This window comes from Papaver somniferum, chromosome 4 (assembly GCF_003573695.1).
Source record: "Papaver somniferum cultivar HN1 chromosome 4, ASM357369v1, whole genome shotgun sequence".
In the NCBI taxonomy this organism is placed as follows: Eukaryota; Viridiplantae; Streptophyta; class Magnoliopsida; order Ranunculales; family Papaveraceae; genus Papaver; species Papaver somniferum.
Window position 1 is genome coordinate 10,734,757 of NC_039361.1, and position 72,089 is coordinate 10,806,845.

General features: G+C 39.2%; 2 protein-coding genes, 3 long non-coding RNA genes and 1 pseudogene across 5 annotated transcripts; 1 reads left to right on the top strand and 5 right to left on the bottom strand.

Annotated features, from left to right (window-relative positions):
- Window positions 1-2,668: 2,668 nt before the first annotated feature.
- LOC113271993 (RNA polymerase II subunit 5-mediating protein homolog) lies at window positions 2,669-3,549 on the bottom strand. Its single transcript, XM_026521912.1, has 2 exons — window positions 3,147-3,549; window positions 2,669-3,057 (listed from the first exon to the last, which is right to left on the bottom strand). The coding sequence occupies exons 1-2, from the start codon at window positions 3,547-3,549 to the stop codon at window positions 2,669-2,671; spliced, it is 792 nt and encodes a 263-aa protein (XP_026377697.1).
- A 1,623-nt stretch (window positions 3,550-5,172) lies between these two features.
- On the bottom strand, window positions 5,173-7,215 carry LOC113273524. The gene is made up of 3 exons (XR_003322449.1): window positions 6,908-7,215; window positions 6,706-6,779; window positions 5,173-5,648 (listed from the first exon to the last, which is right to left on the bottom strand). It is a non-coding gene; the product is annotated as an uncharacterized LOC113273524 (long non-coding RNA).
- A 17,242-nt stretch (window positions 7,216-24,457) lies between these two features.
- Window positions 24,458-25,271, top strand: LOC113273525. The gene is made up of 2 exons (XR_003322450.1): window positions 24,458-24,591; window positions 24,955-25,271. It is a non-coding gene; the product is annotated as an uncharacterized LOC113273525 (long non-coding RNA).
- A 5,057-nt stretch (window positions 25,272-30,328) lies between these two features.
- LOC113271994 lies at window positions 30,329-33,008 on the bottom strand (annotated as a pseudogene).
- Window positions 33,009-58,218: 25,210 nt separating this feature from the next.
- Window positions 58,219-59,280, bottom strand: LOC113273526. Its single transcript, XR_003322451.1, has 2 exons — window positions 59,124-59,280; window positions 58,219-58,999 (listed from the first exon to the last, which is right to left on the bottom strand). It is a non-coding gene; the product is annotated as an uncharacterized LOC113273526 (long non-coding RNA).
- Window positions 59,281-64,559: 5,279 nt separating this feature from the next.
- On the bottom strand, window positions 64,560-67,335 carry LOC113271995. The gene is made up of 2 exons (XM_026521913.1): window positions 66,160-67,335; window positions 64,560-64,646 (listed from the first exon to the last, which is right to left on the bottom strand). The coding sequence occupies exons 1-2, from the start codon at window positions 67,333-67,335 to the stop codon at window positions 64,560-64,562; spliced, it is 1,263 nt and encodes a 420-aa protein (XP_026377698.1).
- Window positions 67,336-72,089: the final 4,754 nt, after the last annotated feature.

Here is a 72,089-nt window from a genome sequence, read left to right on the forward strand (position 1 = left end):
TTGACGATTCTAACTGGGTTCCACGTATTAATCGCAATCCAGCCTTTGAGCACGGCTTTGGAGTTCTGGCTGATTGAAGGTTTGATCTTTCTCATATTAGGAGGTACACTTATGTTTTTGTACATGGCCTGGTATTCACTTGAGACCCTCGCCCTTCAAGTGAATTCCCTTACTGCAAAACGCGATTCCTTGGTAAGAGAATCCACAACTGTTGAAAGGGAGATAATGCAGTCAAGCCATGGAGAAGCCAGCGCCACCGAGAGGGATTCAGAGCTACAAGTGTTTCTTGCTGAGATTAATGACGGTGCAACTGATACCCGTGAAATTTGGAACAGATATAGCACATTCGTTAAATCCATGGGATGTTTCGCAGTGATAATTTCATTCTATCTTAGCTTCCTGTCCTATGTCAAGTGGTCAGCAAACTCTACAAGTTCAGGATCCAGGACACCGCCGCCTGATACATTTAGCATATTGGGAAGAAAATTTCTTGGAGGAGGAGGATTTGATTTTTGCTAGTTGCTAAGTGCCATTGCTTCATCTGTATACATAAAACTCTAATTCTTGTTTTGTGTACAGAAATGAGTTTGTAAATTTCCGGAAATTTCAGGAAAGTTATGCAATAAGAAATTATTCTGACAAAATAGTTCTGATTCTAAGTAGACATGTATATTCCTTTTTGCATGAATCGGATTAGCAAACATTGCTAACACGATGTCAGGAAAACTATCCCCAGCCATATGCCACCTTTCATCACAGTGATATCATGCCCACAACAAGCACGCGTCAACCTGAAACTCTTAATGCCTACAGACTAACAACCCTCCAAGTCCTAGCAGGCCATCACATACGCAAACAAGAAAAAAATTGGAGTATAATGCAAAATACCTGCCAGATATCAACAAGTTTAAAAAATCCACGACGTAAACCGATCCAAGGGTTTAAGGGGACCAAGTATGTTGTGGGATAACCCGAAGTTCTGTTTATTTCTACCGTCCACTGCAATATGAAGGAAGTTACAAGAAATGAGAAGCTAAAGCAATGAAACTTGAAAGCTTAACTCAAACAAATGGGGTGATATAAGTCGATGCTCACATTTTTATAGTACATGGAATCATTATTTTGTTTTTGTTTTATTCCTCTCATTGGAAGAATGTAGAGCGTGTAGAGAAATCATTTTAAGCCGAATATTCTAAGTGCACACCAACAAAGGAAGAAGGTGAAAATATTCTTACCCATTTCAAATGGTCGTAAATTGTAAAGGTAACCTAGCTTTAGTACAACTTTTGATGTGAATACTACAGTGATTTTGTTTCCCAAGGAAGAAGTAAAGTTTCTCTGCCAGAATATAAACAAACTTAAAGCTAACCATTGAGCTAAAGTTATTTTTAGTCATTTTGTGCACACATTTGACTTTACAAGAAAATGTAGCACTAATATAATACTACATTTTTAACCATTTTCGAACAAAAGAGAAGTTACAGTCACAGGAGGCTAATCATTAAGTAGATGATAATTTGAAGTAAAAATATAATAAGATAGTTAACAGTTGATCTGTGTCAGTTCGTCATTTAAAAGTCAAGGATGACACGGTAAGCTGCCAAATAAGCTAATCATGGTATGTACCTTCTTCCAGTTGTCATCCAAGCATCTAAAGCACAACATTTGTTGGCTCATAAGTGAAAGACACCCTGGACAAATGGCACGATTAGACTCTCCAAGAACCAACACTAATTTTAATGCAGGCGCAAAGAAGTCATATAAAGATAAAGACAAAAAATTCAGAGTGATTACAGAGTAGGACCCAGATGGATTTGAACCACCAACCTCCACAAACCATTAGTCGGGTTTGGGTGCTCTTGCCATTTTGAGCTTATGAGCCTATTATAAAGATACCTATGCCAGACAAAGTGCACATACGACTTGCATCTTTTGAGTTGCCAGTGAATAACTCGGAGAGTCGTGCTTGCAGGTGATATCTCTAGGCCTCATATATCATAATTAACGACAGAGCTATATACTCAAGACTAAAGTTTATCATGCAGCACAGTTTGCGAATTTCAGAATGAGAAAATTTCATTTTGAAAGGATGATCTTAGAAATGGGTACATATACCAGATTTTTTAATTTTTTTTTTAATATCGTCACTGTATATGTCAAGATCAATTATCTCTAATGTGGTACAAGGCCAAGCATAATTTCTAAGATAGTTATCTCTCTTTTATACCCTTTTATTTCACAAAGACTTTCCAAAGTAAATTAGTGCGCCCATCAGCAGCCATGTTTGATTGTTTAAGGGAAAAGCCTTAAACAAGCTCAAAAAACTTATTTTTCATGATAAAATATTTAAATATTACGTTATCCACAGCTTACTTAATGTTAACATCAATGTTGTCGTTCACTCACCTTCTTCTTCTGGATCTTCTTTTGCTTTTGAGCATGGGGATTTATAAGTTTCACCGACTACCTTTCTGCATCTTGAATCTGGAAAACGGCTTCGATTTTCTTAAACCATTCGACTGAGAGGAAGTGGCTTTGCTGGCTGCATTAACAATGACTCCATGAGCATGTTCAACAACCGACCCAATAAACGCCTTGGTACTATCAAACCCTGTTTTAGGATTATCTTTTGTGGCCTTATCGTCAGAAATCTCTGATTTTGAAGTATTCACTTCTTGAGCTTTCTCCTTTTCAGATTGCAATGACTCTGTAGGTTGGAAGTTCTCCTCCGCGGTAAACTTTCTCTATTCAAATAATTATCTTCAGGATGTTGTTGCATAATCAAATTTTCAACAGTTAACCACTCAGCAGAATTTTGCTGGGATTGACTCAGATTTCTACTATTTTTCTTCAAAGAACTCTTCCCATGTTGACGTCCTTCAGAGATTTTGAGCTGCTCGAAAGAATGCTCATCTATCCAGCATCCAAAGTTCGTATCCTCGTCTTCAGCTTCAAGTTCTTCTTGCTCAAGACCGTTTAACCTGGACACAATACGAGCATATTCCTCGTCTTCACCAGCAACTTCCACATTCTGCACTTTAGAAGAATTGGATGTATCTGGCATTTCCAAATCTGGTTTATTTGACATCCTTTCTGTAGGATGCTCTTCAACATATTCGGATATTCCTCTCTTGTCTCAACAACACCTTCAGCAGCTTCAGCGGTGTCCAACATCATTGCCTTAAGGGACTCAACTTGGGAATCCAAAACTTCTCCTCTTCTTTGTAAAACCCCCACTGTTTGTTTCGATGTTCGTTGCACATAATACTCTTCTCCTAACAGCACAATGAACTCATCAGTGTGAACTAAACGACCAGGGAAGAACGCTGCTTTTCCAAATGGAACCATGATAGCATGATGGAGTTCATCAGGAAGTTTATAAACAAGATGGATTAGATTGTTGTTTTCAGAAATGAAGTGACAAATATGGTCCAACTCCTTTTGGTGTTCTGCAATGGAACCCTCTACTGTCTTTACTGCCTTTTGGGCTTCTTCTACTGAGATTAAAGATGCAAGAGATGTCACAGTGCCCTTTCCTCTTTGCTCCATTCTATAGAGAGGTGTTGAGCTTAATAGTAGTCAACGCTGGTCCTAAGCTCCAACTATGCGAGGGAAAAGAGTGGAGTATAATTTGAACAATTTCTGGATTTATAGATACAGGCTACACTGGAAAGCAAAGTATGAACATTGTAAAATCTTCTTAAATCAAAAACTAACCCTGGATTTTTAAATTATAGTACAATCAAAAGGGATTTTCAGCCGCATTCAACCGTGTAAAAACTAACCCTAGGTTTTACACAAAACCTATTCAATTGAAGAGAAAACTAAACTTTGAGGTGAAATCCCTAGCAATACTCAGATTAGAGAATTACTACTCCATAGTTTTTGGTCTCAATACAAAAACTTGAACATTCCAAACATTACACTGAAATTAGCTGAATTTTTTAGAGAAGAAGAAGAACCAAAAGAAACCCGGATAAGGAAATTACCTAATTTGATGGATGGGTCAAGCTTCAGATCTTATTTCCATGGTGAAATTTAAAGCTACGATTTAGAGAGCTGTGAACAAATCTCGAATTCTAGAGAACAGAAATGAAAAGTAACGCAACAGATTGAATTCTCACACGTTTAAGGCAACTGAAAGACTAACGGCACTACTATTATAGATTTGGGCAGTTACATGACAAGCTTATGAGAGACTAGTACAACCGTTGCCACGGTGGGAGGGCCGACCGAAGAAGAATCTGAAAATGGGTGTCTACAACTATTTTCATCTTGTTTCAGAAAAAATGATACTTTCGCCTCGTTTCATAAGAAGTGATACTTTCGCCCCGTTTAAGAAAAGTGATACTTTCGCCCCGTTTCAGAAAAAGAAATACTTTCATCCCCGTTCCGGAAAAATGATAGTTTCCCCCGCTTCGGAAAAAGTAATACTTTCCCTCTGTTTCAGAAAAGTATCACCGGAACGAAACTATCACTTTCCCGAAACCGGGCGAAAGTATCACTTTTTCTGAAACGGACGAAAGTATTACTTTTTCTGAAACGGGAGAAATTATCACTTTTTCCGAAACGGAGCGAAAATATTACTTTTTCCGAAACGGAGCGAAAGTATTACTTTTTCCGAAACGGAACGAAAATATCACTTTTTCTGAAATGGAATGTGAAAGTATCGCTTTTTCTGAAATGCAAAATTAGTATGTCCATAAACGAAAATATGGTTGCATTTGGATGATGCGTTATGCAACCTTTGTGGTGGTTTGCATAATGGCTATGAGGATTTTATTTGTTTCACAGTGAAGGAGTAATTCACTGAAAAATAGCAACAAAAGTTGTTCAATTGAAAGTTGATCAGCCGTCATTACACCTAATAGCAAATTCTTCTCTCTCTATTTTAATGGCAACTAAAGTTCTCGAACACGGCAGCATGAAAACTCGCCTATCTAATGACATGATGTAAGGAATCGATCATAACAACTTACTGCATAATAAAGAGAACCAGACATAAAAGGCACAGGTCACCCAGTAAAAGTAGTACTATCATCCCCATTATTAAGAGTATATCTACTTCATTTTCATAGGGATTTCATAACGAAGACAACAACAGACAAAACATGCACGATGACACAAAATTGCAGAAACTTATTTGCATAATTATGCACTAGTATGGCCGCACGCGCGATGCGCTTGCCGTTCCGTTTCGAAACATATAGCAACTTTTCATTCAGTAAGTTTTTCAATTACAAATATTCATTTCTACACACAAAAAAAAAGTGTAATTCATATACCACTGTAAGTAAAAACAATATCTATGAGTCTACGACGAACATAATTCCGCCTTACAACTCGTGGCTGCTGTTTGATCTACGATTTTAGGGCTACGACGGGTAAACAAACACTTTCTTTCCTGCCATTGCTACAAAGAGGTACCTCCATCAAGAAACATAAAACAGAGAAATTCTATAGCTGGTGCTTTGCGTGTCAAATCTTATAATTCAAAAAATGATAAGTGGAGCATTTGTTGGGATGCCAACCACGATACAATCACCTTAATAATATCTCCACAGCAGCTGCTAAAGCAATAGACCATGTTCTGTAAGCAGGCTAGATGGACACCACCAGCAGCTAATTTTCGTACCTTTCCGGTGCACCTGCATGAATAAGAGCAGGTACTTGGTTTACACTTGATTGGAGGTCTAATTGAAACACACATGAATTTATTAGGTGACTTTGGAGCATTTTATAGAGCCATAGTGTTTTCAGTGAGACATGGCAGAAATCAAGAATGAAGTGCGGTTTTGAACACTTTCTTATGATTGATATCTACCCGAAGTCTACTGCACAGCTCAACTTCTATGTCATAGAACCACTAATGATGGCTAGACAAACAAAAAGTTAGGAAATATTTTGAAAAGTATGATGCAGAGGTTCAAGAACAACAACAGGATAAATAAAGTCGCCAATTTTCATCTATTCCTTAGTTTCTCCTAAGTGAGTTGCATATTGGCGACATTCAAATGTAGCACGATATTTAGCATTGACAGTAATTTGTTTTTCTTATAACTAATGGCAGTGTTTATCTACAGTTACTAATTGATGTAAATACCGACAGACAGAAATTCAGATGTTGTAATGCTAAACCACCAACAGAACAGAGATACCTATGCAACAATATTGATTCAATCCTAGAGCTCGAGAAGGGTCATTTTATACTCTAACACTTCATAAGCAATACACCAATGCATTAGTGGTCATGAATCTTCATGAGAGAGTTGCTACTAAACATACTTGGATTGGTATTTTAATGGCACTGGTCTCACCACTACTGCTGATCCCTGTCAGTATCGGCCAATTTACACAACTTCAATTGTTACTTATTGCTATTTGATCCAAGGAAAAGAGACTAAATAGTAAAAACCCATGTTGCATTCAAATACAGAGAGTTAGAATTTGTTGCCGTTGTTCACAAACTTAGATTCAAACGGTAAAGATGAGTAAATTCTTACCTAACCGTCCTACTACTACTACCACCAATGTTCTGTTAGGCATTTTTGCAAACACTGAAATTGATAAATCTTCAGTACTAATTGCAGTTGATAAATTTCGTAGCAAATAAGGCTACCAACATTTCCCAAAACATTAATTAATCAAACTAAATTTTAGAAACACGAAGGATCCATTGAGAAAAATTCAACACCAAATACTTACAGTTTCCTTTTGGTTAATCCTTTTTCTTATTCTTCTTCTCTTCGTTTCCCTTTTGTCTCCTCTTCTTCGTGTAGCTGAAAATCGAAGCCTCATATCGAAATTGATCAAGTAAATCTTCATTTCATGCTAATCTATTCAAAATTTTATGAAAACCCATCCGAAATTCATTCCATGACAATCCATTGAAACTAAATTTACTAACCTGTACTTCCGCTTCTATTCTTTCCTTGGGGTTTAAAGTCGATTTTGGGACGATGAAAGAATGGGAATCTGAAATAATTGAGATCAGTGAAAGTAAAATAAAAAACTTGTCGATAATTTTGTGAACTGGAGTGGGAAAAATAATCAACTCGACCATGGAAGTGTAGTCAAGTGAAAATTTGAAATCGAGTTCAAATTTATTGTGTGAATCAATTGGGGTTTGGGGGACTCGACCATGATCTTTTCTCTCAATCATCATCATCTCCTCTCCAGATCGAACCACGAAGGAGAAGAAACAACGAAGTTTCTCTGTTGGGGTTTGGGGGACTACGAAGAAAAAAACAAAAAAAAAAGAGGTGGCCGGGATTCGAACCCGTAACCTTTAGGTCACTTTACCTCTGCTTTTACTAAACTGCCCCTCAACAAATACAACATTTCCAACTTCGGTGTCCTTTTTTCTTCCCACGAAATTTACGTGATTACCCATCGGGTTGTGTTATATTTACGCTAGTTTTAGTGAGAAATAAATGCATGGAGGGGTTCCTTAGTCCTTTCATTGTTGATTGAAAATGGTTTGGGACACCAAAATTCAATCTTTTTGTGTCAATTGAGTACTTAGAATTTACAAAAAAAGTGGCGATATAAAGGTCCTCCCTCGCTTCGCTCGGTCGGCCCAATTAAAGACCAATAGGATTAGGGGATTCGGGAATTTTGGTTTATTCCATGTTTATTTGCATCTGCCTCCCAATAGAGATCTGAGTCGACCCTGACTCGTCAGTCGTCGCGAGTCAGACGCCAGACCATTAGTCTAGTGAGAAAGAGTTTGGGGTTATTGTGTGTTGCAGCAGTTAAGGAATATTTCAGCAAATATCCCTAATTCTGAAGAGGAAAACTCCAGAAAATGGGAGTTGATTATGAATTTTCTGTGAGCTTATCATAGGCTTATAGCTAGTGAAAGTATTATTTTCAATTAATCTTTTCACACCAAGCTTTGACGGGTACTCTTATGAGTACATTGATATATAATTGGAACGTTGTGGTTAGGGATGTCAATGGATGCTAACGTAACGGAAATATGCTCTGCCGCTGCCTTGCCATTAAAAGTTAGCGGATATACGTTATACGTTAATTTCCGGCGGAAATATGAAATTCAAAAATGTAACCGTTACGTTGGACTTACCAAATAACGGATATTTTTCCACTACCATCCGGTATGTCACAGGACAACCACAAAACAGGCTAAAACAACAGAACAAATACATATTACAACTTCTAAATCCAAGAAAACAAGTTCTAAATCCATGCCACACCAAAAAAAAAGACATACAGATGTTCATGCCACACAAGAAAACAAGTTCAGAATCTTCAGATGTTCTAGCAAAAGAAAAAACCATGTTTTTTGCAAAAAAAAAAAAAGACATCTCCATCTCCATTTGCTTCAACAACTGCAAATGCATTCCTCCTCCATCTCCAGATTCTCCACTTCCAAGTGCAAACTGCATCTGCCAATGCATTCCACCTTACTCCTGAACTTCTGCATTTTGAAAGTAAAAACAAAAGTGTTAGACATTTTAAGCTGGCAATGTCATTGTCAGTGCAATAAGCCAATAAATTGCAAATAAAAGATTAAGATGTACCAGTAACACAACTATCACTGTCACTGAGAGTGAGATCTGGCAGCCAATCACCCAAACAAAGCAATGCTTCAACAAGGTCTGGAGCTAATGAACTCATGTGAGATGTGAGAACCCTTCCACCAATACTAAACATAGATTCTGAAGCTACACTTGTCACTGGAACTTCCAATACATCTCTTGCAATCCTTCAGAGAGTTGGGTACTTTGGAGCATGATTCTTCCACCAACTTAAGATATCAAACCTCATTTCTTCAGTGGTTGTGCCTTTAGGAAGAATTGGTTCTGCTAAGTAAGTCTCCAATTCTGACTTCTGAACCTCAAAGACATTGTTTTCCATAATAAAATCATCATAACCAAATTCATATGATGATGTTGTAGCTGCAGAGATCTCCATTCCAGCTAAACTCATTCCACTATCATAATAATCTGGAATTGTGGTGTTTGTTTCATAAGCACAGTAAAGAGCATTGAGTGCAAGCTCAAATTTGTTATAGTGACTTTGATAGTGATTGACACCATATACTCTCTTCATAACAAACTCCACCCATCTAGCTTTGTACCTAGGATCTAAAACAACTCCAATTCCCATCAAAGTGTTATTTTCTTTCCAGTAGCTATCAAATTTCATCCTCATATTCTTGTCCATGTCTCTGATATACTCATGCTCACTTGATTCCCAGATCTTAATGCATCTATTAACTTCTTGCACTCCATTATAATACAAATTTATCGTGGGATACTTAATCCCAGCAAATTTTGTTGAAATGACATCAAACAATTCCAAACATTCACATATATTTATTCCTTGTTGACAATCCTTAGAAGATGGTAGTATCTTGAAGTCATTATCCAATTCAGCTAGCCTAACAAAAGCTTGTCTCAAACAAATTGCATCCTTTAGCATCTTAAAGGTGGAGTTCCACCTGGTATCCACATCTAAACCCATGGACCTTGAAGCAGGAAGCTTAACTTGGGCAATTGCACATTCAAATCTCTCTTTTCTAGTCTGACTTGACATATTTTACACACTCTCTAACTGCATCTATAAATGGAGCAGGTACTCTCATTCCCCACCGAACAATCAAGCGCAATATATGATTACAACACCTCATTTGGAACATATCCCCATTAAGAACTAAACAGTCTTTGCTATCAAGCCATTTCTTCAAATGTTCCATCATAACATTGTTAGAGCTAGCATTGTCAGCAGCTACAGCAAAAAGCTTATTGTCTATGTTCCATTCTAGACACACGGTTTCACTACAGATGCTAGAACCTCTCCAGAGTGTGGTGATGGCACTAAAGTATATGCTAGTGTTTTCTTAATCAATTTCCACTCCTCATCTATGTAATGCAGTGTCACACAACAATAACCATCCTTTGTATGCTTACATGACCACATATCTGTTGTTAAACTACATTTAGATGTAATATTCTCAAATTGTTCTTGTAATTCCAGTTTGAACTCAGTTGCTAGTGTCATGATGTCTTCCCTAACTGTATTCTTAATGTAAAGCTTAGCAGGATTCAGAGACTTAACAAACTCTCTAAAATAAGGATGCTCAACTATAATGATTGGGTAACCATGTTTAGAAATCATTTTGGCAACTAGTCTCCTAGTAACAACAGGATCAAACTTCCAATTTGCTAACTTGGTTTGAGCATTACCTGTTTTGATAGAAGTAATCTTCATTTGTCCTTTCTTATTCTCAGGCTTTTCTTTGCAGATTCTCGCATGGTAATGCAAGCGGCTGGTTCCTTGGTTACTGGGAGCAGGTATTCTCTTGTGACAATGTTTGCATTCAGCTAGCAGTATCCCAACCTCCTTCCTTTTTACAACCTACTTTCCAATTTTCCTGTCAAAATCAACCCATACATCAGACCTTACTGAGCGCAGTTTTTTTTTCTCTTCAGATATAACTGGGTCTTCATCTACTTCTACATCTTGTTCTTCTTCTTCTCTAGGACGAATTGCAGGTGTAACAGAAGCAGGTGTTGAATTAATTCCAGAACCTTGAACTTGGTTGGATGCAGCAGCAACAGGTAAATGTGATGCAACTGAAAATGAGAGATTCTGTGAAGACCCAACATGGTTTGATGCTCCTCTTTCGCTTTGGGACATGATTAATTTCACAAATCTGAAATTGTGAACCCTAATTTCAGAAACCCTAAATTGAAAACTGAGTTTTGAAGATTGAAATTAAACTCAAAGAAAATTGAAGAAGAGAACCTTAGTTTCTAATCAGTAATCACCCTCAGAAGATGATGATTTCTAAGGCATAGAAGACGATGATTGATTCAACAACCCTAGTTTTCTCTCTTTTTCTCTCTGAGTCTCTGTAGTGCCGATAAAACTGAAGTGATGAATGAGATAAACCAAACATAATAACCCTAGGTGTAAGAATTTACACGTGCAGTATGCACGTTTCCGGATAACGGAACTAAACCTAACGGAAATACACGGTTCCACTACCGTTACGTTAAGAAGGAATTATCCGTTAGCTTATCGGTATCGGATATCCGTTTACCGCTATGTCGGATGGTAGCAGTAAAGGCTAACGGATTGTCGGTATCGGATGTTGGCTAATCTGTATCCATTGACAGACCTAGTTGTGGTTGATAGCAACTAAATTTTGTATCTTCACATTTCCAGAATGTGAAGACGCTCAACATCCACAATTTTCTTGTGGCGACAAATATATTGCCAGCATTAGAAGACGGCTCATTGGGTACTGATGGCGAACAAAGAATTTCCATAAATTTGAATAATTAAAAATGTAACTATTAGAGAGTGTAACTAGGGACGGAGCCAGAAATATTTTTCAGGGGAGGCAAATTAGCGAGAAACAGGGGAGGCGGGGCCACTTGAACTACACTAAGCTCCGTCCCCGAGTGTAACTCTGTTTTTACTTTCTTTTACTTTTGGTGTTAACATAGTGTTAGTGAGTCCTTTCCCTTTTGTTTTAATTCTGTTTTCTTTTTTCTTTTTCTTTTTTTTTCTTTTTTTTTGTGGACACATATTATTTTATTTCTGTTACTGTTACTTGCATAATCTTAATTGCTTTTCCTTTTTGTTTTACTTTTGTTACTGTTAGTTGTCTTGTCTTAATTGATGTTAGGGTTTTGTCATGTTTAACTTGTGCATCTGCTATAAATGCAAGGCTTCTCTTTGTAACTTGTCTTAAGACAATATAATCAATACTACATCTATCTTTTATAGTATCAGTGGTCTTAGGTTGTCTTTCCTTGAGTCGCCACCCATACTAATTGTCTTCAATACTATCACAAATTTCTTCTCTTGAAGAGCACAATCATCAACCAACCATGACAGATAATAACAATACCAATATCAAACATTATTTTCCTACTTCTATTCCTTTTTCAAATGGTTCCAACTATGTTTCCACTACACTTGATGATACAAATTATCTCGTCTTGAGATCTCAGATGGAATCCATCCTGATGAGTACAGAATTATATGGATTTGTTGATGGATTTATACCTCTACCTCCTGCAACAAAACTTGTTGATGGTACTCAACAACCAAATCCATATTTGGCTCTTTGGCCTAAATGGGATCGTTTTGTCATCAGCTGCCTCAATGCAACCTTTAGCTCCTCTGTTTCGAAGGATATTCTTAGAAAAACAACATCTAAAGAGGTTTGGGACTATTTAGCTAAATCCTTCTCTAAACAGTTTGTTCCTAGGAAATCTATGCTTCGTAATCAATTGTATGCATGAAGAGAGGGTCAGATTCTATTGTTGAGTATTTACAGAAACTCAAAGAAATTTCTGACTCATTATATGCTATTGGAGAGAAAGTCAATGAGTCTGATTTAGTTATGCGTGTTTTAAATGGTTTGGGTTGTGATTATGACAACTTTGTTATCTCGGTTCAAAATCGAGTTGTAGATATATCTTTTAATGAGCTAAAGTCTCGCCTTATTCAAAATGAAAAATGGAAGAATTAACTAATTGAAACCATTCTAGCTCTTGATGATATTACGTCTTCCGCATTCTTCACCAAAAAACACTTTTCAAACAAATAATTCAGGACCCTCCACCCATTATAATCCACCTGATTATACCACTTGTGTGTGTCAAATTTGTAAGCAACCAGGTCATTCGACCTACATTTTCCCTTACCGGTACACTAAACCCAATGGCCATAAACAAAATCGTCAAAAACCTCAAGAAAATGGCTCCAATCAAGTCCAAACAAAGACTTGACTTCCTACTATAATCTGATTCAGATTCCACCAGCCATATGACTAATAATGTTTATATTCTTCAAAATCCCTTGACATATGTTGGTCCAGAAAAGTTCTTAATATGTGATGGAAAACTCTTACATATTGCCAAGGTGGGTGATACTATTCTAGAAACCCCTGACTCTAAGATTGAACTTAAAGATGTTTTATATGTGTCAGAGTTGAAGCAAAATTCGGTTTCAGTTGGAAAAATCACCAGTGATAACTTCTGCTCTGTTGAGTTCTCTCCGAATGGTTACTCCATCAAGGGCTTACATACACAACAAGTTCTAGCTGAAGGTCCTAAAGATGGTAATTTTTATCCTATGATCTCAACTACTTTTGTATATCCTCAAGCACATGTGACTGTTCAGGGTACTTCCACTTTATGGCACAAGAGATTAGGACATCCTGCTAATCCTATTATGCCTTCAGGATTCAATAAGGGGAAGGCGGTCACTGTAACACAACCAAGCAAATACAGGAAAGAGAAAACTTGTTAATCTGGGAATCAGATTGCCCAATGTTTAATACATTACCTTTACAATTCACCACCATTTGAAATCGGTAAGAATTTTTCCACATGTTGGTGTGCACTTAGAGTATTCGGCTCAAAAGGATTTCCAAAGAGGAATAAAATAAAAATAAAATAATGACTCTGTGTATGTGACTATGTGAGCATAAAACTTATCACGCCATTTATTTCTTAACCTTTCAAGATGCTTTAGCTTCTCCTTTTGATGTACATTCGTATTGTAACTGATATTAACTGATAGGTACAGTAATCGAAGCAATCAAATTTGGAAATTAAGCAAATATGTTTGCTTCACAAGCAATTCTCCTAAAGTGTAGGTTCACAAACTTATGACAGGGAAAAATAGTTATTGAACATTATTTTCCTCTCGAGCACATTTACAAACAGATAAAATTTTAATAATACAAATCAAATCAATAGTATCTAACTAATAGCATCTGAATGAATGATATACTGCTATTTTTTATTTTATTTTTATTTTGAAAAAGAGGTTTCCCTCATTGCATTGATAAGAAAGGACCGTACTCTCCATAAGGAGAATTCCGCTACATGGTTACATCTTCATTCCAATTCTGGATATTTAGATAGTTTAGGATTTTCCATAGGCTCTCCCCTTTACAACTATGTTTGATAATATACTTGTTACAAAAAACTGAAATTTTTGCATCCCAAATTACATTGCTTCTCAAAACACGAGTAAAATCTTGAACTTCAAAATTCATGTCCAAAATAGCTATGTTGTCATTTTCTGCACTCTTCTTACATCTTTGCTCTTTTTCTTCGGCATACTTTCCGATCAACAAAATGAGAGTAGGATTAGAGTCACTTTCGAAGTTGGTTTAGTAACCACTCCATTCTTTTGCCCATTGAAAAGCCGCTTCGGCTGCTACCTTCTCTAGTTGTTCTATACTCGAACAATCGGCATGGAGACCTCTAGTTTCTTTGATGTTTCTTGTGTGATCACAGAGAGTTAGTCATCATAGTGAGAACAATATCAATTTTAAGTCAATGATTCATGTTATCCCCTGCAACTGGTTAATATTGGCTTTAAGGTTCTCGTCATTCAGTGGATTGTAATATAGTAATATAACCGCATTATGTCATATCCTGCTTTGCTAATTGTCCAATAGTTATGGATGTAATTTATGATGTTATTAGCTATTATTGGGCTATTGTGGATTTCCATTTTGATGGTGATATTAGACCTAGCCTTCCATATATGCCACACTATAATGCTACATAAGACTTGACATTTTAAACCATAGCCTCCTCTGTCAGTATTCTCAAAGCAATCATTTAGCCAATCATGGGAGAAAATAAAATTGCCATGCAACCAAATACGGGTGTAATCATAATTAGCCTAAAGGAGATAAAAAGAATTTACTTAAGAGAAAATTTAGTTCATCCAATAATTTTTACTCCGATGCAGTAAAGAAGAAATTCACCAAAATTGAGAACTATAAAACATCATCATCAACAGCATAAGGGGATACAAATAGATATAACCAAACATGTATTGTAGTCTCTCAATCCTCTGAACAAGTTTTTTAGCGTATGTGTCTTTGATTTTCTCAACTTCTTCATGTAAGAATGAAGGAAGCCCAATTCTAGACGCCCTAAAACTCATGGAGTTTTCTGCAAGTTATGGTCAATGAATGGAAGAGAACTAACTTAGATAATGAAGGTTTTTCTTAAATATAACTCACGGTTTTATTAACCATAGCCCCTTTGATTCTGGTCAATACTATTTGACCATAATTTAAGGTTTGAATTTCTCATTTGTTATCCATAGCCCATAAAGTAGGTGTCCGTCTTCTGAGTCAAATAAGTCGGTAAATCGATGACTTAATAACCAGTAGAAAAATACAACCATAGGTAGCCATTAAAAACGATAAAAATTATGTCATCCTTATTTGTCGATGGCTTAATCGTTCCCAAAACTTGTAATGAGATGCGAACTCTTTCTCGTTTACCTCCCATTTGCATGCATCGTTGATAAGAATCGCAGGTCCGCTTGAGTAGTGCAAGATATTATAACTAGGAGCACAACAACGGGATAGTTCTTTCGTTTATATAGTATCAAACTCTTGTTTGCTCAAACTAGCGTGTTCTGTATCAAGGCCTATTTTTTGTTAATTCAATATCTTCGTGGCAAATGTTAGAGTAGAACTTCATATGGTGCTGAAAACTTGTTCGCAGTCCGTGCAACTCAGTACACTGTGTACTTGTTTTCTTGTTGAATGATAAAACTTTCTTCTTTTTTCTTTTTAAATTGTTTTATATTTTTTTTAACTTACTTCGTCCCTTATGTACTTATTAAATCTCTGAGATGATTATGTTGACTAGTTTTTAAAAAAAAATTGGAAACTAAAAATTCTAGGGTTTATGGATAGAGGAAGAAGTAGAAGGGAAAGTGTTAGGTTTAGGATAAAAGACGTGAAGATACGATTGGATAAAATAGGTGAAGATACGATCGGTTATATCTCAAGTTAACTCACCTAGCTGTGAATTCCTACTAACTCAGTAAACACATTTTGGGTTATGATTTGGGCTATGATTAATAAGTTGAAAAAAAAATATGAGTTATGAATAAAATGGGTTATGGTTAATAAAAGCATGGACTATATTTAAGAGAAACCATATTGAATTTCATCTCTTCACTGTCTTTCTCTCGTTTAAATGACAGAGCCATCGATAGAAAGAAGTAGAAGATTAACCCATTTATCTACCTAAACCTAACTCCTAACCAGAGAGGTTAAATCGGTCAAAAACATTATAACTCGCTCGGCCAGTTCAACTAATTCTGTGACTCGCATATGGTTGATAGTCTTTAATGATTCAAACTATTTTTGGTCCTTTACACGGAATGTGTAATATTCCGGAGCTTTGCTCAAAACATTTTACTCACTTGTAATTAATAAAATATATCTTTATCAAGAAATACTCCCAAGATTATACGTAGAAGACAGACCGATTAATGAATATGAAAAGTAATTGTTCTTCCCTCTTAAAGTGAAACAAGACTATCAGTATGAACTATTGATTGAATATTATTACACCCTAGTCCCTTGCACTCCACAAGCCTGCATGTATTTGAATAAACATTATAAATGAATATCCTTTTCTTTTGTCTAACCAATAATTCTCCTTTTCTATAATGAAGGACTTCCATAAACAGTTTGTTTTCCCAATTCCCAATGGTGTGGAAGGAATTAATAAAGAGAAAAAATTCCCCTGTGGGAAGAATCACAGTGTGCCTCCTAACCCAACACTTGGTTTCATGATTTAGTACCGACAGCTCGAGTTTCTTTATCTCTATAGAATCACAAATGCATAATTCTTCTTCAAGCTCAAATAAATGCACCCGTGATCTATGTGCCACTGACATACCAAGAAATCCGTCGTGTCCTATTGTCTCAAACTTCTTTGTTTCCGGTTGAAATGACACGATCGAATGTGAATGGGAGGGGTAATCACCGGTTGCAACCTTAAAAGAGGTTTGATCAACCATCCAATAAAGTGTCTTGTTTACTATCACAGCAGGTCTATCACTGGATGGAGGATATAAGAAGTTGCCGACCTTTTCCCGTGATCCGGTGCCAAAATTATGCATTTCAAACTCAAACGGCGCACCATCCTTGGAAACAAAAAGCAATACATACTCCTTTCTTAGAGAACAAAAATAAAACCCACATGCGATGAAATGTGAATCTGTGGGAGTAAAAGTAGCCCTTTGATTTGTAATGGGATTCAATAGATAGAAAACTGGAAGATCTTTGTTTTTGTTCGAAAATAAAAGAAATCCATCATGAGAACCAACCAGCAGTATGGGATCATGCTTTTGGTTATAACATGAGTCAATTGTAACAATTTTTCTGTTAACATGAGAAGATTCCCCGTCGATAAAGTAAAGCTCTATATTACCATGATCACAAATAAATGCTGGAATACATTGCAGAATTGTCACCGGTGGTGGTGAAGCTCGATCAAGCTGCATTCTAGGAAAATATGGAGTTTTGGTTAAGACTTTTAATGCTTTAGAATCACGTTGGCATTGCAAGATACACTTAGGTGAAAGCCTACTGAGTATGTCTTCGATTACAGAATTTGGAAGATCGGGAAGATCATCTACTTCAGTATTTAAAGTAAACAATCCGATTAGCTTTCTCCAGCATATGGGAACCCACCCCATACAAGGAACAAAAACATTCATCTTTATCTGTAATTAATCAAAACATGAAACAGAATTACTTTAACAACCACATGAACTTAGAGGACAAACTAAACCTCAAACTTGAGCCATATATAAGATTAAACAAAAGTCCCTCTGCAGCATATAAGATGCAAAAAAAAAAAAGAAAAAAAGAAAAAGACTAGTAAATAATTAAGCAGTGCAAACAACTATACGGAGTTTCTAAGATGGAATTTAAAAGGGGAAAAAGAAAGGAAAAACTAATGGCAAATTTAACTCCAGGCTAGGTTGCAATCAACAATACAACTATGCAAGAATGATAAATTGCAAACAGCCGTGCAACAGTGGTGGTGTTCAGAAATATAATAAGTGCATGGCTTTAATCTACTATGTATTAAAACACATATTAGTATAACTTATCTTCTTGTACTTATAATGAGAGATTGAATCAAACCTCAAAGATTTTGCAGAGCTTTGCGGAAATCTAATTTTGCCTTTGATTATATATTTGTTTTTGTCCAAATAAGTCCATATTTATGTGGTTTAGTGTGGTTTTTTGAGAGTTAATACCGGAATTTACACGTTCAAAGTTAAAATTATACTCCAACTGGGAGTCTTATTAAATTTCTGGAAAAAGTTAGAATTCTACCCTAACTGGGAGTCTTATTAAATTGCTTTCCAGATGGAATCTCGTTATTGGTGTATTGGGTCTCTACGCGTAATATCAGTGCAACAACATGAAATATCGTATGGAAAATTTGAAACTATTATTAAACCTGGCGTTTTTAGGGGCCACCCGAAAGGATTTAGGTATCAATTTATACTCAGCCAAAGACTCTAGTTAAGGGGTACCCTATATGATATTGAAGTTACATAAATGCCCTTCTGGTAAAACTATATAAAAACCGAATCAAAAACAATTCTACTCATTTCAACTCTTCTTCCAGTTTCCTATTATCTTCCGATTGTGGAAGAAATTTTTTTTTTCCTCGTTCAACCGAAACATCGCCGCGAATCGTAAAATCAAAACATCTTCGATTCGTTTATAAAACAATGGATAAGAGAAATGAAACACACAGACCTAGAACCAAAAATGTTGCTCGGGGTATCGATCCTAAGATTGGGATTTTAGCAAGAAATAAAGAAATTGTTGCTGCAAATGAAGAAGAATGCGAAGAACGCGAAGAAGAAGTACCCGGCAATGTAGTCGGTGGTGGCGATTCCGATAGTCAAACACTTCGTCAACTTCAAATGGCCCCAATTAGGTAAGAATCTATAATTTTTGGGGTTTATTTCGCTTTAATTCGTCGAATCGAGAAATAAAATTTCTAGGGTTTTCGGTTATTTATCCAGATTCGGACGATATTCATGCTCCTTTACTTCCGAATGTAGTCGTGTTCTTCATTTCTCAAGAACATCGACAGTATTCGGGAGAAAGATTTGATGATTATCTGCCGAATATTGGTGGCCATATCTTCCTGGATACAAACTGCTAATAATCGGTAGTTTAATGAATTTTTTGGCTACCGAATATATTTAAGTAGACACACAGTATCCGGAAGAACACTCACTACCGAATGTATATTGAAAAAATCTCAAAATTTCTGATATAGGAAAAATCCCATTTTGGGGCCAGTATTTATTCGGAAGACAATATAATGTTTTATACCTCCGATTGTGTATGATAAAATTTAAGAGTTTCTGAACTCCAGTTGATGAATATTCGGTTGTAAACAAGTTTAATTATATTCCGATTGTTTTTCACTCGGACAAAAATATGTGTCTTCTTACTTCCGAATGTGTACATTCGAGTTATAGATGTGCACTTTGTCTTCCGATTGTGTAGGATGAAAAATTTACAGCTTCTGAACTCCAATTGATGCATATTCGGTTGCAAACATGTTTAGTTAGCTTTCGATTGTTTTGTATTCGGGATCAATATGTGTCTTCTTACTTCCGAATGTGTACATTCGGATTATATTTCCATACTTTGTCTTCCTATTGTATAGTTTGTAAATATTGTTCCTTTCTTTGTTGTTTAGACAAAGTCGAGAAGGGAGGAAGAAAGTGACAGCTAGTACTAGGAGGGAAAGGAGTGCCAAAGATAATTCAAGTGCTCAACAAAGAGAAAAAGCACAAAGCAGTCAACAAGGAGTGCAACCAAGTGTTGAACAACAAGGCAGTGAACAAGGGGTGCGACCAAGTGTTGAACAAGCCGCTCAACAAAGTGCAGGACCAAGTGTTGAACCAGTTGATCCAGTGCCAAGAGTAGAAGAAGAAGGACAACCAAGTGGTACCCAAAAAGCCAAAAAAGGAAAAGATGGTGTAAAGAAGGATATTGCTAAGAAAACATCACATCTTGTCCCTCAGCACTTGAAGAAGAAGGGTATTCCAACATGCACAATCCTTGGGCTACCAGCGGATGGAGAAAAATTGCTATTTGGATACAAAGACTCATGGGCCAGAGAAATATACGAAACCGAGGTAATAAAATTACTATTTTTTATTAATGTATTGTCTATGTGTTATATCGTAATATTTGTATTAAGGATTTTTTTATGTACTTTAATAGGATCATCAAGATGCGGTCCGTCTACTCAAACCTACCGCCGCACCAACAAAAATGCTTGCGTGGCCTTTATCCGGTGAATGTGAAAGGTTCAAGACAATTGTTGCCAACTCGGGGTTAGCTAATGCCGAGAATTCATTGTTGGAACATGATCGTGTGGCCATATCGGCGTTCGTGGAGAGAATGTATCCTGAGACCGATACTTTCCATATGCCGTTTGGGGAGATGACGATTACCCCGGATGATGTTGTGCAGATTCTTAACCTTCCCGACCAAGGCACAGCTGTGAAGTTTAACTACACAAAGCAGTTAAGTTGGGCACAACTTTATTCTCTAACTAACAAGTGCTTAGGTTGGGATGAAGAGACAACAACAGCAGAGTTTAGGAGGCATGCAGTTATAGAACAAGACAGATCAACATTACAGCTTTGATGAATATGTTTCGAGGCACCTTGGAGAAGGAAAAGAATGGAACGTTAACTGATGAGCAAGTGAACCACGCTGCCACCGCATATCTCCTTGTGTATTGGGATGTGTCATATTCCCCAATACTTCTGGCAACCGGATCGACGCCAACCTTATACAACTTTTGGATCCTCTCCATGAAGTCGGTGACTATTCTTGGGGCACGGCATGCCTAGCATTCTTGATGGAAGAGTTGAGAAAGGCTTCGAGGCTAGGAACCTGCCAAGTTGCCGGGAACGTGGCTCTATTGCAGGTTTTTTCTTTAACTCTATAACTCACTCTATAGTTATTCGTAGACAATACATATGATGCATATCATAACTCCAAAGACGCATATTCGGTAGGAATTGATCCATCTTTTTTCCGAATGTTGGTTATTCGGTGGTAGGTACTTACTTGTTTTCCGATTATATATAATCGGAAATATTCTTTTGATATTAGAACCGAATATACAGGCCAGAAAAACTATAGGTTACTGAACTCCAAATGACGCATATTCGGTAGGAATGATCCATCTATTTTCCGAATGTTGTTATTCGGTGGCTAGGTACTTAGTTTTTTTCCGATTATATATAATCGGAAATATTTTTTGATATTAGACCGAATATACAGGCCAGAAAAACTAGGTTACTGAACTCCAAATGACGCATATTCGGTAGGAATTGATCCATCTATTTTCCGAATGTTTTATTCGGTGGCTAGGTACTTAGTTTTATTTCCGATTATATATAATCGGAAATATTTTTGATATTACTACGAATATACAGGCCAGAAAAACTATAGGTTACTGAACTCCAAATGACGCATATTCGGTAGGAAATGATCCATATCTATTTCGAATGTTGGTATTCGGTGGATAGCTACTCAGTTTTTTTCCGATTATATATAATCGGAAATTATGTTTGGAAATTACTACCGAATATACACAATCTATTTACTAAAACTTGGTTTCTTATGTATATAGGCATGGATCTATGACCACTTCCCTATCCTGAAGTTGGCCGGAGAGAACCCGGGGTGGTGCAAAGGTACTCCTAGAGGAACAAAGTATATATTTGAAGACAACCGTTCTAGGACAAAGGAGCAGCAGTTGATTCGCATGAGGGAGATTTTGGACCAATTGAAGGCCTCGGACGTATGCTTTGATCCATACAAGGAAGATCGAGTCAGTGGGCATATAAATGTTCGGTCGGACTTGTCCCTTTATTTTGGACCATTGTGGCACCCCACAGGATATGTGATGTATAACCCCTCTAGGGTGATGCGACAACACGGGTATATACAACATCAACCTCTGGAGAAAATGGGGGATTACTACAAATTGGAGTTGGAGTTGTGTTCTTCTAGTGGTGACAATCTCACGATTGTTCACACAGGCCCACCTACTGTTCTTGATAACTGGGATAAGAGGAATGACTTCATTATCGACACTGGTAGACGAACCACCCGAGGTAATGAAAATTCTCCAGACTATATGAGTTGGTATAACAAGGTATCACATCCTTTGGTTATCCGTGAAATCAAATCCAACACTACTGCGGCGGGTTCAAGTTATAATTGTATCATCAAAGACAAACCAGCTGGTTATGATAGACTGGTGCGTGTTCTTATATTTTTGTTCATTTTATATTATTCCTATAAAGCTTAGGTACTTACCGTTTGATGTTATGTCATTACGTATAAAAAACAGGTGAATAGGTTCAAGCGTGTTTCCAAAATGTTAACTGCATGCCTGAAGAGCGGAGATCCCATGCCAGCTGAGAAGATCAAAGAGGCTAGAGATCTAGTTGATAATATGGATAACGAAGATTATGCTGCCCAGTTTGGGGAGAAAGTAACGAAGAGGCATCCGCCCAAGGTGGTAGTATCAAAGACGGGTAAAAGAACTCGAGCTTCATCGAGCGCTGAAGATGCTCCAACTGAAGGTGCTCAAACCCGTGGTCGTGCAGGACTGGGAGGTAGTCACGGTCGTAAAGTAAAGAAGAGAAGATAAATGACAATGATTTTTGTTGTACATTCGGAAATTTGTTTGGGTAACTAAGTTAGACAAGTTCAAATGACAATGATTTGTGTGGTATATTCGGAAGTTTTGGTAACTAATTTAACTTCCGATTATTTCAAAGACAAAATTTGAAAAGTATAAGTTTTTCCAAATTCTGATTTTTGGGCCATCGTACATTCGGAACTTTACAAAAAACCTATCCTCCGAATATTACAAGTTCAAAACAAACCACGCCATGGCTCCAGGTGGTTCCAAGGGCCAATATTGAAGGTTAGACAACCGATATTCGGAAGTGTTGGTAACTAATTTAACTTCCGATTATTTCAAAGACAAAATTTGAAAAGTATAAGTTTTTCCAAATTCTGATTTTTGGGCCATCGTACATTCGGAACTTTACAAAAAAATTATCCTCCGAATATATAACCGAATATTACAATCGGTAGGTTGTTTAACCGAATATTACAATCGGTAGGTTGTTTAACAAAATAATCTACCGATTTCGTATAATCGGCTAGTTGTTATATTAATAATACTCCGATTACATCCATTACATAAAGTTCAAACGGCCTTAACCTTACAATTTCGTCAAAAGCACCTAAATCCATACTCCTAATTGACCATAAAAGTATTAAAACAGATCATAACTTCCAGTGACCATAGAAATTGTCCCTCTTGATTTTGTAGCATCCTTCATGTTCAAATCGTTTCCCCTAGAGGTCCACATACCGGCGATCCGAAAGATTTCTCTGAAATTACGAATGAGTAACAAGTTAGTACTAACTTTTGTTAATGTGAGTTGGAGTTACAAAGATACTTACTCGTTTTTCATACGTCCACCAAGGAAAAGCGTTCCTAACAAACCGTTCCTCATCTTCAAGTTTGTCAATCTCCTTATCGAGCGCATTCTTTCTCATCTTAATGTCATTGGATGATCTTCGAATTCGATTACCTTCTAAGGCCTCAAATACCATTAAGATACGGTTCCATATCTGCTCTTCGGATTCCGATTTGTGGAGCTTGTGAACACGATCTTGAGCAGTTACCACAACCCACGCTCTATAAATAGCACAATCTTCTTCTTCGGCAAAAGCAATATCCATGTTTTTTGTTATGAAAATTAAAACTGAAGAAAGGAAATAGTTTGGTGCAATTGGGGTGATAGATATGAGTTTCTTCATATAGGTTTAGGGTCCAACGGCTCTTTTTGTTTTTCCCAAAAACTCCAACGGCTAATTTGACGAAAGTTGAATGTGGAGAAACCAATAATCGATAGGTATTGTATTTAGCATATCTACCGATTATGGTAGCTTTCAAAATTTGAATTTGGGGCAACTTATAATCGGTAGGTTTTGTAATATATTTAACTCCCGATTAACGCTGCATCCAAAACACGAACCAAGTGGTTATGGCTGACTGTGTACACTCAAAACATATGGAATATGGCAAGGGTTCGACCTATGGCTCCTTATAATCGGTAGGTTGTTAAGTTGTATTCCCTTCCGACTACAATCGGAAGTCTGGGAAATATTTTGGCTTCCGATTGCAATCGGAGGATAACAATGTTATCATATCCTCCGAATATATAAGGGTAATTTCGCCATTACGAATTACGCGAGATAAGGGCTGGCTACATTTTCCCTTTGGCTGATCTTTTTTGTTTTATTGTTGGCCCCTAAATCTTTTCGAGTGGCCCCTAAAAACGCCGTGTTATTAAACCTCCAATAGCTTGCTAAATTTTTTTTTCGCCTGTGTTGACATCGATCCAAAAACTTTGGGATCAAGTCTTGATAGTTGGTGCAACACACGGCTCTTCACAATACACAACAAAACAAAAGGGCAGTAAGTTTGTATTTTAGATTATTTTTTAAGCAACATAGAACCATGTTACGTTGCTACCTTGGAACACTTCTTCTTACTCTCTTAACATTGATTCGATACCCTGTAAAAACTCCAAATGTAATACACCTTCTTTCCACGTGTTGCAAACAACGATTGCATGAGGCACAGATGTAATAATTTTTCACAAAAGATTAAGGTAAAAAATGAAAAAAAAGAGAGAAATCTAAACCTAAACTCTGTTATCCAGATCTTGTTTTCATTTTCGTATCACTTTGTTCATGTTGGCCATGATGCAAGCAATCACCCGTTTAGACTGATTATACTAACTGATTCATATTCATAAATCAAATAGTAGGATTTAAAGTGTTGGAAATCACGAGTTTGAAGAAACCAGAATTCCCTGATTTTAGTTTTTGAGTTGTGTACTATGAAGGATCTTTAGTTTGAACATCTTACTGTTGTATTTTGAAAAAATATCATACTCATTGCTTTGATTTGGTAACTAATGTGATCAAATTTTAAATTTTGATTAACTTCTCACGATTTTTCTTCTCTTTAGATTTCTCAGTCTCAATCTCAACTCTGTATGGCGAGGAGAAGAAATCAGATTTCATCGATCAAAGCAGAAGCAGAAGAAATTATATTTTGAGAACAATGGCAACTTCTACTATGGCTGCTGGATCGGGTATAGTTTTAACCTGACCCACTACTTTGTCTTCTACACCCGGGATTGACCCGAAAATCTCTGTTACTTTTCTGCATACTCTGTTTTTTTTTTCAGATTGGAATTATTTTAGAGGAATCATCCTTGAAGATTGTAGCCATTCTTCGTTTTATTGTATTGAAAATAGATGTATAAATTGCCTTGTTTGATCAGCTTGATCTTCAGAATTGATTTTTTTTTCTCTATTTTGAATGAATATATTAATGAAATTGATCGATTCAATGGATTGTTTGATAAACTTTGAACTATTAATATGTTCATTTGGTTGTATCAGAAGGAAATCGATAATCAATTTGATTAATTATCTCAAAATTCTTCTTAATTTTGTGAAATTGAAAAAATAACGAAACGGATTTCAGTTTCTTGGGACATTTATCGTGACGGACAAAATACAATGGAGTCATCGTTAGGGCTGCACATACCCGACCCAACCCGCGGAGGCATGGGTCAACTATGAGTGAGGCACGCTAAAGCCCACCTATCTTGGGTCGGTTGCGGGTAGAAACTTCCATCACCCGAACCGACCCACCCACCCGCCCAAAACTAACATAGGATTCCTGACCCTTAGATCTAACCTAGGATGAATTATCAGAGCCGTTGAATTGATGAATAAAAGTAAAAGACCTAGCCTAATCGCATTTTCCTTCTCTTCTCTTCCGCGACCTCTTCTCTCCTTCTCAGGTAGACTCCAACTCCATTCTTTTTTCTTCGCTCAGTCTCAGATTCGCTTTGTGGATTATCGGCATCACAAGAAGCAAACCAATAACGGAAGGTAAGATTAGGAACCGTTGTAAACTTGTAATTTTTTGATGATGTGATTTCTTGTAATTTTCAATTTAGGGTTTATTTAGGGTTTATCTGTTTAGGGTGTTGTTTTTTAATTTTAGTTTGTAATGAATTGATATGATGTTAGAACTCAGTAATGAAGAGTTTAATCAGTAGATTCAAAGGATTCTTGAATGTTTATGTGTTTAGGCTCAATTTAGTTTAGTTATGTGTATGTTTATCAACCGAGAATTTAACAACTTAACTTTGTCCGTGAACCTCTTTTTCTGCTATGATGATTTTGCACACCGACATATTTAGCTTGAAATTGTCTAATCTCTTTGTGTTTAACTCTTAATATCAAGATGTGTATATATTTTAATGTGATAAATGATTTCATGAAGATTTGTAAATCTAGGCAGCCAAATAAGTTATAATTACCATCATAAATCAAGCCTTGAATTGATTACCTACCAAGTTCTAATTGATTTTTTAGAGTATCCTATAACTGTTTGTGAAAATTACCTAGTCAATTAGAATTTTGAAACTTAAAATACAGTCTATAAATGCCGTGTGAATTGATCTTGGTCTTCTTTGTTTTAGAGCGTTGAATCTGGTAATATTTGCATCCCTATTCTCACATTATCTAAGTGTCATCATATATGCTGGATCTGCTTCTTAAGCTATGTTACATGATCGTTTTAATCACCCTCAGTTTTTTTTGAGGTTTTGAAATAATATTGGTTAAGAACGTTGTTGTAAGAGAAGTACAATAAAACTGTAAAGCACGCGTAGCTACCGTGTACTATTTCATCTAATTAAAGTGACTGTCCTTTCGGTGTACTGATGGGCAGTTTGTGTTGGTACTTGCTGTTGTTGTGGATGGATAAACTAAAATGTTCATTTCGCTTGCAGAGCTATTCGGTGACCTTGCTGCTTCTTCCATCGTCATAGATGATTGATTCCTATTGGCTTAGACAAGGTAATGACGCCAAGGGTCATTGTCAGTAGCTTGATCTTTCTGAGTTCATCTTTGTTACTGTAACTAATTTACAGACTTCGTTTTATTTCAGGCTTTCAGCGCATTCGGAGGTAAAACATCCACAAACTTGCAGCGACTCGCTGTTGGTCGCTTTATATGATATTAGGCTTTAGTATAGTAGGCAATACTCAATAGTAATGCACTCTTTTATCTTTTGAGCTTTGAACAATTGAACTCTGTTCCTTTTTATTGTTAGCCTTATCAACTTTGTTATACACTTATACTCAATAACTCTGTTCCTTTTTATTGTAATGTCATTTTATTTTATGGTGGGTAACCCACCACCCACCCGACCAAACCCGCCGTCACAATGGGTCGGGTGAAAACCGACCCGTTGTGATGTTGGGTCGGTTGCGGGTGACAACTTCTGTTACCCGCCATCAGTGGGTTGGGTGATGGGTGAGACCAAAACCGACCCATGTGCATCCCTAGTCATCGTATAGAAGACCTCCTTAACAGTCGGCCAATTATTGGTAAAGGAGGCACGAATCCAGAATCTAGCGGATTTTTTTCTTCTGGTACCCACCCGCCAATAGTGGCATCCGGCTTTAAGTAGGATTTTGGCACTTATATTTTTTCCCTAACTTCACAGATTTAATACTAATTCCCCATCAATATCACCAACTTTTTTTTTTAGTACTTACGGCGACTGTGAGTTTCGAACTCAGGGTACAGGTATCTATCGTTAATCAATAATTTTTTTTAGTACTTTTCACGACTGGGAGTTTCGAACTCAGGTTATTGGTATCGTTCAAACTCAGGTTACTGATATTATCATAAATCACTGTACTATAGTGGCACCGGTCAATATCACCAATTTTTTAAGTCGATTTTATCGGAAGTGCACGAGCTAAAATGTGAAGAACTACCGGCAACGCCATGAGCAGACCTATCTGAAAACAAGGGTCTGTGACGCCATCAGAGCCTGTAATGGAACGTCAGGCCTAGCTCGTGCATACAATTCATTATGGGAAAATTAGGCGCAGGCAAAAAAAAAATAATATTCTCATTGTTAAGCCCACAATTAATTTTAGGTACCGTGACATCCATAATTATATGAAATTATTAAAAATGTCTGTATGACGGATTATGCATCCACATGACGGATTATGCATCAGGGATATAATTGGCAACGCAACTTGGATATAACATATCTAAAAATACGCGCCTTGGAATTTTACAAATTTTATATCATTGGAAATCTTTTTAAGAGAGCTACGCAACGAGTACAAATAAGAATATCAAATTTTTGTTTTTCACGAAAAAATCGGAGGTGATCATCATTTTAGGCAAAATTTTCGAAAACTTGATACACAACTATTATGCAGCCACCAAAAAAGATGCATAACACATTCTGCAGACGCATAACAAATTATGCAACCATTTTCCCCACTGCATAACAAATTATGCATTTGGATAACAAAGTTATGCATCTATAACAAGTTATGTAACCATTGTTGTGGTTGATTTTAGTGGGTACATAAAAAATTAATGCATAATGCACTATGCATCCTATTTACGGATGCATATCAGGTTATGCATCTATTTTCTCGATGCATAAAAGATTGTGCAACAATTTTCTCGATGCATAATGTATTATGCAATCGTATTTCTCGGATGCATAACAGGTTATGCATCCCTTTTCTAGACTGCATAACATGTTATGCATATATTATTGTAGGTGCATGACAAATTATGCAGCCATTTTTTTTTGGTTTTAATACTAACAAAAAAATAGCTGCATAACGTGTTATGCAACCATTCTCTGGACTGCATAATGCATGACAATTAAATATTTACAATTTATAAGCTCTCTAAGCACTTTTATTTCTTAAGCATTCTGAATATTCTTCAAATTCACATGAATGGGGGTAGTACTTCATTTCCCCGTATGTATCAGTGAACTGTATACTCTTGTGATATACACAAGGATAACTTTTAAATTTCGGCCTCTAAACTCCCTCAATCACTGTTAAATATACCTGAGTTCCAAATCAAATCGTGCTGCAAAATCAAATTGCTCGAAATAAATGGCCTTGGTTGACTGCCTAGTTCTTTACTGCTTTTACGATGAGAAGAGGATGCACGTATAGCTACTAAGCTATAGTGGAATACATTGCCAAAAACATCAGGAGAATGCATTGCCAGGCAAACCCCCAAAAACGGAAGGACGAATAGGAATAGCACATCACTACAGAAAAATAACGTTAATGGTTTAATATTGTGATAAGAACCGGACAACAATAAAACACCACCAACAACAGCTCTGAATTCCATAAAAATCAGCCAGTTGATATCTAGTTCTCGTATGTATGTCCATGGAGATCTTTTAACCTCCTCTGGAGCACAAACAGTTGCACAAATTATATTTTGGCTTTCATTGGCAAAATAATGAAGTTTGGAACCAAAAAAAACAGTAATCGCTCCGGTTTGGAACTGTGAACCTACACTGAAATCGAAATTCTGGAGTTAAACTGATGTTAACTTTTAACTGTTCAATAATTGACTCCGTACCTTGTTTCTCCAAAGACGACCTCTTGATTCCACAAACATGTGAATAAACTGTTTCCAACAGTAAACCAAATCAAAGTTTGTATCTTCTCTGCAAACCCTAGAAACAAATCAAAGTTTGTATTTCTCCTTGTTCTCTCGGCAAAAAGAAGAAAATCACAAAAGGAAGATTTTAAAAGAATCGAAGGAAATCACAAAAAAAAAGCGAAGGAAGAAGAAGCGAAACACTAATTTTAACAAATATAGGTTTGTGGAAAAATTTTCCTCAGATAATGGGTGCGCGCCTGAAGTTTTCTGTCCGTGGATTTCTCAGTGGAAAAATGTGGGAGAATGGGTCTCACTGTAGTTTTCACATTCATTATAGACATATACAAGAAAGCTTAAGCTACAAACACGGTCACTACTACATAAAGGGAGCAGGAAATCTGAAAGTAAAGAGAGTGGTTTTTATGTTTTGATCATTTCTTCTGTGTTTTCCTTCAAACTTAGCAGGAAACAAATACTCCCTCCGTCCCAAATTAGATGGGTTAGTTGGTTTTAAATTTTGTCTCATAGATGAGCTATCTTACTAATCAAGGGGATATTTCTAAAACTACCCTTTTAATTGTTTATTGTTAATATAAGAAATATGTATAATTTGATAGTCATGTTTATATTCGTTACGTAGGTGTTTTAAAATTCTTTTAAATGGTATAATAAAGTTTACGAAAAGTTATTATCCATAAGAGTATAATCGTAAAAAATGCTTAAACATACTCCCCTTTCCTCCTTGCATTAAGAACTGTGCAAACTACAACTAGCTCATCTAATTTGGGACGGAGGGAGTAATAAATAGAGAGGGGTAGAAGCGAGCCATGGTGCCTCTTATCTTGAACTTTTGAAATTCAAAATTTACAGAAGTGACGGCTCTCCAGCAGAAACGGTTCTCTTGACAAGTTTTGCCCAAGCTTCACTGGTTTCAGTTATGACCTTCAGAGCATAATCCTAAACCATCAAATCACAAAGGATTAGGGACGAAAATTATAATGCAACTGAAAAGGAATCATAGCGTAAATTAGTGAAAAGAAATTCGTAGGCTTTGGTTTTTGTATTGGTTTTGGAGCATATTTAGATTACTGATTTGATAACAGATGTATATACTTATCTCCTACTTTTTAGCTAATGTAAATAACCAACACGGGCTAGACATTACAACTTTACAACTTCTGCAATGCAAAAGGAATGATAAGCAGGTGATTTTCTAGTCAATTTCTAGTTTAAGTATCTTAGCCAACTACAACTAACATATGAGGAAAAGTCTAAATTTAGCACTCTTGTAGATGAAATATAGAAGTACCTTGTTGGCTGCTTTGTTCCCAAGTCCAAACTTGATCTTGTAATCTCTGGACCAATCTCTTATAGCGGTGAGAGTGCCCTGAAAATTATTCCAAATTAAATGACTCGCCAAAGTATTTCATAGTAAGATTGCCCCAAGTGCACATCACTGGTACTTCATCTTTTGAGAGAAGATTACATAATTCAGCAGACATCAAACCAAGACTGTCAATTTATTTAAGTCTCTCACCCTGCCGAGCGACCAAGCAAGATATGAAACAGCATATCCCTTACAATATTACCAATGATTTTCTTTTGACCTGATAATCGGTACTCAAGTGTTCACCACATAAATAGATGAAAGATAGATTATAACTTGACAGCTACCTCTCTCTCTATATATATATATTAGAAAATTTATAAGTAGCATGCTCTTCTTCCTAACTGAGGTCAGGATGAAACAATAATCTAGTGTTTGGCCTAGATCTTCCATCACGTTTCTAGTTTCTATCAAGAACTCCGAATTCAAGTTGCCATGTAAAATTCAGAAATTTGACCAAAAATATTCCGGCATGCATAGAAAACTCAATTTTAAAAGTATGAGCAAGAAAATTACCGGGAAATGTTTCTCAACATTAGTTAAAAGTGAAGCTCTTGGGTCATCCAACAAAATCGCAACAATGTTCCAGTAGAGTTCTCCCTCGTCGATCATAGCCGAAGCACCTTAAGGCTTGACCTTTAAGAAGCTCCAAATATTCACATACAAAGAACTTCTTTTTACATACAAAGAACTTCTTTTTAGTATTAAGCTCGAGCTTAACAGAGTAAACCAAAGATACTGCGATAGCATACCTAGATCATTATATCTAAATGCCCCGTCAACTTCAGAATTGGTTACTGCTGGGTCTTCCCATGTCCGTGGGAGCAATCCATAGTGTTAACTGATAAAAAAAAAACAATGGGATTACTGCATCTGAATATCATTTTTAGGCAAAGGATACATACTGGCGAAATAAAAGATAATAAAAAGTTCTGTTTAGTTGTGCATTTCGGCAATTCATAAGTCATGAAATACCTGAATCAAATGGCCTGCAATCCAAATTCAATGGGAAATGCACGCCAGTCCTCAACTTGTCAACTTAGATAGCAATAACCCAATAACTGTATCAAGTTTCCCCTTCTTGGTATCTTGTTTAATGGGATGGGAGTATATGGCTCATCAGGTGCAACCTCCATCATTGCACTAATCTCTTTTGGTACCTCTACAATAAAAGTGAACTGTCCATCACCCAATTGCAATGGTACATCATGCCAAGGTGAAAGATGCACATCAAATATCAAATCAAAACTCTAAATCACTTAAAGCTCCATAACACAATGCACCATTAAATTGAAATGCAAAGTGAAAAAATAAAAAATAAAACACAAACCTTTTTGCCAGGATTATCTTGAAAGAAGACCCTGTAGTCTTGTAGTTGTCATAAATCTGACAATTACATTCCACTATCACTAAATGAGAATTTAGGTAATCATCTTCGTATTATATGAAATATAGGTAGAATTATAAGGATTCATTAAACTATTATAATGATCTATTTGCCCTAAATTTACTTTCTTTCTCTATTTCTTGACCAAGACTCACTCTAGAACCCCCTTACAAGTAATGACCTCTCTCCTTTATATAGGATTTTACATAGTGGATGACAGCTAAGAAACCCACTATTTTCGGGATCACTATGCGACACATTCGCTCATATACAATCGCTCATCTTCGCATAGCATACCTCTTCGCACAGTTCTTCGTACTTTACTCGTGACTTTGCTGACATCATCTGGTGCGTCATCTCAACTTTGTTGTGTGCGATATTCTTCGCTTAGATTGTATTCTTTACTTCGCTTGATTACTAACGTGTGCGATATTTTACTCTTACATTTTGCCTCTTCTCATTTCGCTTAAGAGTGAGCGATATGAGAAACTTCCATCTTATGTCATCGCACATGTTAATCCTTTTATGTTTTATTTTACCGACAATTTCCCTGATTTCAAGCTTTCTTTATGTACGTGTGTCCTTTTAACCACTCATCTTACGACACGTCTTTTTAACTATATGTTTCTATCCGTTTAATTCTTCGCATTAATGAGAATAAATCTCGAAAAACTGGCCGCGCTTTCCTATATACAATCTTCTACCTTTTTCCTTACTCCTTTTATTTCTTTTATTCTTCTTCACCTTCTGTGCAAGTTTATACTATTCATTCTCATTCTTCAATGGCTCCCGCTGGTAAAAAGATGGAGATTGAATTTAATAGATTAAAAACTGAATTCAATCAGAGGGTTTATGAACTTTCTCTTCCTCCTTCATCTAATTTCGCATCAAAACTTAACCTTGATCTAATCAAATCTGATCAATGGAATAATCGAAAAATCATCATTGCGTTAGGTCAACTCTAATTTCTACCAATTCCTCTATATAACCCTGAGATTCCTCTCTTCTATAAAATTCTCCCCGATGATAGATTCGCACGAGGAATATTGCAGTTGAGTGGTAATGCTATTAGGATACCATTAGAGTATGCTCGTCGCGCAGCTGGTTTTGGAAATTCTTACCCTGATGAAGTGCGAAAAGAGGATCATCGTGATAAAATTATAGATTCCGCTGAGTATACTCTTGATAATTTCTTTAATAACTATTATGTCACTGTTATGAAGAGTAACGTAACTAAATGGGTTGTTCGCATAAGAAGAGTAGATGGTATCGCTGAAGATAAGAAAATTATGCGAGATGTTGACTGAAATTCAAATTCTAACCGAGATGCTCGCAGATCCAATGATTCTAGTTGGCTTAATTCCCTGTCATCTTAGAAGGCTCCTTTGTATCTGGTAAAGCCGAGGATGGTTCTGACAATCCTCTGCCCGAAGATTTCCCTCTTTACCAACCTTGGAAATTTAAATTACTCGAAAATGAGGAAAATAAAGTAGCGGTATGTGATCCTCTTGATCCAATTTGTAACTTCTCATAACCTTCTTTCTTATTTCTTTTCCTTCGCAGGCTGCCAAAAAGGTCAATACTTCGCGCAAGGTATCAACTTCGGAGAATAAGGAAGTAAGAAACACTCTTTCTATTTTTAACAATATTGTTTCCTCTGTTTCTTATCTTGATTATTCGCGTAGGTGAATCCTTTGAATCACAAAAGTTTAGGAAAGGGCAAGAACATTCCTAAGAAACCCACCTCAAAATCTGTAACCAAGATAACTTCGTTAAAAGATGATGTCTCTAGGAAGCGTGCGAGATATGATTCTTCCTCAAGTTCGAAATCCTCAGATGAAGATACTTTAATTTCTGAAGAAGAGATATCAATTGATTTGTTTTTCGAAGAAGTTATCTGATCTTTTTTCTGGAGATGCTTTTGCCACTCTTGATGATGATGAAATGGATCTTGCCTTCAAGATGGTCTCAAAGATCTGTACTGCTTCTAATTGGGAAGATCGATCTCTTCGTGGAGCTGCCTCTGCGACAACCCCAGATTTTGAATTTGCAATGAATGGCTTGGTAATATTCTGCAACATTTGTCTTTTATCTTTTCCTTAATATTTCTTCTTTTATTTATAATTCTTCTTTTATATTTTCACAGAATGGCCGCATATCTTATGCAATTTCTTTAGACAATGAAAGAAATATTCGCAAGTTGCAAGCTGAGAATGCCAAGCTGAGACATGAGAATTCTAATCTTTTGGATATGAATGCGAATCTTACAAGCGAGAATACAAAACTTAGAAATGAGAATTTAACTAATTCTCAATTGATTCTCAAAACTCGAGAAAGAAACAAGGAACTCATTGGTATGTAACTTATATTTTCTCACTCCTTTTCTTTTATGCGATCATTCGTACTTCTTATTTAGTTATCTTCGCAGACCTGTACGACCTTTCAGATGAAGCGGCCAATCTTCCCGATGCTGAAATTCTTTTAGAGCACCTTAATTCCTCTTTAAATAATTATCCTACTCGAGGGTTTGAAAGACTTAGCTTGGAAGAGTTAAAATTAAAATATACTACCCTTAGAAAATGCCATAGAAGTGCATTATCATCTGCCAATAATTTTAAACGACGTTTTTATGAGAGGGGGGAAACAATTCAAGTATTGGAGGCGAAGAAGAACAAACTTATTATTGAAAAATATGAAATCGCTCTTAGGGGTGCGAAGGCACTAGACATTTTCAAGAATCTATTATTGAAGTTAAAATAGAACGTGATTCAACTTTTCATGAGACGGACGTGCTTATCGAGGAAAGAAACTTAATTCGATCTCAACTCCTTATAGAAAGTGAAGCTGAGTTTAATTGGGCTGCTAGAGTTCTGGACGATGCTAGAAATAATTTAGGTGTAAATGTTAGTCTTCAAACTGAGCATCGCACACAGGTTGCATACTTTATTTCCAATTATGAAGGTCATTTGTTGTTCTTTGATCTTCATTCATACTTTTAAAAATAAATGTCCGTTATTTTAACTCATTTGTTGATACTTCGCAGAGAAAAAGAAGGAGTATCAAAAGAGAATTGCATAGTTGGAAACTGGCTTAGCTGCTAAAGAAGAAGAATCATCCGCTCGTAACTCCAAGTATCAGCAATTGAAGGAAAATTGGTTCAACTTAGTCCAAAACAACAGTAACGATGCTAATCGCTCTCGTGCGGCTGCTGTTAAAAGAGTTTGTCTGGAGAATAGTATTCCTTTGTCAAAGTACCGTTTTCCAGTGATTCCTGAAAATGTACCCATTCTTGATATCCAAGTTTCTGATGGAGAAGACTCTGAAGAAGATTCCGAAGAAAAAGCTAGTAATTCTGAAACTGAACGAAATGAGGAAGATGAAAATTGATCACTTCTTCTTGTTGTATTTTTTTTTTTTTTGTAAATTCAGATTTCATCTTTTTAATATAAATCTTCTTTTCTTGACTTCGTATTTATGACCTCTTCATATGCATATAAGACTATCAAAATGGGGCAAATAACACTTCCTTTGCATTCCCATTCTTTCCTCTTGTTATTTGGCATATCTTGATAGACCAAGTGTAATTGTTATCCTCTATCATAAACTTCTCTTGGTGAGAGCACATGTGGAACTTCATGAATAATTTTTTTTCTTTTCTTGTATTATCTATGAGGTCTTATTTTTGTCTTCCTATGTAAAGGTCTTACGCTGCCTCTGTTTATGTGTGACGAAATCGCAGGCAGTCTTTACACCGTAGTGTATTGACCCATTGATCTCGTCTTATCATTTTCTTGTATTATTTCCTCTTCAGGTTAATTCACATAAATATTACAAGTCTTAATACTCGTATGAGTTAAAAGTCTCGTGGCATTTACGACTTTTGACACAATTCAGCTCCCTAATGGAGGGTGCCGTTCTTATCTTCCCCCTGGTTTCCCTTTCAAGGAAGCGTACCTCTATCGGGTTAAGATTATGGCTCTTCCCATCCAGTTTTTCAACAACCAGTTGATTTCGCAGTCTTATAACCTTTCAGCTAAAAGAATGCACCCTAAGTGGGGTTTCTTTTGACCGAGTGCATCATAGTCAGGACTTGTCAAGAGTGGCAAAGTACGCTCCAGACGTCCCGGGAACTCTTGACTCAACCGTGTACCTCGGCGCCCTGATCGAGTTTCTGCACTCCTTGGGAGAGCCTTTCTCACCTTAGGCTCTCAATATAAGATTATTATCTTAGACTGAAAATTTAAGGTATATCTCCCAGATGGGCATTATCGTTTTATTCTCACCCCAAATCTCCACAACTCAAGTTCCAGGGTCGGTATAGCCTTCCCTTGAGTCATTCCTTCTAGGTTTCTCCAATTATGACGTGCGATAGGTCTTACTATATTGCCTCTTGCATATAAGCGAACTAGGGTGCACGCTACATTCGGATTCCTAGCCAGTCTGATAATAAATATCATTTTCTGTAGCCTTTTATAAAGGTCTTATTATAAAGATTTCTCTTTTTGTTTTCTTATTATGGATTTACCATATGAAATTAAAATATCTCATTCCAATATTTTAATTCGTACAACTCTAGTACATAAATGCTTTTATCGAATCATCTTGTTCAAAGAAAATCAGATACACTTCATTCTACTCATTTGTCTTCTACACTTTTTGGATCTTCTTAAGTTCGCGTATGTTTTCCATAATATTCATTCGCATAACCATTCAGTTGGTTTTGTGCGAAAGTCATTGTACCCTCCAATTTTTGATATTTTGCCTCTACGCTTCTTCTTTCCATAGAACATGTGTTGCTAATCTTGATTAACATTCTTTATTCGCAGAAGAATCTATTCCATCACTTTGCATACTTGTTTTCCCAACTTCGTACACCGCATCAACCATCAGTCTCTCCGCTCTTTGACTATCTGCCGCATATGTTTTCCAATTCCGTCGCTTGAATTCTCTTGCTTCGTATTTGTCAACATCAATTTCTTGGCATTTTTTACTTTCAAATGTATCTCTTCTTATAATGCCAACACCCTGAGGTAAAGGAAACTTGATGCATTGATGAAATGTTGATGCAACAGCTAATATACTATGCATCCATGGTCTTCCAATGAGAGCATTATAAGGCGATTCAACATCCACTACACGGAATGTGATATCTGTTGGTAAATTTTGTAGAAGATTTCGCATAGTCACTTCTCCCTTTGGTTTATTCGCATAACCATTAAAGCCATAGATTTTGTATGTTGAAGGGAGTAACTCATCATCTCTTCCGCCCATGGTTTTATATGTATGATAAAACAAAATATCTACAGAACTTCCAGTATATATAAGTATTCTATTTATCGCCCAGGTGTTTTTCTCATTTTCTTCCTCATCTTCTTCCAATGGCATCGGATTAATTCCCAATCGCACTACCAGTGGACACTCATGTGATTCTCCTCCTCCTGGTGTTTCATCTGCGTTGAACGAGATTTTCTGCTTTTTCCATTCCTTCAAGGGTGATATTTTTGCCAGGTTAAGAATTTTCCTTCCTTCAACATCTCTTGCATACACTCGACTTAAGACATTATCATGAAAATCTTCAATGTTTTTGAACGAGTGTATGAACGAGTTACAATATAAATTCTTTTCCTTCGCACCCACTTGAATAACAAATGTATTCCTGTCTTTATCCTTTGCATATGTATTTCCTTGAAGTGGTGGTGGTGGTAAATTCCTTGATTGTTTTAGTAAGAAATGGTCCAACTTTCCTTGCTTAATCATTCGCAATATAATCTTCCTCACATTTCTACAGTTGCTTATTGTGTGACCATGGAATCTATGATAGACACAAAATTATTTACTCCTCCTCCCTAGCGGTGGCTCTTCGCCTACATTATGTAGTTCTGGAATATCATCCATTAGGAGAGCGGCTTCCCATACTTTATCCACTGTTGTATTCAACTTTGGCAAATTTATCTGTTCCCACACTATTCTTCCAGTTTTCTTGTTATAATGTTTTTGTTGTCCTGCAGAACTTCCTATTTGAACTGTACCAGTACCTCCACGATTTTGAAGTTGCTTGTCTTTGTACTCTTTATCAAATTCTGCTTGATCTGCACTTCCCATAGCCACTAACTTTTGTTCCATCTCTGCATTATTCCTCCCCTGCAATGTACTCGCAACAGCATTTGCCAGCCTCAGAAGTAAACTTGTATTTCCACCTTTCGAATCAGATATTGCGACTGGGTAAGATTCCATATCTCTTTGCTTTTCCTCTAGTGCTATGTATTCTTCTTGAAATTCGCGCAACTCCGACATTGTTATTGTATCCTTTATTCTGAAGATCTGGGTATATAATAGATTTGTTTCAAAGAGAGCATTAATGAATGCAAGAATAAGATGTGGCTCATCCACCCGTCTTCCCATTTCACTACACATGGTTCTCCAACGTGTCGTTAGATGACGCAAACTCTCATTTGTTCTTCTGCGAAGTCCAAATGCTGTCTCAATTTCCGGTCTAGATAGATTATTACTTATGTATTGCCCCAGAAAGAAATTTTATAAGTGATGAAACGAACCAATAGATTCTATAGGTAGTCCTTCAAACCACTTCAAAGCTTCACCTGCTAAACTTGCAGCAAAATATTTGCACATTACTGCATCATTATTTTCCCACTGCAATAAAGATCTTGCATAAGCTTTCACATGTTGCATGGAACATGCACTTCCGTCAAATATACTTGTAAATGCCGGTAAACAACACTTAGATGATATCGGTGCTCTCTGAATTTCCTTTGTAAATGGAGCTTTTCCAGCTTCCTCAACTGTTTCCTCTAGTTGTCTTCTTCCATCATTTCTTTTTGTAGTCATCATTTCTCTTAATTCTGCCATCTCCTTAAGAATTTATTTACTTAATGATTGATCCAAATCTTCTCGCATGGGTATTTTTAATCTAGCTTGTCTCAATCTATTCTCATGATTGTTTTGGCGTATTGCTTCTTGCATCTCCTATTGTTCAGTTTCTTCTCTTCTTCGCCTATGCCTTTCAGTATTTGCTTCAATTTGTACTTTATCATGTCTTTCTTCGTTACATGTGCGATCATATCGATGTCTTGATATCTCTCTTTCTTGTGGTGTAACTCGGCCTTCTTCTGTATCATTCACGTGGTGACGCTCACGTCTCCTACCTCGATCATCATAATCAACTTGACGCAATCCGCTTTGTAATTCTCTCTCTTCTAATTCTTCCCTTTTTCTCTGTCTATCTCTCGCACGTGCAGTATCTCGTTCGCGCTCATATTCGTCTCTTAATATTTCTCTGCCATGTAATATCATTTTTCCTTGCCTTGGATCCTCTTCTTCCCTTTCAAAATTAATATGTGCGCGTCGAATAAGTTCATGTGGATGTTCGTACCGATTAGTTTCCAAGTCAACTATACATTTCCTTTCCCTTTGATCTTCTAAATTTTAATTTTCTTGCGAGTTTTCTTCAATGACTTCCATGTGTTGCCTTCGCCTATCATTTCCTCGATTAGATTGACTCTGTCGGGAAGAACTTCTACTTGGTCTTGACCTTGAGCGTGCAACACTTCTTGAGCTTTGTTCTTGTAGTCTAAGATTCTATTCTCGTAAATCATCATTTTGACGGATTAAATTCGCACGCTCCTCTTGTTCTCTTCTTCGTTCAATTAGTATTCTTTTCCTAAGTTCTGCAATCATCACATTTCCTTCACTCGTTGTAATTGGTCCTTCGTTCCCGATTCTCTGTCTTTCCTCTGTAGAATCCATCATTTCAGTATGGACACTTACCCTATCATAATCTATATCATTATTCTGTCTTTGTTCTCGCTGAGATCCAACTGGAATTTCTGTTCTTTGATGTTCGTCCATTCTTTCTTCTTGTTACTCAAGATTTGTAATTCGTCTTCGTTCATCAAGTCTGTTACTTCTTCTAGTTGTCATCCCTTGTTCAACAACAGATTCAATCCTTACCATTTCTAAATTTTTAGATCCCACTTTTTTCCTTAAAATCTATGATATACTATCAGGAATTATCATCCAAAGCTATTTCTGGCGCCAAAAATATAGTTGTCATAAATCTAAAAATTACATTCCACTATCACTAAATGAGAATTTAGGTAATCATCTTCGTATTATATGAAATGTAGGTAGAATTACAAGGATTCATCAAACTATTACAATGATCTCTTTGCCCTAGATTTACTTTCTCTCTCTCTATTTGTTGACCAAGACTCACTCTAGAACCCCCTTACAAGTAATGAACTCTCTCCTTTATATAGGATTTTACATAGTGGATGACAGCTATAAAACCCACTATTTTCGAGATCACTATGTGACACATTCGCTCATATACAATTGTTCATCTTCGCATAGCATACCTCTTCGCACAGTTCTTCGTACTTTACTCGTGACTTTGCTGACATCATCTGGTGCGTCATCTCAACTTTTTTGTATGCGATATTCTTCGCTTGGATTGTGTTCTTTACTTCGCTTGATTACTAACGTCTGCGATATTTTACTCCTACAAGTCTAGGGGGTTTTCGGTTCATCTTGTTGTTTGATTTGAATTTCAGGTCTGTAAAGAGATTTGCAAGTAAAAATCTGTAATCACAGCTACTATATCTGTTTCTTCGTATTCTACCCCTCTTCTTTACTCTGTACTATCTGTTTTCCATTAAACGATTTTTTTTTTTACTTTTCGATAAAGGAGTTTGAGTATAAGAAGAGCGATGATCAAATTGTTGGTTTTATTGTCCTAACAGGGATACATCTCCAAATCACCTGCTTCATATGGAATATCTAAAAAAATAAATTTGGAATTTTGGAAAGAGTTGTCAAGGAAACTCATTACACAGTAAACCCTTCACTAAGGAAAGAGTGCACCGCCAAATGTCCATATAGCTAAAACAATATTAAAACTATCTAGAAAGATAAATTCATATTTATAATTCTTCAAAATCATGGGATGGTTTTGTTCTCCATCGTATCCAACGAACTATCTTCTAATGCTGACAGTATGTATGGTAGAAAGCTCAACATGGCTAGCTTTGGTTACCGAACGGCTTATCATATAATACTAACAAGATCGAATCACCCCTATCGTCAAGAGCTAAACACTTTGCAATGGGATATTTGTAAAAGAGATTAAGTAAGCGGTGATATATCAGCCCAACTTGAATCATGCTAGCCTAACAACACTGCGTGGAACTATTTTTTTCTTTTTTGTTTTGAGACAAATGGAATCATTATCATGTTGTGGTGTTGTGTACCAAAAAATACTTTCAGGCACAAAGGACGATTGATTTTCATGATGATGAAAAAGAATTAAAGACAAGTAAAAAAGACAAGAATTTAACGTGATTCTGAAAATTATGCTTAAATTATTATTTTTTATAAGAAAAGGAAAAATTTAATTAAAAATTAGGCGTCACCAAAAATGGTGACAATCTAAAGAGACAATATACAAAATATTGGTTAATTGCTGCTATTGCCGACAACAGCTTCTCAGTTACAATTGAGATTACTAAGAGAATCAAACAACTTAGTCGAAGAAGCCCAATTATACATAATGTATTTAACTGAGATGATTAGTTGGTTCTAATTTCTTCTTCTCCCACCATATATGTCATTTCTCTCATTCCAGATTGTACAACAGACTGCAAAAAGGTAACATACCCCATATTTTCTTAACCATAACTCTACTCTTCATATTCGGCCATTTCCAAAGAGTAGCTCTTACAGAATATTTGAGTCAACGGTAGCGACGACAGTCTGAACTTGGGGTCGGGGTGGGGTGGGGGATCAAAATTTTATTGTTTCAGTTATGTTGGAGAGAAAATCATAACTTAGTGTTTTAGAATATTTGAGTCAGCTTATAAGCGGGGCAATTGCCTCTGCCTGCTTAACTTGGCAGTCAGGAATCACCCATTTGATTTATACTGACAGTCGATTATGTTTTTACCAAAGGAAGCATGCAATCAGCCAAAGAATTGTTAAACTTTGAGTCTGACGCAACAGTTGAAGCATAATCAGTCAACGTGAGTCAAGCAGTTAAAGATACATCGACCAGAAGCACAAGGTCCATCGACTTCGTTCATTATAAAAGATTCTTGTTTATCATCTTTTGATTATGTTTGGATTATTGGATTATATATATTGGTATTATGTTTGGAGTAATATATTTGATTTGATGATGCCATGTAATTTAGCAGTATGTTAGGGTTATCTACACGTGTAGTTGTGAGGCTATGTTGGTTGTTTTGTGTGTAGAGCTTCTTATTTGGAGTCGACACCATTATTAAGAACTAATAAACACTTGCTAATTGTTTGAGATTGAGCTAGATTAGGCAAGTGGTAAGTATAAGCTCAATTTAAATCAAGTAGCCTAATAATTTTGCACGGAACTAATGATAATACAAATTAGTATGTTAATTATGATTAAGTTTTGCAAAAATTAGTCTGGAACTCAGGTTACTAGCATTAACACCAATCTAATTTCTGGTGTCATCTTTAGATTGGCTTAAGAAATTTGAGCGGGTCTTAATTCGTTTTTCCTTTAACGAATGTGCCACTGCTGTACTAAAACTAACATGAAGAAAATGTGGATGTTGTAGGTGTAGATAATCCACAGGGTTAGGTGGTAAGATCCTAAGCTGTGATATACCAAAGAATAAAGAGCGGCGAAGCACAACATAGAACTAGACGGTGTAAGGAGCGAGGTATCACGTTGGTCGGATGTGACGTGATCCTTATCCTCTGACAGGTCGAGCGAACAATCAGAAAGCACTCCGTCAGACGAAGGGAGATGGTCAAACAAAGGAACGAGAAGAAGGGAAGGGAGACATCGTGTTAACCAGACGATTAAGACTCGGCCTCGGGTGAAGAACTATCGGTCAAACCAGAAAGTCGGGCGAGCAGTGAAGGTTCGAAAGGGAACAGCTAAATTTATGTAATGTGACCAACATTGTAATTCTGTTGTATGTCGACCTTGGCCTATAAATATAAGGGCAGGTCGAGAGAGAGAGGCAGGTTGGAAGAGAGAAAAAACACAAGACACTACATTTGAGAAGGAGAGTTACACCATTTGAGAAGGAGAGAACATCTTGTAATCAAAGAAAAGAAATAATAACATTCATCCTTTCACCCCGTGGACGTAGATAATCATACTGAACCACGAATATCTTTGTGCCTATGTTTGTTTTGTATCTTCACTTTGTGTTAAATCATCTTCTACTTCGTTGGATGTGGTGTGTGGTTTTATGCCACTACATTCTGGCGCCGACTAAGGGGACGTCTAAGTTCTCCGGATACCTTGACTGCATGTGCCGACAGAGACGATCCAAAAGCTCCTAAAAACACTTTGTGTGTTAGTTGATGCTTGGGATGAACTCTGCTCGGTGAAAGTATGTATATGATCGTTTGGTTTGAATACTGTTGAGATAGTTAAGTTTTCGTTGTTAAGATCGAGTCGTTAGCAAACATTTTCAGTTAGGTCGATCCCGAACAGTCGACTAGTCTCGCTTGTAGGCGAGTCTGTTTTCGTGTCTTAATCTTCGTTTTCATAGTACTTTTTGCACTTGTCTTCATATTTTGATCTTAGTTTTTGTCCCGCGAGTTCAACAACGGAATACCCATAAACTCCCAAATGTTTGAGGTTTCATGTTGGTTGGGGGAAATGCCAAAGCAACAACACGGCGAGATTATTGGTCGCCGGCGAAGGAATCCAAGGAATCAAGGGAAGACATCCCTTTGTAGTTCCAAGGGAGTGCATAAGTCTTAGTCCAGTTTTTTTCCGTGGCATGCTGACCTCATAAAAGTACGAATTTGGACCTTTTACCCACAAAGAACTAGGTGTTAATGATTTGGAGTCTAGGGAATGTAGGACAAATTGTAGTTAATGCAGAGTCGTGGTACTGAAAGCGACGTCGTGCAACTTTGAAAGCGACGTAGCATGATACCAGTCTAAAAGGAGACACTTAGAGTCTGAATAGGGCAAATTGGCGAGGACAGCATGGCAGAGCAGAGGGAATCGTACTTTTGAAACTCAGTCTTGGTGTCAGACACCTATTTCTTCTAAAAACCGTGCGTACTATAAAAACTTTTCAAAAACAGGTCAAAGTAAGGTGTTGTCTGTTTTCACTGACGTAGGTAGGGACGACTCTCGGACTAACGGCACACTGTGTCTGATGGATAGCACGTTAGGGATGGGGAGAACTCTGAGGAACCGCACGATCTCCAGTAACAACATGCAAGGAGGAGTAACTGGGACGAGGCGAGGGAGTAACGGGCATCCACCACCAAAGGAATCACGAGCTGCTGCAAGGGGTATGCCAACTGTGGACGAGGAGATCGATATGGGACGAGACGGTGACCCATCGCCTCGCCCCAAGGAGGGATGATCAAATATATGGACTTACCGCGTCAGACACGGAAGATGATGAGGCATCATTGATCTTGCATGCTCAGAGACGAAACATCAGACGACAAGCTGAGTATCAAGAAGCCCTCGGGCGAGAGAAAGAATGACTAAGGCGAGTACCACTAGGACGAGAAAAAACTATCGGGATCGATCCGGCGATATCGACTCAGATACCCCGCATAGTACCACCTCCACCACCTATGATGACGGCACCACCCCCTGCCCATTAGGCCATCCAAATGGTCACTCTAGCCATGAGAGTACAGATCCAACACTGCTCGCAATTCTATAAAGACAAAGAAGGCAAGAGGCGGATTTAAGGGATCTTCAGCAGAGGAACCTAGATCTAGAGTTCGAGAACTATCAGCTACGGAACTTAAGGTCGAGGTCTAGAGGATATTCTAGCCGAGGGACATAAGGACACCAAGGCCGAATCGGGAAGGTACCACCTGCAGTAGGACCAAGCAATTCCGGTCGATCAGGACCACCCCCAACACCACCTATCAAAAGATACGGTCCACCCGAGGATTCATCGACGGACGACGAAAGGCATGAGAGGAATAATCAACAGAGAAACACAAGGCTCGACAGTGCGACTGAAGCCAAGCTAAGAGAATTAGAGGAAAAGATAAGGAAGTTGTCAGGAACCGGCGAAGAAGATAAGCTCTCCGAGGTCATAAGCGAGGCCGAGAGGACCCCTTTCACCCAAGAGCTAGAACTAAGGGCCTTCCCACCAAAGTGCACGCTCCCCACCTTCCCATCAAGGTTCGACGGCACGGGAGACGCAATTGAGCATTTGAAGATGTACACAATGTCCCTAATACAATGGAAAAACCATGAGGTGGTAATGTGCAAGTTCTTCCTTGCAAGCTTGAAAGGCGAGGCAAGGAAATGGTTTTACAACCTCGTACCAGGAACAATCAACAATTATGAGACTCTAGTCGAAGCCTACCTTGAAACATACATGCACAACAGCAGACCTCGGCCCAGGGTCAACAGGTTATTCACCTTGGACCGACGGTTCAGAGAACCTCTCAGATCATTTACTGATAGATAGAGAAATTTGTGTACAGAAATTGGGAAGTACTCGTCGACCAACAGATATTCGGGTTTGAAAACGCACATGGGAGGTCAGATCCCATCTAGATAGCCATGTTCACTGAAAAACCATAAACATTGAAAGAAATGAGGAAAATGCAAGAACATTTCATCGCCCTAGAAGAAATTCAGGAAGAGTCAAGGGATAGGGGAGTGCTAGAGGCTAGTGCGGCGCCCGAGTCGACATCAGACGATGTTCAAAGGCGTCCCGAGAAGAGACCGAGCCCACCTACGCGAGGAAATAGGAAGAATAAATGGGTGGCTAAAGTAAAGAGGTCGAGACACGAGGTGAGAACATACACCCCTTTGAATGCTCCACTAGAAGAAATCTTCAAAGAGGTCGAATAAAGGAGTGACATCATATACCCAGCTTCAAGAGGGGTACAGTTCAAGGAGACCAAGGATCACCCGGAATATTGCCGTTATCATCAATATCGAGGCCACTCTACAAATAACTGTCGAGAAGTGAAAGACATCGTGAAACACCTTATTAGAGATGGTTATCTGAGGCAGTTCGTCCGACACCCATCCTAGACGACCGCAGCGCCCGATGCACCCGTTCATCAGGTCCGGATCGACATATCCACACAGTTTGTCAACACGATTTCTCATTCCGCCACTCAAGCGCACAATCTGAATCCTGGAATCATGTCAAGAATCCACAAAAGAGATCATAATGGGAAGGAAATTTTTAGTGTAGCAAAAGCTTTGCCGATGGAATCCTGGATGATGCGACCCATCTTTTTCTCGGCTCAGGATGTCCCGATGAACGACCAAGCTCACAGTGATCCCTTGGTTATCACCCTAATGATTGAGGAATGGGGGGTAAGAAGGATACTAGTAGATAGTGGGAGCTCAGTATAAGTACTCTTCTACGATATGTTCAAAAGGATGGAGTTGTCAGATGATATACTCGTCCCATCGACATATCGTATCTACGGTTTTAATGGGACCGTAACCATCCCAAAGGGCGAAGTAACTCTAAGGGTATCAGATGTAGGTGGTTACATAGATACTTTAACCACATTATGCGTGGTTGATGTCGCCTCGCCCTATGAAGCTATAATCGGAAGACCATGGATCGCGGGAATCAAAGGAGTGGCATCGGCTTATCATCAAATACTACGATTCCCAACGTACAAGGGGATAGCTGAGGTCGTAGGAGATCCATAGGAAGCCCGACAGTGCATGCAGGTCGATGCCCAGATAAATGAGGAGCGGCGAGCACGACAAAGGGGAGAGAAGAAAAGGGCTAAAGAAGCCAAAGTCGCAGAAAAACTAGAAAGAGTTATTTCGCAGGCGGTCATAACTTACGAAGCACAAGGAAACGAGCCCTCATAACAATTAAAGGAGATAGCGCCGGTGAAGGAATCAAAACCAAACTTCTCGGCCGTGGAACCTACTCGGGAGATTAATTTGGGAACTGTAGAAGAACCAAGGGTGGTAAAGATCGGGTACTTACTATCGGACGAACAAGTAAACCAGCTTGTGGCGGTGCTAAAGGAAAACATAGACGCATTCGCATGGAACATGCACGATATGGAGGGTATAGATCCGAAGTTATGCTGTCACCATCTAAGGATCGACCCAAGCTTCAAGACAGTCCGACAAAAGATGAGGCGAATCGCACCAGAATTATAGGCGGCCGTCGAGAATGAGCTAAAGAAGTTACAAGAATCGGGAATAATATGGAAATCGCACTACCCACAATGGATATCTAACATGGTCGTGGTACCAAAAAGAAACAGAGGATTCAGAATCTGTATCGACTTCAGAGACCTGAACAAATCTTGTCCGAAGGACAGTTTCCCTCTCCCAAATATCGATCAACTGGTGGAACCTATAGTGGGGTACGAGGCACTAGCGTTCATGGACGGATACGTGGGGTATAACCAGATCCCGCTGTCTCCCGAGGATCAAGAACACACCTCCTTCTTCACACCAAGGGGCCTATACTGCTACACCAAGATGCCGTTTGGGCTGAAGAATGCAGGCGCCACATATCAGAGGTTGGTGGGAAACATGTTCGAAGACCAGATCCACAACACCATTGAGGTCTATGTCGACGATATGCTAGTAAAAAGTCGCCTAGCCAAGAATCACATCCGAGACCTGCGGGAAATTTTTCGAACGATGAGAGAATATAAAATGAAAGTTAACCCGACCAAATGCGATTTTTGGGTCACTCGGGAAAATTTTTGGGATATATCATCACTCCAAAGGGGATAGAAGCAGATACCGAGAAAGTCAGAGCCATCCTCGAGATGCCCTCACCAGCCACAATAAAAGACGTACAAAAGCTGAACGGAAGTATATCAACATTGGGGCGATTCATATCTCGGTCGTCCGACAAATGCAAGGATTTCTTTAGCACTCTTAAAAATGGAGAGAAATTCAAATGGACGGACGCCTGTGAGGAGGCGTTTCAGAATATTAAGCTACATCTTGCAAGTCTTCCAGTATTACAAAGACCCGAGCCGTCGGAGGTCCTCACATTATACCTCGGAGCAACTTCATATGCTATCAGTACAATCTTCGTTCGAAATGAATGGAACGAGGAAAAGCATGTTTACTTCATCATCAAAACATTACGTCCGGCTGAGAAAAATTATACAAGGATGGAACAGATGATTCTAGCGCTAGATTTCGCCACCTTGAAGCTAAGGACGTATATCCAAGCCCATCGGATCCGCGTGCTCACAAAATCACCTATTGTGGAAGTACTGGACAATGCAGGCCGATCTAGAAGGATCTCCAAATGGGGGGCGTAAAATTAAACAGTTCAATGTTTTCTACGAAATTAGGACAGCAGTGAAGGCACAAGTAGTGGCAGATTTCTTGGCAGATTTTCTACTAAGCGACGAATATGAGGTCGAGGACATACCCAGAATGGAAGAAGATCGAGAAGACCCGGCCGACTTACTCGAAGCAAGTAGCCCATCACGTTGGGAAGTATTCGTCGATGAAGCGTCGAACAAATATGGATCGGGACTTGGGATAGTCTTTACCACACCAAATGGACGAAAAATGGTCCATTCCTTTAGATTGGCATTTAAGGCGACAAACAACGTCACCGAGTACGAAGCTGCGATTCACGCCCTGAGATTAATCGTCGATATGGGCCTACAAGATGTAAGACTAACTAGCGACTCGCAGTTGGTGATCCGAAAAATCACAGGCAAATACGCCATCCACGACCCGATTTTGCAAAAGTACTGGGAGCTCGCCCAATTCTATATCGACCAGATCCCCAGCATCAAATTTTTCCACATATGCAAAAAAGATAATCGAAACTCGAATGCATTGGCATATATTGCATCCCAGCTCACAGACCCAAGTGTGCAGGGTATTCATGTCATGATCCTCCTCGCCCCATCCATACCAGAGACACCCGAGGTGCACGTCGACGTGGCTATCAACACGGCCGAAAGATATCCGGACGGAGATTGGAGAAAACCGATTCATTCGTACTTGGATACAGGCGAGTTACCCAAGGGGAAACCCGAGATCAACAAAGAGAAAAGCAAATCGGCCACTTACGAGCTAAGAGACGGAATCCTATACAGGAAATCATACCTGGGACCACTCTTAAGATGCTTAAGTAAGGAAGAAGTCCAAATAATCTTGAATGAACTACACTATGGAGCAGCCGGAAATCACATCTCGGGACGAAGTCTGTCAGCGAGAGCGGAAATGATGGGATACTTCTGGCCGTATATGAACGATGATGCAAAACATATGGCGCAAGCTTGCGAAGAATGCCAGCGGTTTGGTAAGAAGATGCATGCACCTTTAGTAACTCTAAACTCGGTAGTAAGCCCCTGGCCCTTCGCAAAGTGGGGGATCGATATCGTGGGATCATCACATGTAGGATCGGGGAAAATAAAATACTTAATAGTAAAGACCGATTACTTCACTAAATGGGTGGAGGCGGCACCACTGAGACATATCTGTGACAAGGACGTCTTCAGGTTCATTTGGGAGCACATCATATGTCGTTTCGGAGTACTGGCGGCCATCGTCTCGGATAATGGAAAACAGCTCAAGGGAGAAAACATCGACCTACTATTTAACACCTACAACATCAGAAAAAGCAAGTCTACCCCCATATACCCTCAAAGTAATGGGAAGATCGAGATCACAAACAAAACTATCGCCGACAATATGAAGAAAAAATTAGATGGAGAATACGGTAATTGGTGCGAAGAACTCTACAATGTTTTATGGGCCTATCGAACCACTCGAAGGGAAGCAACAGGGCTATCACCTTTCATGTTGACCTATGGAACCGAAGAGATACTACCAACTAAAGCAATGATACCCACCACAAGAACTGAAGCCTGGAGGCGAAACATATCGACAGATCTAATATTGTCCAAGCTCGATGACTTGGAGGAAAGAAGGGAGATGGCATTGCGAAAAATTGTGAATTACCAAAGGAGATTACAACGAGAATACAATAAACGAGTTCTACCAAGAGAGTTTCAACCGGGGAAGTTAGTGTTGAAATATCTATCCAATTGGGAACGTGACAAAAAGGGCGGTAAACTAGCGGCAAGGTGGGGAGGACCATACACAATCGTGTCTAAAGCTGGTGAATGAGCTTATCGATTACTCAAATCAGATGGCAAACCCGAGTTAAAACCGTGGAACGCTCAACATATGAAACTCTATTACCCATGAGGGGTTCCAGGGAAACAGGTAAACATACTTGTCATTCATTTCTTTAAAACCGCGAGGGGTAGGAAATATGACATGAGGAACCAATGGTCATTCGTAATCGGGGAAAAGCCAGTGAGGAAGTGCCGAGGTGAATTACACTCAAATGGTCATTCGTACTCGGGGCAAAGCCAGTGAGGAAATTACGAGGTGACTTACACTCGAATGGTCATTCGTACTCGGGGCAAAGCCAGTGTGTAAGTGCCGAGGTGACTTACAGTTGACTGGCTATTCAATACTCGGGGCAGTGGCAGTGTGCAAGTGCCGAGGTATCCTAAGGGTACTGGTGGTTGGAAGCCAGATACCAAAGGTTGTTAAGATACGATTTCTTATCAGCTAGGTAACCTACTTACATCTGAAAGGTTACCCCCATCGCAGGTGGCCGTGACCACTTTCCCGAGTTGGTTGGTCGATAACCACTCGGGATTATCGGGCCTAGACCTAGGGTGACTATAACCCTTCCATTGAATCTAAAAGACAGTGATGAGATACCTCGGCTGGGACATGGCATCGGGCCCGATGACCCTCCTTGTTGAGTGTGTTCGACAGAAAAGGCACTAATAACCAATACATGTGACATCAAATGAAGGTGCGTAACATAAACAACAAGATAAGGCTGAAACTGTCAAGAAAATTGTCAACACAATGGAAAAGGCGGAAATTGTCAAGGAAAATAGAAAAGGAAAAACAAGCTTGGCGACGCAGCACCCCATTTAAAGAAATTGTTCAAAGAAGCATGAAACAAGTGTTCAAACGAATTACAACCCGCAACAAAGGGCAAATTAGTGGCGCAGCACTAAAAAAGGCGTGATCAACTCCTGCGTGGAACAACACTGGCCCCTCCCTTCCTCTGAGCAACCTCGCAGCGCTTTTGCGCGATGTACTCGTTTACACCGGCCTTGATCGCCTCAGCAAGCTCGCTCTGATGAGCGTTTCTATCGTCCACAATCTGCTGAGAAAGCTGCTCGGACCTCGACTCGGCGGCTTGGAGCTTAACCTTCGTCTCTCCTTCAGCCTTCTTCCACTGCTCCACCTCTTGCCCGAGGTTGTGCACATCTCGCTCCAAATCCTTAGCACGACCCTGCTCGGCTGCAAAAAAACATTATAAGCATGTTAAATAAGGAATATAGCAGAACATGGAGTAAAAAAACAAATTAACTCGGTCTTAAGGCCACCCCAGCATGCACTCCAGAGACCTGATAGGGTTGACAACACAGATTCTAACGACTCCACGGACTTGGAAAACTCATCCTCCACCTTAAAAATCTTCAAAGTTAACTCATTATAGTATTGTTCATTGAATTCATTCGAAAGGCAATATTGCTTGTAATCGCTTCATTCGTCCCTCTGACGATTATATGACAATTGTAGCATCGATAACTGGGATTGGGTCCACTCTAGGTCAGTGGAGACTGGACAGCTTATCGAAGCCCTAGGTCCTTTTAAGAAGATCTCGGTTGGACTGTTCGGCCACATCTTTTTCCCTCAAAATTCTTCGTCGATCTTCATGAAGATCTCGATTTTGAATCCTAAGGGAACCATTTTGACTCTCCAGATTATCAGCTAGTAACGTTTTATCACCAGCAAGTCTCTGAAACATGCCCAAGCGATCCGGTAAGTTATCTATCTCCTCGGGGACATACTCCAATAGGCGATATCTGTCCAATTCCTCTTGAAGTTGCTGGATCTCGGCCTCCTGTCGGTCTATCTTCCCATCCTTATTGTAAATTCGTTGTCGAAGATTCTCCACAAGATCTTTCTCGATATCCCATTTTCTCTTCATAAGCCCATACTCCGAAGAAGCGTCTAGATCTATACTAGATATTTCGACTAGAAGAACAATAATTGACTCAGGACATTGGTACGAAGAACTCAATCAACACATCTATGTAAACAATATACCTTGAGCATCGGCGAGTTTGATCTCCAATTCACGAGATCGTTCCTTCCCCTGCTGAAGAGCAACCTCCAACTTCCTAAACTCTTGTCGGCGGCGTGCAGCCTCCAACCTCGACCGATTCAACGTCTACAAATTCCATCCCAAGACGAGATTAGTAAGGCCCGATAATATCAAAACGAAGAGTTCAAACAAACCACTTACCAGATTATCAAAGACCGGTGCAATGTCAGGATACAGGGGCACGACAGCAATCATATGCTCATCAGTATAGGAGCCGAACTCCTCCGAGTGTAATGCGCCAAGAGAATCACACATAGGACCCGATATGGTAAAAGATGTCAGAACAACCGAGGGAGACCCAACATCTTTCTGGCGCAGCTTTTGGAGCGATGTTTGGGTCGGCCCCTGAGCTTCATACTACACGATAAGAGTCGCAATAGCAGTTTCCGCAGGAACAACCCTTCCTTCTGACCACCAGCATCCTCATCAAACAGCTGCTCGTCCCAGAATATATCGTCCTCATCTTCTTGATCGGGGATGTTAATCACAATGTCCGAGCTTTTCAGCACCACTCCCTTCGCCGCCACCTTTCCTCGAGGAGGATTACGCCTTGGAACCAAACCTTCACCACCAACAATATCGGACCCTCCAACATCTTCATCCTTGCGCCTAGGGATTTTCTGCACAAGGTTCAGCGTCAGAACAAGTGAAGGCAAAAAACAGGGGCAAGTACATGTACTTAGAATAAAAGCTATATGTTTGTTACCTTCCCCTGGTCTTCCTCGACCCTTGTGCCAGCGCTCCTCTTCTTGGAAATAGAATCCGATTTGGTAGGCTCGCTCTGAGGCTTAACCTACGACAAGAAAGTAATCAGTACCCCAAGCCGATACAACAGGAATCAAAGAAAGTGGAAAGAAAGCAACATACCCTATCATCGTTAATCACCCACAATGGATAAGGCTTTGCAGGAAATTGAGGAGGAGGAAAGCTACCATGCAAAATCTGGACGCGAACAAGAAGTGGAACTCGGTCCCAGTATGGGTCATTAGTCTGGCGAGCACGCTTGTTGGAACCTTTACCAAGGGGATCATCATCTAGCATCAATCTGTCAACACCCTCGGGCATAGATTTCTGACGGTGAGGGCTAGCAACAAAACCAGCAAGGTCGCTATTGGTAGTTGTCTCGCTTCGGTAGTTCACGATAAAATTGGCAGAAGTGTAATCGGGAGCGTCTCCAGTCTTATAGGTCGACCAATCGGCCATAAATCCGCGACCCTCGCCTCGGTCTCTCCACTCATTCATCAAACGGAAAGTGTTGCCATTCCACTTAGTCAAGGCCCGATACGGACGAAGCTGCGATAATACCTCATAGTAGAAAGTGCTGGCAGGGTTGTATAGAGGAAATCGAAGGCCAGGTTCCAACTTCCCACGAGTGAAGAAGAAAGAACATCGCTTGGTTTCTCTGAAAATGGCGAATAGAGGAAAGAGAACATAAATGGAGATATTTATAGGATGAAGTGTCTTGACCGACAGCAGCGGTTACAAGTCATAATGGGGTGTTTAGTGGGGAACTGCAAGGAGGAATTCTCGGCATAAATGTAGGTGTAGATAATCCACAAGGCTAGGTGGCAAGATCCTAAGCTGTGATACGCAAACGAACAAAGAGCGGCGAAGCACAAGATAGAACCAGACAGCGCAAGGAGCGAGGTATCACTTGGGTCGGATGTGACGTGATCCTTATCCTCTAACAGGTCGGGCGAACAATCAGAAAGCACTCGGTCATACGAAGGGAGATGGTCAAACAAAGGAACGAGAAGAAGGGAAGGGCGACATCGTGTTAACCAGACGATTAAGACTCGGCCTCGGGTGAAGAACTACCGGTCAAACCAGAAAGTCGGGCGAGCAGTGAAGGTATGGAACAACTAAATTGATGTAATGTGACCAACATTGTAATTCTATTGTAAGTCGACCTTGGCCTATAAATATAAGGGCAGGTCGAGAGAGAGAGGCAGGTTGGAAGAGAGAGAAAAAACAAGACATTACATTTGAGAAGGAGAGTTACACCATTTGAGAAGGAGAGAACATCTTGTAATCAAAGAAAATAAATAATAACATTCATCCTTTCACCCCGTGAACGTAGGTAATCATATCGAACCACGTATATCTTTGTGCCTATGTTTGTTGTGTATTTTCACTTTGTGTTAAATCATCTTCTACTTCGTTGGATGTGGTGTGTGGTTTTATGCCACTACAGATGTGATAGAGTTGGTTCACACAATATGGTGTATTTGAGTGATCATGAGTTTGCCATGGGTCTTCAGCATCGTCTCGTGCCTTTTGCATATAAATATGCAAGTCTAGTTTTGCACTTGCAGTGCATCCGCACTTATTAGTTTGATTATGTTCACTATTAAGTCTTGAAACATTGAGATGCGATGTAATAGTGTGCTAAAATATTGAGATGGGGGAGGAAATTAAAGGTGGGGTTAACCGACTAATCATGAGGCATGTGAGGTACAATAAATCCAGAGTAATCTACCCTGTTAACAAATCCACTGCTGTACTAAAACTAACATCAACAAATCCACTGCTTTATCTCATGCCTTTAGCTTATAAGTAAATATATAAGTCCAACTTTGCACCAGCAGCACCATCCACAACTATTAGTTTGATTATGTTCAGTGATATCGATATATAAGTGTTGAAACATTTGAGATTTAGTGCAACTAGTGTAATTACTGTTTATTTAAATTTGGAAAATGGTAAATTTTAACGGAAAATGGGTCATTTGTCCAAATATTTTTAAATCACGGTTTAAATGGACGAGTAAAAAATAGTTTGGGTGAAATGGCAAAAAAAAATTTAGCAAGGATGAAACTGGATTCATCCTATCTTAAATTTAAAAAATAGTAAGGATGAAACTGGATATATCCTGTGTAAATTAAAAATAAGAAAAAATATTTGAAAATGGGCACGATAAAACTGGTTACATCCTGTCTATTTTTACATTTTTGTCCATTTAAACAGTATCAAAATCTAACTGTCAATTCATTCAGGAACTGTTGATTTTGATCTTTTTAATTAATTTTGTGAAATTTCAAATAATTTAACACAAAAGTTCGGGAGTCTTTGCTCTATCGTAGAATTTTGAGTTTTTAAGCAAATAATACCTTATTATGGATTTAAAAAAAATATATGTAAGTGATCAATAGTCAATAGACTAGAGTGGCATGCTTCGAGAAAAAAAAAATTAACATTAGTGGTGACTTTTGATAAAAATTATTTCTAGACAGATCCTTATTTAATTTTCGGTGCTAAGTCCCCAGTTTTGACGTGCGCAGCAGCAGCGTGTCACCGACTAGACCTGAACCTTGCAAACTCGGTGATAATTTTCATTAGTGGTGACTTATAACACACACAATTCTTTTTATGTTGCCATAATGATTTGCTCGTTGTCTTTCGAGACCAATTCATCGGTTATTAAATTTATATAAATATCGATGACTGAGATTATGTCCCGGCCGAACCTAAAGAAGACCTAAATATGGCTATCCTTGATTACCAAATTGTTTATAATTACTTTTCATGGCTGTGGTGTTTTGACTCTGATATATCAAAAGGGTAAAATGCTAGACGTCCCGAGCATAAAATCCTGAGTTTTGTCCCGTGTCTCACGCATTCGTGGGCCCCATCTCAAGTGTTTAGTAGGAATCACTTTTATGGGCGGTGGGTTCCACGAATCTGTGATCACTGGGACAAATTTTTGGATTTTGTTTTCGGGATATTCAGCGTTTCCGATTACAAAAGGATTCCGATTAGTCTTGTTTTTTTGAGCTGGAAATGTTTCATTATAGGTTTGTGATCTTGTCAATATCTATTGAAGTTTCTTTTTAATATATTTTCACAACACGCTTTCAATGCAGCACCAACGCATGAACAAAATGTGGATAGACTTGCTCACACAATATGTTGCATTTGTGTGATCACGAGTTCCACATTGTCTCATGCCCATTCTTTGCATACTGGTCTACTATTCCACCAACTTTAGAGTGCGTTTACCAAAATATTAATTTGATTACCTTCTTTAAGGTCGAGTCTTGAATCATCGGAGGAGAAAATTGAAGTTCCCTTAAATTTAATGGATCAAAGCTATTGTATGTTGTAGGACAAACCATAAGTTGAAGTTAGGTTAAATTTTACGAAAAATGGGTCATTTGTCCAAAAAATCTTAAAACATGGTTTAAATGGACGAGTAAAAATTAGTATGGGTGAAATGGACACAAAAAAATAGCAAAGATGAAACTGGATTCATCGCGGCTTAAACTTAAAAAATAACAAGGATGAAACTGGATGCATCCTGATATAAATTAAAAATAAGAAAAAATATTTGAAAATGGGTAGGATGAAACTGGTTACATCCTGGCTATTTTTATATTTTTGTCCATTTGAACATTATCTTTTTAATTTTTGTCCATTTAAACAGTATCAAAATGTACAAGTCTTTTTCACCCAGGAATTGTTGATTTTGGTCTTTTAAACCAATTTTGTGTAAATTTTATGGAAGAAAGTATAAAATCGAACAAGTACACCACACAACAAGACTATCCCATGTTAGTATTTGGTTTTCGGAAAATGGGTCATATGACCAAAACCCATAAAGTATGGGAGTGATGGACTTGTAAAATATAGACCTCGGTCAAAAAGACATAGGAAATATCAATCATATATATCCTTTGATTTAAATTTTATTCTTTTTCTTATCCTTTTGTATCTCCTATTTATTTTCCCTCTCTACAATTAAAACTAATCACGACAAAGTCTTAATTTCTGAAATATAAGTCGGATTTTAATAAAATTTATATTTTTGGAACGGACTCGAAAATCTCTACAAAACAAGATCCATTGTTGATATGAAATTCGAAAAAAAAAAAATTAATTTCAAACCAGGTCTAGTATACATTATGCACCCAGATGCAACTTGGCAAAAATTTATTTCCTATGAAATATGCATTATGCACCCAGGTGCAACTTGGCGAAAATTTATTTCCTGTAAGAATGTGCATTATGCACCTAAGTGCACCTGGCCAAATTCTATTTCATACGAGAATCAAAAGAAAATACAGTATGCACCAGGGTGCAAACAAGCCAAAACCTATTTCACTTCAAAATATACATTATGCACTCAGATGCATCTTGTGTATTTCGTGGATAAAACTAGGTTTATCCTAGTAATCACCTACAATATATGATACACAACCAAAATCACTAATTCATAATCTTGAGTAATAAATTCACTACCATTATCATTACATTCACCATATAAGCATCATCCAAACACAAATATTAGAAAAGAAAAATAAGAGGAACAATAAAAAGTTCAAAAAAATATAATTATGCACTCGGGTGCATCCAGGCCAGAACCTAATTTTCTATCAGAATATATACATTATGCACTCAGGGGCATCTTGTGTATTTTGTGGATAAGTATAGGTTTAACCTAATAATCACCTTAATTTATTATACCCAACTAAAATCACTGTCTCAAACAATAAACTCGTTACCCTTATCATCAAGTTCACTATACATGTGTACCTAATGAAATTGATATGTGTGTGAACAAAATAAACACTCAAAAACAAAAGTTAAAGCATATTGTTGAATTAGTGTCATGCAGCAGCACCATTACCACCAACGTTATATGGAAAAGATGTCAATTTCACCATCAAAAAACAAGTTTGGGTAGCATGTGCAAGAACTAGATTGACTCTGGTTACTGTAAAAGAACAAAAAAATAAGTTGTTGAAACGAAATTGATAAATGTAAACTTGGAAGAAGGAAAAAAAAAAAGGAAAAATCAAACATAACCCAATCAACTAAACGAAGGAACAAAGTGAAAGTAATAAACACAAATCAAAAAATTATCCAAAACCCAAATTCACATTCTTAAAACTCAATGCTAGGTTAAAATCAACTAACTAACAATTAACACCACTGCACCACCAACTGATGCTCCTGCTGCATCAACTCAAAGAACTCAAACCATTCCATTCATCTATCAGCATTAACATCTTCAAGCCATTATTCTACTTAGCTTCAAAATTATTAACAATTTGTTTTTAGCTTCATTTGCTAGACTCATTTAACAGTGTTGCTGCTTGTTCCCAAACCACTGCATCATGCTCCTATTCCATGTACATCAGCAGTACTTAACATTACCAAGTACCAACACTGCATCTGCAACTAATTTGAACACCACTATTTTCTTCTTCTTCCAACTAACAACAATCATTACCACTGATTCATGCATTAGCTGCATCCGCCACCTTAATAATCATTATCTCAACTCCAAATCCCACTCCAAATTATCCACTTTCTTCATTTCTTGACATCAACAGTACCACCAACTCAATCCCATTCATTCACCACCGTCGACCATGTAAACCATTCAAACCCATTTATAGCAGAAACCCATGTCTAATCTCTTCCATCCACTGCTCAATTCACGACTGCACCTTTGACAAGCCATCAGCACCCAATTGCTCATATACAACAGGACCGCTGTTTTCTTTCTTGTTGTTCTCAAATTGAGCTCAATCCCTAAATATCACTTCAAATCCAAACCCTAACTCCTTTGACAGAAAGGATCAAAAATTTCAAGAAATCAAACAAAACCCATAAAATTAACTCTGAGAAAATCTCTTAAAATAAATAATTTTTCTTTTGTCGAGGGTTTATAGTTAAGGATGAACTTACCGTCAGCAAGCAGATCGGGAGCACCAGCAGCTTCTTATAAAATTGGTGGTGATGGTTTTGCTGGCGGTGATAATGGTGGATGAGGGTTTTGCTGGTGGTGATAATGGTGAAGGACGGTATTGCTGGTGATAGGAACAAAACGGAGCCGAGAGGAGGAAGAAAAGTTCCAAGATTTGGAAAAAATAGAAAAAGAGGAGGGTATGTTAGAGCAAGTCTTATGGTGGAATCCATCCATCTTCAATCTTCCACGCCACCTCACCACTTAGAATTGTAGATGGAAGTGTAAATGTAGTGGTGGAATAATAAAAACGTTATTCTCAATAACGCTAAGTGTTATTCTTAATATCACTAAGTAGAGCTATTAAGAAAAACGCTACCTCGTGCTATTAAGAATAGAGATTTTTTTTCTCAGCCGTTAGATTTTCAACAGCTCATCTTAAATCGACGGATAAAAAAAAGTTATATTCTTAATAGCGCTCAGTGTCAACGCTATTCTTATTAGTGTTTTTCGTTTTTTAGCGCTATTCTTAATAGCGTTTTACGCTATTCTTATTAGCGTTTTCATGGATTCCACACAAAATCATGGAACCCTGTTTGGATTTTCTGTAGAAGATCCCAACTTGGAAGCTAATAGACTTGACATTCCATGATTTTTTCACACTTGGAATAGCTTGGATTCCATCATAAGACTTGCTCTAACATACCCTCTCATTGGAAAATATTTGGGTGAAATATCCGGAAAGGATATTAAAACAAATTATTTGAATATATGGCTATTTAAAAGGTTGGCAAAGTTTGCTTGTCTTTTAGATCCAGGAATTCAAATTTAGGGCCTATTTAACCAAAAAAAATTGTTTGGTTTTAGCTGTCATCCATTATGATTTTCTTTTTTTTATTCCTCACTGGTTATGTAAACTTATCCCATTAAGTTGCCGTGGTGTCCAAATCCTCTTGGCTTAGTGTCTTGAATATTTGAAAAGGGTATAAGAAACCGAAACAGATGTATTGCCTTTGTTTTCTTTGGTTTGTCGCTGTCCTCCTTTTTAACGCTCGGTAAAGTGATTTGTTTCTCAAACTTCCTCGTATTTGCTGTGCACAGTGAAATAATTTTTTTCCATGATTAGGGAATGAAAATGGATATCTTGCATTTTTGTTGCTTGATAAATGATCCCTAAATGCTTTCGTAGACGCATCTTTTGATTTGATTGATACTTATTTTAACTACTTAAAACGATTTATTTCCAATATGTTGTATCAAGGAACAGTCCTACTCCAGTGGCGAATACACAATAAAAATTGGGGTAACCTTCGTTCCCAAGTCGCCAAAGTAGAAAATTGACCGACCATCATAAAAATTATAAATAGAATTGCAGATTATAATATTTAATAAGTTTTTGCCAAAAAAAATAAAAATAGCACAAAATTTATTAATAATTTAAATTAAATAAGCAACTGAGTTAGAGATCTTGATAACAATTTACTTGGTCCATGAAGAAATCAGATAGTATTCGCAACGATTTTTTTTCTTCCCGTTTTATGGAAGTGAGATTAGGTGAGTGGCAATATATTAGCCTAACTTGAATCAAGAAACCTAACAAATTTGCACGTAACTATTGATAATACAAATTATGTGTCTGCCAATTAGGCTAAAGTTTTGCAAGCTTAGTTGGGAAGGGTATCAATGAAAAAGAATACTAAATTTGGTGTCGACGAGTTTGGAGCTTGGGTCATTAATACCACCACCCAATTACTACCACAAGACATCGGCTTATTTGATAACAAATTAGTTTTTTTATTTTTATAGTGTAGTGGCGTAAAACCACATCCAACGAAGTAGAAGATGATTTAACACAAAGTGAAGATACACAACAAACATAGGCACAAAGATATACGTGGTTCGGTATGATTATCTACGTCCACGGGGTGAAAGGATTAATGTTATTATTTCTTTTCTTTGATTACAAGATGTTCTCTCCTTCTCAAATGGTGTAACTCTCCTTCTCAAATGGTGTAACTCTCAAACTCTCCAATGTAGTGCCTTGTTTTTTTCTCTCTCTCTCGACCTGCCCTTATATTTATAGGTCAAGGTCGACATACAACAGAATTACAATGTTGGTCAAATTACATCAATTTAGTTGTTCCCTATCGGACCTACACTGCTCGCCCGACTTTCTGGTTTGACCGATAGTTCTTCACCCGAGGCCGAGTCTTAATCGTCTGGTTAACACGATGTCGCCCTTCTCTTCTTCTCGTTCCTTTGTTTGACCATCTCCATTCGTCTAACCGAGTGCTTTCTGATTGTTCGCGCGACCTGTCAGAGGATAAGGATCACGTCACTTCCGACCCACGTGATACCTCGCTCCTTGCGCCGTCTGAATCTATCTTTTGCTTCGCCGCTCTTTGTTCTTTGGTGTATCACAGCTTAGGATCTTTCCACCTATCCCTGTGGATTATTTACACCTACATTTATGCCCCTTCTTTCGCTCCTGTGCTTGGCACGAGGGAAAGAAAATCGCTCCACCTTCCCACGTTCTTGAGCATGCCGAGAAATCCTCCATGCAGTTCCCCACTAAACATCCCATTATGACTTGTAACCGCTGCTATTGGTCAAGACACTTCATCCTATAAATATCTCCATTTATGTTCTCTTTCCTCTATGCGTCATTTTCAGAGAAACCAAGCGTTGTTCTTTCTTCTTCTTCACGTTCCTTCCTTGCTGACGCCATTAACTCCGGCGACCCTTTTATCTTCTCAGTCTTCATATTCGTTGTTTCTGTTGGTGAGGTTTGCGACAGTCGTGGTTGGTTTTTCTTTTTACTTCTCTCCATCAAAGTTCATATCTCTCCTTTCGCTTTCTGCCATGGCTACTTCTTCTCCGTCAATGACTGAAAAAAGGTGTGTGAGTGATACCTTCTCCGAGGGCGATGTTGTTTCTCTTGATTCCTTATTTTGGCTTGAGAGTCCTTCCCATCACGATTATCGTTCTATAAATTCCCCTTTTCCTGATGATTCTCCCAATTTTTCATGTAAGGCTGATAAGAGAGTCTCCAAAGACTTGTATGATGATGAGTTTATTGAACAGTTGAAGGAAGAATTCGGTCTTCAAAACTATGAAGTGACCCTAGTCTCGGGCCAAACGGGTGTGTTGAAGAAGACCGATGTCGATAAGCATGAGTAAAGGTTCCAACAAGCGTGCTCGCCACACTAATGACCCATACTGGGACCGAGTTCCACTTCTTGTTCGCGGCAAATTTTTGCATGGTATCTTTCCTCCTCCTCAATTTCCTGCAGAGCCTTATCCATTCTGGGTGATTAACGATGATACGGTATGTTGCTTTCTTTCCACTTTCTTTGATTCCTGTTGTATCGGCTTGGGGTACTGATTACTTTCTTGTCATAGGTTATGCCTCAGGGCGAGCCTACCAAATCGGATTCTATTTCCAAGAAGAGGAGCGCTGGCACAAGGGTCGAGGAAGACCAGGGGAAGGTAACAAACATATAACTTTTATTCTAAGTACATGTACTTGATCCTGTTTTTTGCCTTCACGTGTTCTGACGCTGAACCTTGTGCAGAAAATCCTTAGGCGCGAGGATGAAGATGTTGGAGGGTCCGATATTGTTGGTGGTGAAGGTTTGGTTCCAAGGGAGTGGTGCTGAAAAGCTCGAACATTGTGATCAACATCCCCGATCAAGAAGATCAGGCCGATATATTCGGGGACGAGCAGTTGTTTGATGAGGATGCTGGTGGTCAGAAGGAAGGGGAGGTTCCTGCGGAAACTGCTATTGTGACTCCTATCGTGTAGTATGGAGCTCATGGGCCGACCCAAACATCGCTCTAAAAGCTTCCCCATAAATATGTTGGGTCTCCCTCGGGTGTTCTGACATCTTTTACCATATCGGGTCCTATGTGTGATTCTCTTGGCGCATTACACTCGGAGGAGTTCGGCTCCTATACTGATGAGCAGTTGATTGGTGTCGTGCCCCTGTATCCTGACATTGCGCCTGTCTTTGATAATCTGGTAAGTGGATTGTTTGAACTCTTCGTTTTGATATTATCGGGCCTTACTAATCTCGTCTTGGGATGGAATTTGTAGACGTTGAATCAGTCGAGGTTGGAGGCTGCACTCCGCCGACAAGAGATTAGGAAGTTGGAGGTTGCTCTTCAGCAGGGGAAGGAACGATCTCGTGACCTGGAGATCAAACTCGTCGATGCTCAGGGTATATTGTTTACATAGTTGTGTTGATTGAGTTCTTCGTACCAATGTCCTGAGTCAATTATTGTTCTTCTAGACGAAATATCTAGTATAAATCTAGACGCTTCTTCGGATATAGGATTATGAAGAGAAAATGGGATATCGAGAAAGATCTTGTGGAGAATCTTCGACAACGAATTTCCAATAAGGATGGGAAGATAGACCGACAGGAGGCCGAGATCCAGAAACTTCAAGAGGAATTGGACAGATATCGCATGTTTGAGTATGTCCCCTAGGAGATAGATAACTTATGGGCTCGCTTGGGCATGTTTCAGAGACTTGCTAGTGATAAAAAGTTACTAGACGATAATCTGGAGAGTCAAAATGGTTCCCTTAGGCTTCAAAATCAAGATCTTCATGAAGATCGACGACGGATTTTGAGGGAAAAAGCTGTGGTTGAGCAGTACAACCGATATCTTCTTGAAAGTACCAAGGGTTTCGATAAGCTGCCTAGTGACCTAGAGTGGACCGAAGCCCAGTTATCGATGCTACAAGTGTCCTATAACCGTCATAGGGCCGAGTGGAGTGATCACAAGAAATATTTCCCTTCGAATGAGTTCAATGAACAATACTATAATGAGTTAACCTTGAATCTTTCTAAGGCCGAGGACGAGTTGGCCAAGTCCGTGGAGTCGTTAGAATCTGTATAGCCAATTATGTCAGGTCTCTGGAGTGCATGTTGGGGCGACCTTAAGACCTAGTTAGTTTGTTGTTTTTACTCTGTATTATGCTATGTTCCGTGATTAACATGCTTATAATGTTTTGTCGCAGCCGAGCAGGGTCGTGTCAAGGATATGGAGCGAGATGTGCAAAATCTCGGGCAGGAGGTGAAGCAGTGGAAGAAGGCTGAAGGCGAGACGAAGGTTAAGCTCCAGGCCGCCGAGTCGAGGTCCGAGCAGCTTTCTCAGCAGATTGTGGACGGTAGAAACACTCATCAGATCGAGCTTGTTGAGGCGATCAAGGATGGTGTAAACGAGTACATCGAGCAAAAGTGTCGCGAGGTTGCTCAGAGGAAGGGAGGGGCCGGTTATGTTCCACCCAGGAGTTGATCACGCCTTTTGTAGTGCTGCGCCACTAATTTTCCCTTTGTTGCGGATTGTAATTCGTTTGAACACTTGTCCCATGCTTCTTTGAACAATTTCTTTAAATGGGGTGTTGTGTCGCCAAGCTTGTTTTTCCTTTTCTATTTTCCTTGAAAATTCCGCCTTTTCCATTGTGTTGACAATTCTCTTGACAATTTCAGCCTTATCTTGTTATTTATGTTACGCACCTGCATTTGATGTCACATGTATTGGTTATTAGTGCCTTTTCTGTCGAACACACTCAACAAAAAGGGTTATCGGGCCTGATACCATGTCCCAGCCGAGGTATCTCATCACTATCTATTAGATTCAGTGGAAGGGTTATAGTCTCCCTAGGTCTCGGCCCGATAATCCCAAGTGGTTATCGACCAACCGACTCGGGCAAGTGGTCACGACCACCTGCGATGAGGGTAACCTTTCAGATGTAAGTAGGTTACCTAGATGAGAAGAAATCGTATCTTAACAACCTTTGGTATCTGGCTTCCAACCACCAGTACCCTTAGGCTACCTCGGCACTTGCACATTGCCACTGCCCCGAGTATCGAATAGCCAGTCGACTGTAAGTCACCTCGGCACTTCCACACTGGATTTTCTTCGAGTACGAATGACCATTCGAGTGTAAGTCACCTCGGCACTTCCTCACTGTATTTTCCCCGAGTACAAATGACCATTCGAGTGTAAGTCACCTCGGCACTTCCTCACTGGCTTTGCCCCGAGTACGAATGACCATTGGTCGCTCATGTCATATTTCCTACCCCTCGCGGTTTTAAAGTAATGAATGACAAGTATGTTTATCTGTTTCCTTCGAACCCCTCATGGGTAATAGAGTTTCAGATGTTGTGCGTTCCACGGTTTTAACTCGGGTTTGTCATCTGGTTTGAGTAATCGATAAGCTCCTTCGCCAGCTTTAGACACGATTGTGTATGGTCCTCCCCACCTTGCCGCTAGTTTACCGCCCTTTTTGTCACGTTCCCAATAGGCTATATATTTCAACACCAACTTCCCCGGTTGAAACTCTCTTAGTAGAACTCGTTTGTTGTATTCTCGTTGTAATCTCCTTTGGTAATTCTCCATTTTTTGCAACGCCATCTCCCTTGTTTCCTTCAAGGCATCGAGCTTGGCCAATATTAGATCTGCCGATATGTTTCGCCTCCAGGCTTTAGTTCTTGTAGTGGGTATCATTGCTTCAGTTGGTAGTATCGCTTCGGTTCCATAGGTCATCATGAAAGGTGATAGCCCTGTTGCTTCCCTTCGAGTGGTTCGATAAGCCCAGAAAACATTGTAGAGTTCTTTGCACCAATTAGCGTATTCTCCATCTAATTTTTTCTTCATATTGTCCGCGATAGTTTTGTTTGTGATCTCGGCCTGCCCATTACTTTGAGGGTATATTGGGGTAGCCTTGCTTCTTCTGATGTTGTAGGTGTTAAATAGTTGGTCGATGTTTTCTACCTGGAGATGTTTTCCATTATCCGAGACGATGGCCGTCGGTACTCCGAAATGACATATGATGTGCTCCCAAATGAACCTGAAGACGTCCTTGACACGAATATGTCTCAGTGGTTCCGTCTCCATCCATTTAGTGAGGTAATCCGTCGCTACTATTAAGTATTTTCTCTGCCCCGATCCTACATGTAATGGTCCCACGATATCGATCCCCCACTTTTCGAAGGGAAATGGGATTACTACCGAGTTTAGAGTTACTGAAGGTGCATGTATATTCTTACCAAACCGATGGCATTCTTCGCAAGCTTGCGCAATTTGTTTTGCATCTTCGTTCATATACGGGCAGAAGTATCCCATCGTTTCCGCTCTCGCTGACAGACTTCGTCCCGATCTGTGATTTATGGATGCTCCATACTGTAGTTCATTCAAGATTGTCTGGCCTTCTTCCTTACTTAAGAATCTTAAGAGTGGTCCCAGGTATGATTTCCTGTATAGGATTCCGTCTCTTAGCTCGTAAGCGGCCGATTTGCTTTTCACTTTGTTGATCTCGGGTCGTCCCTTGGGTAACTCGCTTGTCTCCAAGTACGAATGAATCGGCTTTCTCCAATCTCCGTCCGGATATCTGTCGGCCGTGTTGATAGCCACGTCGACGTGCACCTCGGGTGTCTCTGGTATAGATGGAGCGAGGAGTCTCATGAAACGAATACCCTCCACACTTGGGTCTGTGAGTTGGGATGCAATATATGCCAATGCGTCCGAGTATCGATTATCTTTTCTGCATATGTGGCGAAATTTGATGCCGGGGATCTGGTCGATATAGAATTGGGAGAGCTCCCAGTACTTCTGCAAAATCGGTTCTTGGATGGCGTATTTGTCTGTGATTTTCCAGATCACCAAATGCGAGTCGCTAGTTAGTCTTACATATTGTAGGCCCATCTCGACGATTAATCTCAGGGCGTGAATCGCAGCTTCGTACTCGGTGACGTTGTTTGTCGCCTTAAATTCCAATCTAAACGAATGGACCATTTTTCGTCCCTTTGGTGTGGTAAAGACTATCCCAAGTCCCGGTCCATCTTTGGTCGACACTCCATCGACGAATACTTCCCAACGTAATGGTCTACTTGCTTCGAGTAATTCGGCCAGGTCTTCTTGATATTCTTCTATTCCGGGTATGTCCTCGACCTCATCTTCGTCGCTTAGTGGAAAATCTGTCAAGAAATCTACCACTACTTGTGCCTTCACTGCTGTCCTCATTTCGTAGAAAACATTGAACTGTTTAATTTGCGCCCCCCATTTGGAGATCCTTCCAGACCGTCCTGCATTGTCCAGTACCGCCTCAATAGGTGATTTTGTGAGCACGCCGATCCGACGGGCTTGGAAATACGTCCTTAGCTTCAAGGTGGCGAAAGCTAGCGCTAGAATCATCTGTTCCATCCTTGTATAATTTTTCTCGGCCGAACTTAATGTTTTGCTGATGAAGTAAACAGGTTTTTCCTCGTTCCCTTCATTTCGAACTAAGACTGCACTGATAGCATATGAAGTTGTTCCGAGGTATAATATGAGGACATCCAACGGCTCGGGTCTTTGTAATACTGGAAGACTTTCAAGATGTAGCTTAATATTCTGAAACGCCTCCTGACAGGCGTCCGTCCATTTGAATTTCCCTCCCTTTCTAAGAGTGCTAAATAAATCCTTGCACTTGTCGGATGACCGATATATGAATCGCCCCAATGTTGTTATACTTTCGTTCAGCTTTTGTACGTCTTTTATTGTGGATGGTGACGGCATCTCGAGGATGGCTCTGACTTTCTCGGGATCTGCTTCTATCCCCTTTGGAGTGATGATATATCCCAAAAATTTGCACGTGACCCAAAAATCGCATTTGGTCGGGTTAACTTTCATTTTATATTCTCTCATCGTTCGAAAAATTTCCCGCAGGTCTCGGATGTGATTCTTGGCTAGGCGACTTTTTACTAGCATATCGTCGACATAGACCTCAATGGTGTTGTGGATATGGTCTTCAAACATGTCGCCCACCAACCTCTGATATGTGGCGCCTGCATTCTTCAGCCCAAACAGCATATTGGTGTAGGAGTATAGGCCCCTTGGTGTGAAGAAGGAGGTATGTTCTTAATCCTCGGGAGCCAGCGGGATCTGGTTATGCCCCGCGTATCCATCCATCAACGTTAGTGCCTCGTACCCCACTATAGATTCCACCAATTGATCGATACTTGGGAGAGGGAAATTGTCCTTCGGACAAGCTTTGTTCAGGTTGCTGAAGTCGATACAGATTCTGACTCCTCTGTTTCTCTTTGGTACCACGACCATGTTAGATATCCACTGTAGGTAGTGCGATTTCCTAATTATTCCCGATTCCTGCAACTTCTTTAGCTCCTTCTCGACGGCCGCCTGTAATTATGGTGTGATTCGCCTCATCTTTTGTCGGACTGGCTTGAAGCTTGGGTCGATCCTTAGATGGTGATAGCATACATCCGGATCTATACCCTCCATATCGTGCATGTTTCATGCGAATGCGTACATGTTTTCCTTTAGCACCGCCACGAGCTGGTTTACTTGTTCGTCCGATAGTAAGGACCTGATCCTTACCACCCTTGGTTCTTCTACAGTTCTCAAATTAATCTCCCGAGTAGGTTCCACGGACGAGAAGTTTGGTTTTGATTCCTTCACCCACGTTGTCTCCTTTAATTGCTATGAAGGCTCGTTTCCTTGTGCTTCGTAAGTCATGATCGCCTGCGAAATAACTCTTTCCAGTTCTTCTGCGACTTTGGCTTCTTTAGCCCTTTTCTTCTCTCCCCTTTGTCGTGCTCGCCGCTCCTCATTTATCTGGGCATCGACCTGCATGCACTGTTGGGCTGCCTGTGGATCTCCTACGACCTCAGCTATCCCCTTGTACGTTGGGAATCGTAGCCTTTGATGATAGGCCGATGCCACTCCTTTGATTCCCGCGATCCATGGTCTTCCGATTATAGCTTCATAGGGCGAGGCGACATCAACCACGCAGAATGTGGTTAAGGTATCTAGGTAACCACCTCCATCCGATACCCTTAGAGTTACTTCGCCCTTTGGGATGGTTATGGTCCCATTAAAACCGTAGGTACGATATGTCGATGGGACAAGTATATCATCTGACAACTCCATCCTTTTGAACGTATCGTAGAAGAGTACTTCGACTGAGCTCCCACTATCTACTAGTATCCTTCTTACCCCCCATTCCTCAATCAGTAGGGTGATAACCAAGGGATCACTGTGATCTTGGCCGTTCATCGGGACATCTTGAGCCGAGAAAAAGATGGGTCGCATCATCCAGGATTCCATCGGCAAAGCTTTTGCTACACTAAAAATTTCCTTCCCATTATGATCTCTTTTGTGGATTCTTGACATGATTCCAGGATTCAGATTGTACGCTTGAGTGGCGGAATGATAAATCGTGTTGACAAACTGTGTGGATCTGTCGATCCGTACCTGATGAACGGGTGCATCAGGCGCTGCGGTCTTCTGGGCTGGGTGTCGGACGAACTGCCTCAGATAACCATCTTTAATAAGATGTTGCACGATGTGTTTCACTTCTCGACAGTTATTTGTAAAGTGGTCGTACTAGCCTCTTGCACTCCCCTATCCCTTGACTCTTCCTGAATTTCTTCTAGGGCGATGAAATGTTCTTGCATTTTCCTTCAATGTCTGTGGTTTTTCAGTGAACATGGCTATCCAGATGGGATCCGACCTCCCAAGTGCGTTTTCAAACCCGAATATCTGCTGGTCGACGGGTACTTTCCAAATTTCTGTACACAAATTTCTCCATCTATCGATCAATGATCTGAGAGGCTCTATGAACCGTCGGGCCAAGGTGAATAACCTGTTGACCCTGGGCCAAGGTCTGTTGTTGTGCATGTAGGTTAAAAGGAAGGCTTCGACTAGAGTCTCATAACTGTTGACTGTTCCTGGGGCGAGGTTGTAGAACCATTTCCTTGCCTCGCCTTCCAAGCTTGCAGGGAAGAACTTGCACATTACCACCTCATGGTTTTTCCATTGTATGAGGGACATTGTGTACATCGTCAAATGCTCAACTGCGTCTCCCATGCCGTCGAACCTTGATGGAAAGTTGGGGAGCGTGCACTTAGGTGGGAAGGCCCTTAGTTCTATCTCTTGGTTGAAAGGGGTCCTCTCGGCCTCGCTTATGACCTCGGAGAGCTTATCTTCTTCACCGGTTCCTGACAACTTCCTTATCTTTTCCTCTAACTCTCTTAGCATGGCTTTAGTCGCATTGTCGGACCTTGTGTTTCTCTGTTGATTATTCCTCTCGTGCCTTTCGTCGTTTGTCCATGAATCCTCGGGTGGACCGTATCTTCCGATAGGTGGTGTTGGGGTGGTCTTGATCGACCGGAAATGCTTGGTCCTACTGCATGTGGTACCTGCCCGATTCGGCCTTGGTGTCCTGATGTCTCTCGGCTAGAAGATCCTCTCGACCTCGACCTTAAGTTCCGTAGCTGATAGTTCTCAAACTCTAAATCTAGGTTCCTCTTCTGAAGATCCCTTAAAGACGCCTCTTGCCTTCTTTGGCTTTATAGAATTGCGAGCAGTGTTGGATATGTACTCTCATGGCTAGAGTGACCATTTGGATGGCCTAAATGGGCAGGGGGTAGTGCCATCCTCATAGGTGGTGGAGGTGGTGCTGCGGGGGGTATCTGAGTCGATGTCGCCGGATCGATTCCGATAGTTGTTTCTCGTCCTAGTTGTACTCGCCTTAGTCGTTCTTTCTCTCGCCCGAGGGCTTCTTGATACTCAGCTTGTCGTCTGATGTTTCGTCTCTGAGCATGCAAGATCAATGTTGCCTCATCATCTTCCGTGTCTGACGCGGTAAGTCCATCTATTTGATCATCCCTCCTTGGGGGCGAGGCGATTCGCTCCAGAGGCGATGGGTCACCGTCTCATCCCAGATTGATCTCCTCGTTCACATTTGGAATACCCCTTGCAGCAACTCGTGATTCCTCTGGTGGTGGATGCCCGTTACTCCTTCGCCTCGTCCCAATTACTCCTCTTTGCATGCTGTTACTGGAGATCTTGCGGTTCCTCAGAGTTCTTTCCATCCATGACGTGATAGCCATCGGACACAGTGTGACGTTAGTCCGAGAGTCGTCCCTACCTACGTCAGTGAAAACAGACAACACCTTAATTTGACCTGTTTTTGAAAAGTTTTTATAGTACGCACGGTTTTTAGAAGAAAAAGGTGACTGACACCAAGACTGAGTTTCAAAAGTACGATTACCTCTGCTCTGCCATAATGACCTCGCCAATTTGCCCTGTTCAGACTCTAACTGTCTCCTTTTAGACGGGTATCATGCTACATCGCTTTGAAAGTTGCACGACGTTGCTTTCAGTACCACGACTCTGTATTAACTACAATTTTTCCTACATTCCCTAGACTCCAAATCATTAACACCTAGTTCACTGTGGGTAAAAGGTACAAATTCGTAATTTTATGAAGTCAGCATGCCACGGCAAAAACTGGACTAAGACTTATGCACTCCCTTGGAACTACAAAGGGATGTCTTCCCTTGATTCCTTGGATTCGTTCACCGGCGATCAATAATCTCACCGTGCTGTTGTTTTGGCATTTTCCCCAGCCAACATGTAACCTCAAACAACTTCAACCACACATCGAAGATGTTATTTGGGAGTTTATGGGTATTCCGTTGTTGAACTCGCGGGATAAAAACTAAAATCAAAATACAAAGACAAGTGTGAAAAGTACTATGAAAACGAAGATTAAGACATGAAAACAGACTCGCATACCAGCGAGACTAGTCGACTGTTCGGGATCGACCTAACTGAAAATGTTTGCTAACGACTCGATCTTAACAACGAAAACTTAACTATCTCAACAGTCTTCAAACCAAACGATCATATACAGACTTTTACCGAGCAGAGTTCATCCCATAGCATCAACTAACACACAAAGTGTTTTTAGGAGCTTTTGGATAGTCTCTGTCGGCACATGCAGTCAAGGTATCCGGAGAACTTAGACGTCCCCTTAGTCGGCGCCAGAATGTAGTGGCATAAAACCACACACCACATCCAACGAAGTAGAAGATGAATTAACACAAAGTCAAGATACACAACAAACATAGGCGCAAAGATATACGTGGTTCGGTATGATTACCTACCTCCAC

What these genes read in the sequence shown, in the direction of transcription:
- LOC113271993 (XM_026521912.1), bottom strand. Translation starts at nt 3,549, where the DNA reads ATGGAGCAAAGAGGAAAGGGCACTGTGACATCTCTTGCATCTTTAATC. An exon ending in CACCGCTGAAGCTGCTGAAG is followed by an intron (nt 3,058 to 3,146) that starts GTGTTGTTGAGA and finishes TGGAAATGCCAG; the next exon opens with ATACATCCAATTCTTCTAAA.
- LOC113271995 (XM_026521913.1), bottom strand. Translation starts at nt 67,335, where the DNA reads ATGGAACAGATGATTCTAGCGCTAGCTTTCGCCACCTTGAAGCTAAGG. An exon ending in AGAATATACATGCACCTTCA is followed by an intron (nt 64,647 to 66,159) that starts GTAACTCTAAAC and finishes CATCAAATGCAG; the next exon opens with GTGCGTAACATAAATAACAA.